The following is a 63,388-nucleotide window of genomic DNA, read 5'->3' as shown; positions in this document are numbered from 1 at the left end:
ATGGCTGGCCCAGGTGTTCCTGCTGTCAGGATATTTCCATGCCAGGATATTATTTCCATGGCAGGATATTTCCATGCTTATCTACAGCAAATATTTGGGGTTTGTAATGGCCCCTGAACAGTTCAGATGAGTTCAAAGCTCTGCAGACTGAGCTGGCAACCATGCAGAGTCTGAAAGCTTCAGCAGCCTTCTGCCAAGCTCCTTCCACCCCACAGAGAAGGAGCCAGGCTGGGGCCAAGTTGGGGCCAGGCTGGGGCCGGGCTGGCTCCTGAAGAACTTTTCAGCAGGTGGCAAACTGTGAGGCATCCCCACGGCCACAGCTGGGCTGCCAGGGGAGTTCTAGACTGTGAGCAAGGGGTGGATCGAGGAGGAAGGTTTGGGAAGAGGTGAGGAGCCAGGTGGGCACTGGGCTCTCAGAGCTGGGGCAGCTGTTTGCCTTCAGCAGCTGAGGGCTCCCCAAGCCCTGCCCTGGCAATGCTGCTGTGAGTGGGGGGCTCGGGGAGATGGAGCAAAGCAGAGCTGGAGGAAACCCGGAAGGGATCTTGGTTCCTGTGTCTCATGTGAAGTTTTTTGCTGCCTTTCACCCTCCCTGGGCTGTCTCCTGGCCTGTTGGGATTAGGGCAGGTTTTGAGCTCCTCCTCGTGGCCCTGGCTCGGCTCTGCTCCGCACCTGCTGCTTCTCTCTCTGCCACTTCCATCCCACAGATTCCTCCTCACACAATTCCCTGTCTGGGGCTGCTGGCATTTGTCATTGTCTGGGGGGTTGATCGCTGGGGATTTGTTTTTGCAGTAAGGTGTGGCAGGAACCATTCTGCTGCCAGGAGCTGCAGCTTGGTGGCAGCTGCTGGAGAGGGAGAAGGGTTGGAAAGCAGCAGACAAATGAAAGCCTAACTTAAACCCCAAACTGTGATAGAACCAACAACATCCTGCTCAGCTCAGCTCAGCTCAGCTCAGCTCAGCTTAGCTCAGCTCAGGCTGATTTTGCAGCCTGGCAGCTCAGCAGGCAAATGGAATAGGGCAGTGAAAGACAAACCCAGGCTGTGCCCATCAGGTGAGGTAAGCCAAAGCCTTTGCTTCACCTCTGCTGCTCAGGGAGGGTCACAGCAGTGAGCTGATGGCTTGTGAGGCAGCTCAGCCTCTGCCCTGCTCCCTGAGGGTTTCACAGAGCATCCCCCATCAGGAGCAGCACAGCTGGCACAGCCCAAAGCTGCTCTGGGACCCAGAAGTGTTTCCTGGGAAGCTCAGCCTGCCCAAGCTGGGAAAGATGCCACCCAGTTCCATCAGCAAGTGGTGAGGATCCATGGAAAAGGGCAAAACACTTCCTGCAGAGCCAAATTGGACTCTGCTCTGTCACCAGCACCACAGCACTGGGAAGCTCCTCAGAGTGCAGTGGTGGCTGCTGAGGAGGTGCCCTGCTGTCAGCAGATGGCACCAACTGCTCTGAGCAGTCCCAGGCTGGTGGAGCAGAGGAGGGGCACAGTCCCCAGCTGCTCTGCTCTGGTTTAGTTGAGCTGGGAGATGAGAAGAGGCCTGAGCTGAATTTCCAGGCTGCAGGTTAAGCACAGGCAGAAGGTTCTGACACTTCATGGTGAATGTCCTGCAGCCATCACTTGGTGGTTCAGCTCCAGAAGCTCCTGGCTTGCTGGCTCTGGCTGGGTGATGCCTGTCACAGTCCATGCTGGGGCAGGATCCTTTGTGCTGCTGCTCTGGGAGGTGTGGAGTTGCTTGCTGAAGATTGGGAGAACCTCCATGTGGTTCTTCCCCAGGACCACACCAGCAGCCCCTGTGACTTTTTCCTGCAGGAAGCGCAGGGACACAGATGCAGAGATGGAATCAGAGGACTGGGGCTGGTTCTCAGAGTGCTCTTCAGTCAGGTTGTGTCCTCTGAACCCACAGCCAAGAGCTCAGAGACTTTCTGCATCATTTTCTCAGGCTATAAATCAATATTCCTGTGAGAAGGTAATGATGACCCTTTCTATGCACACTCATCATCATCTTCATCATTTCCTTTGCTCTGCTAAGACCCCACCTCCAATCCTGCCTCCTGCTCCTGTCCCCAGCAGGAGAAGGACACAGAGCTGCTGGAGTGAGGCCACAAAGATGATACCAGGGCTGGAGCAGCTCTGCTGTGAGCACAGCCTGAGGGAGCTGGGGGTGTGCAGCCTGGGGAGGAGAAGGCTCCAGGGGGACCTTAGAGCTGCCTGCCAGTGCCTGAAGGGATCCTGCAGGAAGGCTGCAGAGAGACTTTTGCTGAGGGGGTCTGGAGACAGGCCCAGGGGGAATGCTTTGGAGCTGAGGCAGAGCAGGGTTAGAGTGGAGCTGAGGAAGAAGTTGTTGAGTGTGAGGGTGGTGAGAGTGTGGCACAGGCTGCCCAGGGAGGCTGTGGCTGCCTCCTGCCTGGGGGTGTTCAAGGCCAGGCTGGATGAGGCCTTGAGCAGCTGAGTCCAGCTGAGAGGTGTCCCTGGGCATGGAGGGGAGGTTGGAGGAGATGAGCTCTGAGCTCCCTCCCACCTGAGCCATTCTGTGGCTCTATGATTGTGTTAATTCATCATCATTGTTGCTGATGCAGCTCTTGCTCTGGTGACACTGTGCCAGGGGGGTGCTGATGTGTGGCACTGCCACACTGACTCCAAAACACAACAAGACCCTGGGGGGGTTTGCAGAAGCAGAACAGAAACTTTATTGGGGGGAGGTTCCTTAGGAAACTACACAGCTACTGACAGGAAACTAACTTGGCACCTCTGGGGCACAGCCAGGGGTGGAAGGGGAGAGCAGGTGCAGGAGAGCAGCCTTGAGCTGCTGCACACTCTTGGATCTGGCAGAAGCAGAAGAGAGCTGTTCTGAGCATTGGCCCTCGGGCAGGCTGCAGGGGTGTCCTGTGTGGTCTCACCAAAGGGCACTCAGCACTCCCTGCTCAGAACCTCCTGTCACGAGACCCAGGCTTGGCATCATCCTCCAAGCCTGAGCGAAGCCTTGAAGTGCTCAGAGATCCTGTGGGGGGAGAGAAGAACCTCAGATCCCACTGCAAAAGCACTGCTAGAAGCTGCCCCTGCAGGGGGGCTGCCTCCCCATCCCCTCCCTCCAGCTCCTCATCCAGCAAAGCCTGAGGGCACAGCACAGGCTGGCTCTGGATGCATTTTGTGTGGTGTGAACTTGGGAATCTTTGGGATTTGGGCATTTTAGAAGCCCAGGAGGTGGGGAATGGAATCGTTTTGGCAAGCAGATTTCAGAAGTGCACATAAAATAAGTCCAAGTGTGGTGGGTTTGTCTCTGAGGGATGAAGGAAGTGGTGGTTGAGGGCGGAATGTCCTCTGTGCTGGGGAGGAGAAATCCTCAGCCACAAAGCCAGGTTCCTGTTCTGTCAGCTCCTTTCAGCCCCTCTTTAAATCCAAATTTTCCTTACCATCCTTAGGGATCACTCCAGAGAGCCTGCAGGGAAGAGGAATCATTTGGTTACTGACCAGCACTCAGTACTGGCCCTGGTTCCACCTGACCCCCCATGGGTTGTTCCTGCTGCTGTTAAGGTGCTTTGAAGGCCGCTCCTGCAGCTCCAGAGCACAGCTGAGCAGCAGTCACACCACTCCTTGGCCCTGAAATGTCTCTATAGACTTCTCAAGATGTCATCATTTAGAAACAATCTCAGGAGCTGATTCCTCCTCAGAAATCCAAAGCAATTCCATGTGCAAATCAGGGCACAGAAACCTGGATTGCACTGAAGGAAGCTGTGGTCAGTGCCAGGTTCCTTTCTGGCTGGGAGCACTGGGAGGGTCGGGGGGTGCTGAATATTTTCACCTCTGTGCACAAGTACAGAACACCAGGAGCAAAAAAAAAGAAAACAACCCAAAGCCACCCAGCAAGGCTCCAGCAGGCAATGCCAGGCTGAAGGCTCCTGCTGCAGTGCAGCCAGAGGGTTGTGTGAGGCACACAGGAGGCCTCTGGAACCATCACAGCCCAAGTGGCTGCAGTGACATTTCCAAGCCAGCAGCACAACCCAGCTGCAGGCTGAGCTGAGGCACAGCAGGACCTGGCACCTTGCTGGGCACTGCCAGTGCTCGGCTGCATGCTGCGGGTGCAGTGCTGGGATTTAGTCACCCGGAGCCGCTCTGCTCGGGAAGCTGTCAGCTCATTCCCCTTCTCTCAGCACAGCGCCAGTAGGGAGCAACCTACTGTGCGTCCTGGCCCTCCAGCAGCTGGCGGTAGGTGGAGATCTCCTGCTCCAGCCGGCACTTGACGTCCATCAGCATTCGGTACTCCTGGTTCTGCCGCTCCATGTCGCAGCGCAGCTCTGCCAGCTGCTCCTCCACGCCGCTGATCAGTCCCTGCAGCTGTGCCAGCTGCGCGCAGTACCGACCCTCCGTGTCTCGCAGGCTGGCCTCCAGGCCGGCTTTCTGGAGCCAGGGGAAGGCAGAAAAGGGTTAATGTGTCCTGCGGAGGGAAGGCAGAAAGGGAGGCAGGGCAGGGGGCAGGCGAGGGGGGCTGGGGACCGCCGCGCACCATGCTGAGCTGGGACTGCAGCTCGATCTCCAGGCTCTGCACCGAGCGCCGCAGCTCTGTGATCTCTGACTTGCCGCTCTGGATCTCCTGCGTGTGGGTGGCGACCTCCCGGTTCAGCTCATCGGTCTGCAGGGAAGAAGCCTCTGTCACATCCCGGACAGCTGCGCAGAACGGGGAGCAGGGAGGGCCCGGGGCAGCTGGGGAGCAGCCGTACCTGGGTGAAGAACCACTGCTCGGCGTCCTTGCGGTTCTTCTCGGCCAGAGCCTCGTACTGCTCCCGCATCTCCGCCAGCACCCTGGTCAGGTCGATGCCCGGCGCCGCGTCCATCTCCACGTTGACTGTCCCGCTGAGCTGGCTGGAGAACTCCTTCATCTCCTGCGTGGGCAGAGGACACGGAGAAGGTGAGGCTCTGACTCCCCCTGTGCTGCTCCTGCTGGGTGCCACAGTCACCACAGAGGCTTTCTGCTCTCTGCACACTCACACAGGACATTTCCTGGCTGCTTTCAAAGCAAGCAACGGATAAAAAGGGATCATTCTTGGAAAGCAACAGGCAGAAGATGTTTCCACCTCCTGCTCTGGAAGGTGCTGAAGGAACCTTTGGAACCCTTCTCTGCTCTGCAGTAACTTACACCTAGGTGACTTTCGCTCAGCCTAGCTGCCCCAGGGACCTCTCTGATGCTTCTGGATGTCAGACTGAACCCAGCAGGTCTGAACCTTTTGTGGCCACCCGAATGCTTCCCAGGACACCCTCTGGATTATTTCACATCACACTTCTCACGAAGCTATGATGCTGCCATTCAGCTTTTGCTGTTTGTATTTCCTTCTCCCCACCCAAGAGGCACAAATTCCAAAGGGAATTAATTTCCTCTCTGTGCTGTTATGGACTCTCACCTCCTCATGGTTCTTCTTGAGGTAGGCCAGCTCCTCCTTCAGGGTCTCAATCTGCATCTCCAGGTCAGCTCTGGACAGGGTCAGCTCATCCAGGACCCTCCTCAGGCCGTTGATATCAGACTCCACGCTCTGGCGCAGGTACAACTCATTCTCATACCTGCAGGGTGAGGAGGAACAGCTCTGGAGCAGCTCTGAATTTGTGCTCAGCAGGTCTGGCAGAGGATGAGATTTGCTATGGATTGGGGCAGGAGCAGTGCTCTGGAAAGGAATTGATGGGCACTGAAAAGAAGAGTAAAAGGAGTACTGTGCAGAAGCTGATAGTGGCTGTCAGCAGCCACAGGCAGGGTGGCATCCAGCACAGGCTGTTGGCAGAGTCCTCTTCAAGGTGGCCTGAAGGGCAGCAGAGATTGCCCAGCTCTGCCTGGGGCACCACAAACCTACAGCTACATCCCTGCAGGGTAACTCAGCTGCTCAGGTACCTTGCTCAGGTCCCCAGCAGGGTCTGATGTCTGCCCCAAGCCCCTCAGTGTTTTGCTGATTCAATTTCAGGCTGCCCAAGAGGGAAGTGCAGCAGCCAGCAGTCACCTCCTCACACCACCCTGCTCCTTCCCAGTCTGTTCCTGGCTTCCTTGGGCCAGTAAAGCCAGGCAAGAGCATCACCAACAACCTCTGACAGGAGCTGGGAGATCTGAGCTGTGCCTGTTCCAAACTCAGCTCTCACCACGCTGATTCTCTCTGCCAGGGGTTGTTCCCTCAGAGGTTGTCAAGGGAAAATCCTTTTCCATCACTGTAAAGTGTCTCCTTCAGTGGCTGAAGCAAATTTCTGGATGTAAAGTGATGCTAAACTTTAGAGAACTGTCTGTAGAAAGAAACAGAGCCCAGGAGAGAGCAGCCAAACATGCTGCAGGTGAACTCACTTCAGCCTGAAGTCATCTGCAGCCAGCCTGGCATTGTCGATCTCCAGGACCACCCTGGAGTTGTCGATGGTAGCTGCAAGGATCTGGGGATGAAGAAACACAGAGGAAGGGTCCTGTGAATGATGCTCAACCAGCAGGGTCCTGGGTGCATGCTCAGTGGTTGCTGAGGCTGGGATCCTTCCAAGAGGGTAGAAAAAGAGACCCTGGGGTGATGCCACTGCCCTGGGGCTTGCAAGGGCTGCTGCTGCTCTCTGCTCTGGGTGTGACTCTCAGAGCTCTCACAGGGAGACCCCCAGGCAGTGAGCACTCCCCGTGCTCCACAGGCAACCCAGAGCTGAGGCACCTTCCAGTGAGGTGCCAGAGAACAGCTTGTGAAACCTGATCCTAACTGCACAGGGGAGTTCAGTCCTCAGCCTCTGAGGCCTACCTAGCACCTTCTTCCCTGGTGGATCACTGAGCAGCCAGGATCACTCCAGCCCCCTCCTGCCATGCCTTGCTGACTTCCACTGCACTTATTTAGATTTCCTATTTTCAGGATAAAATGTTTGGGGTTTCAATCCAGACCTGGCTATTCTTTTCTGCTGGCATGCTCACAGCAGAGGGTGTTTGGGGCTGGGGAATCCCACATCTACTTAGTCATGCTTTGAGCTTGCTTTGAGGAGGTGGAGGCTGTGGCTGCACCCCTTTGGTGCAGCCCAAGCCCTCCTGCAGACCCTCTGCCATACCTTGTCCCGGAGGTCCTCGATTATCTTGTAGTAGTGGCTGTAGTCCCTGGCTGGGCTGCTGGGAGCCTGCTTCTGGTACCAGTCTCGGATTTTCACCTCCAGGTCGGAATTTGCCTCCTCCAGAGCTCGCACCTTGTCCAGGTAGGAGGCCAGGCGGTCGTTCAGGTTCTGCATGGTGACCTTCTCGTTTCCAGACAGCAGCCCATCGCCCCCACCAAAGCCCCCACCAAAGCCCCCACCGAGGTCAAAGCCTCCCCCAAAGCCAGCCCCTCCACCGAAGCCAGCCCCTCCACCGAAGCCACAGGCAGCACCTCCACCAAAGCCTCCTCCATAGCCACCACCAAACCCAGAGGACAAGCCCCCACCATAGCCTCCTCCTGAAGAGGAGACATACCTAGCTGAGGAGATGGAGACCCCCCTCCCACCAGAGCCCCCATGGATGCTTGGGGCTCGGCAGGCTCCCCCTGCCCGGATGGAGGAGAGGCGAGAGCTGCTGCCCCCCCCAGCCCCAAAGCTGCCCCCGTAGGTAGAAGAAGAGCTGTGCAGGAAGGGCGTGGCCATGGCTGCAGCAGGAGGCACGGAGGGCAGCTGGTGGTGCAGAAGAGGAAGGTGTTTGCCTTCACTGCCCCGCAGCTGCTTTTATATCCTCAAGAGAGGGTGTTGGGAGACAAACCCAAGCTGCAGCCCTCCCTCCGAAATTCCTCCTCCCTAGAGGTGAGGCCAATTCTGATGACACTGCTGGCAGGCAGAGCTGGCAGCACATCGCAGGGGCTTGAGGTTTCTTTTTTTTAATCACACAAAAGGGATGATTCAGGGGAGTGTTTTTTTTTTTTTCTCGAGGCTATAGTTCTCTGAAACTGGGGAGTTTATTTCTCTGACATTTAAGAATGGAAAAACAAAGTGAGTTTGGCCACACCCAGGCACCCATTTACCAACCCCCACGGCTAGTGGCTGGGAATCAGCTCCTTCTGAAAGTCAAGGTTCACCAAAATTCGCCTTTCACTGGAAAACCTGCAGCCAGCAGCTCCTCCCCCACCAGCTCTTCTTTCATTCCCCACCTGGAATGGAATCTGAGATGTTCTTGCTGCTGTCCTGTGCTTGGAGCTGCTGTTGAGACCTGGGAGTCTGAATTTCTGGTACAGAAAGTGTAAAATGAGGAATCATTCACAGCAGTCACTGTGCAGGGAGAGTGAGCACAGCTCCCCTCCTGCTGCTGGTGGCACAGTCCAGAGGGGCAGCACTAGGCTGAGATAGTTCTGCTGAAAGGATAAATGTGGGAGGAGGAATCCCTGAGGCTTTTGGAGGCAGGCTGGGTTGAGAGGAAACTGTTCAGATGTTCAGGGCCAAGCTGGAGGCCACTGCTGAGCAGAGGATTTGAGAAGCACTGAGCAGAGTCACCTGAATCCCTCACCTGAGTGGGGTCTGGGGCCCTGCCGGGTTCCAGATCCAGATGGTTTAGCAGTGGGAGCCCAAAGACAGGGACACTGCCCTGGGCAGTGCTCTGTGGGCAGGGGCAGCAGGTAGGGAGGTTTGGAGGAAGCTTGAAGTGCTCCTTCCCCCTGCTGAGTGTGCCACTGGGGTGAGGGCTGTGGACAGGGTGGCAATGCCAGGGGCTCTGCAGAGCCCAATCCTCCGTGGCCAGCAAGGGAACATTATCCAGGTGAAAGGCTCAGGCTGCAGGTGCAGAGGGTGGGGACAAAAAACTGCTGCTGAAGGGGAGCATGGGGTCTAAGAAACTGGGGGCTGAAAGGAGGAAGAAGAGCAGGGTGAGGTGAAGGTGGAAGGAACTTTCTCTGAGCTCCAGGAACCACCAAAGGGATTTTAAAATAAAGCTTTGAAATAACAAAGCCAAAAAAACCTCTTTGCTGGTAGTGTTGGGGTCAGCAGGGGGGGTTGGGGGTACACAGCAGCAGCAAACGAGTTTAGAATCCCAGCTGGGTGAGGTCAGATGAGCTGAGGCTGGAATCAGCCAGGGGCTTTAGAGACCTTGCTGCAGCTTCGGGGGAGGTGCAGCCTTGGCTGCGTGCTGGGGAGCCAAGAACCATCCCCAGCCCTGCTGCCAGAGGCAGTGCAGCAGCCTGGTGCTGAGCCTGTCCTCCCCCCAGCTCTCAGCAGCCACAGGGTGTTTCCCAGCTCTGGAAACATGTTTCAAACTGAACCTGGAGCCGTGCCACAAGGGCCCAGCCTGGCTGCAGGGCAGATGAATGGCTCTGCAGAGCTTGCCAAAGCCATCAGCAGGAGTCAGGAGCTCAGGGACAAGTTCAGGCAAACCCTCCCAAAGGTTAAAAAGTTCCCTTCAGCCCCCTCTGATAGAAATCAGCTGAGAGGGGTGGGTGCTGCTGGGGGGCTCTTTAAGGGAGCCCAGAGCAAGCAAGAGCAAAAAAAAAAAAAAAAAAAACAAAAACAACAACAAAAACAACAAAACACTTCCAGCAAACACCAGGAGGTGTGAGGGGAAACTTTGGGGCTTCTCAGTGCCTCCTGCTTCAGTTTGAGCTTCACTTGCTGGTGAAATGCACTTTGCTCTGCCCAGGGCCCTGTGCCTTGTCCTGAGCTGCTGGCAGATAACACTTGGAACCCCCAGGAGCAGATCCAAAGCTGCTGCTGTCCTGCAGGGGAAAGGAGAATGCAAGGGAGGCTTCAGCAGAGCACTGTGGAGTTTGGGGGTGCTCAGGGATCCTCATCTGCCGCTCACTTCAGCTGCTGGGCTCCACAGGTACCTTCCTGGAGAGAAAAACCCGCACTGGGGGGAGCTGAGCTGGCACCATCAGCCCTCTGCTGCCAGAGAAGGGGCAAAGCTGTGCCTGTGTGCCTCTGTGCCTGTATTCCTGTCTGTCTGTCTGTCTGTGTCTGTGTGCTCAGAATTCGCTCACTCAGGGCACTGATTTGTACACATTTTGTTGTTTGGTTTTTTCCTGTCTCCAGGCTGAAGACTTCTCTGTCAAACCCTGCTGCAGGAGAGCCTTTTGTAACAGCTTCTGTAAGGCAAAGAGACATCAGAAAAATTCATCCCCAGTTTGGTATTGAGTGGAAGTTTGGAAATCTGAAGTGTTTTGGTGAATCTCATTTCAGGTCTGAATGGGAACACCTCTGGGACAGTCCTTGGCTCAATCCTGGGGCCAGCTGAGGTTCTCCAGCCAGGTCCTTCCTTTCAGTCACTGTCTCTGCTCTTTGGCTGTGTTCTGGCTGCCACTAAAAAGTGATCTCTTCCATGTCTCTAAATTCATGAGGTCTGGGCTGCTTCCAGATCCATGACCTCTTAGGACTGTGCAGGACCATCTCCAGTCACTGCTGTGTCTGTCCTGGTGGAGGTCTGCAGTGCTCTGCTCACTCCTCACAGAGCTCCCATCTGCATCATTTCTCCCTAGAGGATCTTGAAGGCAATCAGCTGCCCAAGTGGGAAAAAAGCAGTCCCAAGCCTGTGCCTTCGTTCTGCTCTCTCTTCCCTTTGGGATTTCTCAGCACTGTCCCCACAGAGCTTGTCCCTCACACCCTGCTCAGCACTGTGCGTGGGCTCTGTGCCTCACTGAGCCTCCCTGGAGGACAGCCCCTGACATGCCTGAGCTCTGCAAGCTGCTCTCTTGCTGCTCTTCTGGGATTAGCAGGACTGACACACTGCAGCCTCTCCTTGCAGGAGGACAGAGTTCCATTCAAGAAGCAGCTTGTTGATCCCTTCAGTCTTTGCTGCCAATCCGTCACTCAGGACATTCCTTTAGGGAGCAGGACTCCCCTGACCCACACCTGTGCTGCAGCCTCTGAGTGACTGCATGGGAGCCACACCTGAAACCCTTCCCTGCCCTACAACCAGGGCACAAAATCCCTGCAGTTATAAACTAAACCCAGGTGAGAAACCTAACATCTGCCCCCCTGCGTGCCAGCTGCTCTTGCCCCCACCTCAGTCCCCCTGCACTTCCCTCCTTGCCCTCTTTTCTCCCCCTCTCTGCTGTTCCTCCCCTCCTGTGTCTGGTGTTATTTCCTGGCACAGCTTTTCCCTGTCCCCATGGTGCTGTCATGCAAGGGCTGGGCTGGGATTGTCCCTGTCAGCCCCTGACTGATGCTGGCAGGTCACCTGAGTCACTGCTGAGCCCCAGCCAAGCCCCAGCTCCTGACTGAGGAGCATTGTCCCACCCTGACAGAGGAGCTCTGTGGCTGTGGGCTGTGCCTTGCTCAGTGTTCAGCCTGGAGAAGAGAAGGCTCCAGGGAGGCCTCAGAGCAGCCTTCCAGTACCTGAAGGGGCTACAAGAAGGCTGCAGAGAGACTGTGCCCAAAGGCCTGCAGGGACAGGACATGGGACAGTGGTTTGAGATGGCAGCAGAGCAGATTTACTCTGGGTGTGAGGAACAAGTTCTGCACTAGGAGGCTGCTGGAACACTGCAACAGGTTGCCCAGGGAGGGAGTTGAGGCCCCATCCCCAGAGATATTCAAGCTCAGGCTCCACAAGGCTCTGAGCAACCTGCTCTAGTGGAGATGAGCCTGCTGCCTGCAGGGGGTGGACTGAATGCCCTTTGGAGGTCCCTTCCAACCCAGCCCCTTCCAGGATTCTATGAACTCTCCATTAGTTTGTTCTGAGCAGTCAGTTATGAGGAAGGCTGAAAACATCATCCCTTCCCAAGGGCAAGGAGAGAAGTGCTGAAGGATTTGCTGATGTCCCCTGGAACACAGGCTGCAAGGTGACCTGCTCTGGGGCACTGCAGCCCTGGGGTCACCTGGCTCTGGGCACAGGCCTTGAGGGCAGGCAGCTGGCAGCAGGCTAACTGCTGGGAACAAGGAGCAGTGTGAGAGTGACTGAGAGAGGCTCAGACTGCAAGTAGAAGATTGTCTTTATTGGAGCAGTTACAGCAGCACATGAAGGACCAGAAACCATGGAGAAGCCAACCCAGCTCCCAAGTTAATCACCTAAGGGATGAATCAATCTAAACTTGGTGTGCCAAAGAATTCCTCTGCTCCAGGAGTCCTCTCCAGCTGTTCAGTGATGCTTTCCAGCTCAAGCCTGCTCTTGCCTTGCTCTGCTCTTCAGTTCCTGTGTCTTGGCTGCTTTTGCTCAGCTGGAAGGTGACCCTGGAGGGCTTGCAGAGCTACTTCCCCTCAGCCAGCTTGTCCCTTTTGTCTGCAGTAACACAGAGACAGGAGAGCAATGACTCAGGTGTGGCACAGAGGACCCCACGCTGCAGTGGGCACTGAGCTCAGGTCTCAGCCCCCCTCCCCTTCTCCCAGAAGTTTTCTGCCTCACAGCAGGGATTTGTGTCCCCCTGCACTGTGACCTTTAGAAGCTGAAGGCTGAGTTTCACCTGCATGTTCCTGCAGCTCCCCTGAGCTGCCCAAGATTAAATTTCCTGGATCCTTTCACCTAAGGGTGATTAACCATTTGGGGCCTTACTGCAGCATGCTCTGAGGTGCTTTCAGCTGGTGACAGATTTATTCAGCTCTAGCCAGAGCCACATTTTGCTGCTTAAGGATCCTGGCTGTGACAGCAACCAGTGCAGCCGCTCAGGGGTGGACATAGGGCTCACTAGCCTTCACTCCACTGCCTTCTAGGAAATCAAACCCCTTGGGGTCCTGAAGGCTTCCTGCAAAGCAAGAACTCTTACCTGCAGTTCCAGAAGAGCCAAACATCCTGCAGAGCAAAGAGAAGGCAGTCATGGAGAGGAAGGAGCTGATGCCATCCAAACCTCTCCACCCCTCCCTCAGTTTTTGGTCCCAGACCGTGAGCCACCTCCATCCTCGAGGCTCCATGGGAAGAGAGTGGTGCTGCCCCGTGGGGACCACCCCATGGCTGCCAAACAGCCCCCTCCTGCCTTCCCTTCTCCTCACAGCATCTCCTCTCTCTGATCCCCAGGAGGCAGGAGCTGTCTCACTGCTCACAGGAGGGTTAGGAGAGGTTGGTGCTGGTCTTACATCCTGTGAGGCATCCTGTGAGGCATCAGCTCCTGCACCACCCGTGCTGGGAGCCCATCAGCTGTCACTTGACCTCTCAGCTGTGTCTCTCTCACTGGGGGGAGACCTCCTCACTCTCTACCACTGCCTGAAAGGAGGTTGGAGTGGGGTGGGGATTGGTCTCTTCTCCCTAGGAACAAGTGATAGGGTCAGAGGAAATGGCCTTCAATTGCCCCAGGGGAGGTTTGGGTTGGACATCAGAAGAAACTTCCTCCCTGGAAGGGTTCTCAAAGCCTGGCACAGGCTGCCCAGGGAGGTGGTGGAATCCCCATCCCTGGAGGGGTTTGAAAGAGGCAGAGATGTGGTGCTGAGGTCCATGGCTTAACCTTGGCAGAGCCAGAGAATGGTTGGACTGGAGGAGCTGAAAGGGCTTGGCCAACCCAGACAATTCCATGGCTCTGTGGCTTGACCTCTGGCACTGCCTGACACTGTTTACCTTTTGTGTAGCAACCCTCTGAGGTACTCACTGGGAATGGGAATTGCAACATTTCCAGGGACATGGACTCGTTAAGAGCTTGAGAGCCCAGAGTGCCCAAGGCTGTGGTTACTGGGGCAGAGGGGCACCCTGGCACAGCCAGGTCCTGTGGGGCTAAGCAGGGAGGCTTGGTGCAGCCACACAGCTCCTTACTGTGCATCCTGCCCCTCCAGCAGCTGTCTGTAGGTGGAGATCTCCTGCTCCAGCCTGGTCTTGGTGTCCATCAGGCTCTGGTACTCCTGGTTCTGCCGCTCCATGTCCGCACGCAGCTGTGTCAGCTGCTCCTCCAGGCTGCCCACCAGCCCCTGCAGCTGTGCCAGCTGTGCCTCGAACCGAGCCTCCGTGTCTGCCAGCGTGCCCTCCAGAGCTGCCTTCTGCAGGCACAGGGGCACTGGGTCAGGGGGAGGCATTGGGCGGGGGGAAAGGGCTGCTCCTGGGCAGGGCTCACAGTGCCCTCCAGAACTGCCTTCTGAGGGCACGGGGGCGAGGGGGAGACACGGGGGGCACTGCTCGAGGGACAGGCAGGGGCAGGCACGGGGGGCACCGCTCGGGGGGCAGGGAGAGGCAGGCACGGGGGGCACCGCTCGGGGGGCAGGGAGAGGCAGGCACGGGGGGCGCTGCTCGGGGGGCAGGGAGAGGCAGGCACGGGGGGCACCGCTCGGGGGGCAGGGAGAGGCAGGCACGGGGGGCACCGCTCGGGGGGCAGGCAGGGCTCTCGGTACCATGTTGAGCTGGGACTGCAGCTCGATCTCCAGCCCCTGCAGAGTGCGCCTCAGGTCGCTGATCTCGGTCCTGCTGCTCTGCAGCTGCTCGGTGTTGACGGCGACCTCCCGGTTCAGCTCCTCCGTCTGAAGCAGAGAGAGCAGCAGATGGGGAATGGAGGCTCCCAGCATTGCTCAGGAGGCTTTCGCAGCGGTTTTTGGGTCTCGGTGCCTGCACAGGAGGGAGGTTTTCCTACCTTGCTGTGGAACCAGGCCTCAGCATCCTTCCTGTTCTTCTCAGCCAGGTTCTCATATTGGTCTCTCATATCAGCCAGGATCTTGGAGAGGTCAATGCCTGGAGCAGAGTCCAGTTCCACATTGACTTGGCCAGTGACTTGTCCTTGCAGGGCAGCCATTTCCTGTGTGGACAGGGCAGAGAAGACAAAAGAGAGGACATGAAATGCAAACCTGCTGAACCTTCCACTCCTCCTTCGAGGGCTGAGCTCTGGCTGAGTTCCCTTAGACCCTCACAGGGGAATCCTTAGCTTCCTTCCTGCGCTGTTGGAGTCCTGAGGAGCTCCACACTTCTGGTTTTCTCACACCACTTTCAAACTTGGGGATGTTTTACCTCCTCATGGTTCTTCTTGAGGTAGGCCAACTCCTCCTTCAGGTTCTCAATCTGCAGCTCCAGGTCAGCTCTGGCCAGGGTCAGCTCATCCAGGACCCTCCTCAGGCCGTTGATGTCAGCCTCCACGCTCATGCGCAGAGCCTGCTCCGTCTCAAACCTGGGCAAGGCCAAACCAAGCTCTCAGGCTGCCTGCTGGAGGCAGCTCAGCCTCTGCTGGGTCACATCTGTCTGCTGGGGTTGCTTATGTGCTGAATGGTGCCCAGCACTGAACCTTTCTCACCATACCCTACATGACACCCCCCCGACCTGTGGTGCCCTCGGCAAATGCAGCAAAGGCTGGGCTGCAGTGGCAGGACCAAGCTGGTTCTCACACAGATTTTAGGGCATCCCTTGCTTTCCTCACTGCCCTTCAGGCAGGATTCCTGCCTGCCCAAGGTTCTTTTTCCTCCCAGGAGTGACTCACTTGGTTTTGAAGTCATCAACAGCCAGCCGAGCGTTGTCAATCTGCAGCACGATCTTGGAGTTGTCGATGGTGGCATCCAGGATCTACAAGGAAAGAGAGCTGAGTGCTGGGGCTGGACCAGCTCTGCTCTCTTCTTTCCTGCTCTGAAGACAGAGAGTTAAGATTCTCTTTGGGTTGTAGCTACAGCAAGTGAGAGCAGGTTGCTTTGTTCTGGGCAGGGAAGTGCCCACGGCCTGCAGTAAGCTTCACAGCAGAACTTTGGCCACCACTGTCACTTGTGGAGAGGTCCCTTGGCTCCTCTGGCTTTCAGCTGAAGTGCCACAGTGAGACAAAGCTTGGTGCTGCCTTGGAGGGGAAGGCTTCAGTGAGCCAGGGTTTGGGTGGTGGTTTAGACTCACAGAATCCCAGAGTGGCTCAGGTTGGAAAGGAGCTCAGAGCTCAGCTACTCCAACCTCCCCTCCATGCCCAGGGACACCTCTCAGCTAGACTCAGCTGCTCAAGGCCTCATCCAGCCTGGCCTTGAACACCCCTAGGAGGAGGAATCCACAGCCTCCCTGGGCAGCGTGTGCCAGAGTCTCACCATCCTCACACTGAAGAACTGCAGTGGGAAGTGACTGCAAGGTCTGCAGGACTTTAAACTAAAGGAGTCCTTTATGTGGTGGGGCTCACACTGCTGTGAAGGATTTGGGCACATCCTCATTCCCCAGAGCATTCAGGATGGTGTTTGTTGGCTCTTCTCATGCACCATGAAAGCCTCTAAAGGAGGTGGTGGTTTGTGAGAGGTAGTCCCTGCTCAAGTTTCCCTGGAAGGCTGCAAGTCCTCTTTGCCTGCCACTCTGAAAACTCGAGAGGACACCCACAACAGCAGCTGGAACAACATTTTCCTCTCACTTAAGTAAAGAGAGGAAAGGCAGGAGGGAAAAGAAAAGTCAGAGGAGAAAGCCTGGCTGCCAGTGCTGCCCCTGCTGGGCTCAGTGACTGAGGCCAGGTGGGAATGTGGCTGTGCTGAGGCAGGAAGCAGTGCCCTCAGTCATGAACCTGGGGCTGAGGTTTCCTTTCTGTGCTCTCCCAGCTGTGCCCCTGTCTGCTGTCTGTGTATCAGCTGCAGGGATCTGTTATCAGCTGCTGGGATTAGTGCTGCATTAGATATGGGATTGATTCCTTCCTTTGCCCACAAGCCAAAGGGACCAGCCCTCTTATTCCAGTTCCAAGCTTCAATAAGCAAAATGTGGAAGGAAAGGAAGTGTTTGGTGATGGAATCTTTCTAGTCCCAGGACTGTCTTTCCCAGCCTGTGTTTGTCCCTGCCTCTGAGGCTGGTCCTGCTCCTGATCACACAGACCCACAGGTTGCTTCTGGGCTCTCTTTGGCCTTCTGTGGTCACCCAGAGGTGAGCTGCCCATAGCTGTGTGTGTACAGAGAGATGCTCTGCTAACAGCAAGCACCAGAGGATTAGGCACCAAGGCACCTCAGGCTGACTGCTCCGTGTGTTCTGGAGAGCATTTCAAGAGCAGATCCTTCCATACTCATCAATGCCTTCCTCTCCCTGTCCTGTCCCCAGCTGCAGTCCCTGCTGAGGTTTCCCTCCCTGGGTGTTTGTGCTTCCCCCTGGAGTGCAAGCCCCGGGGTGGTTTGCAGGAGCTGCCAGCACCTACCTTCTCTCGAAGCTCTTCAATAGTCTTGTTGTAGGCACTGTAGTCCCGGGAGGGGCCTGGCCCTTGCTTTTGGTACCAGCCCCGGATCTTGGTCTCCAGGTCAGCGTTTGCCTCCTCCAGGGCTCTCACGTTCTCCAGGTAGGCAGCCAGGCGCTCGTTCAGGCTTTGCATCGTTGCCTTCTCGTTGCCCGAGAGCAGCCCTTCGCCACCGCCCAGCCCCCCGAAGCCTCCCCCGAAGCTGCTGCTGAAGCTGCTTCCATAGCCACCCCCCAGGCCGCTTCCCAAGCCAGAGGAGACAAACCTGGCAGAAGAGACTGAGACCCCCCTGCCCCCGGAGCCGCCGTGGATGCTTGGAGCCCTAAAGGAAGCTCCACCGAAACGCAGCGAGGAGCCGCCAGGTGCCACGGGGGAGGTTGTCTGCCTGAAGCTGTAGGTGGCCATGGTGGGAAGTGGCAAGGACCTGAGCCGAGCTGCAGCCTCCAGAGTCTGTGCTCGGGCCCCCCTGCCCTGCTCTTTTATGCCGCTGGCAATGGGAGTTGTCCCCGGGAGCTGTTATCTGAGCCCCGTGGAATTTATCAGCCGGGAGCCTCCTGCCAGCGCGGCAGGTCCCTCCCCTTGGTCAGCGGCTCTGAAGGGCTGCGGTTCCTCCCCGCATCCCTGCATCCACAGCAGCCCATTCCCTCCCCCTGGAAGCGGAGGCTGGGATCCAGAGGTGGCCTCACCCCGCAGAGGGGAGCGTCCGGAGCCCAGCTGGGCTTCAGCTGGCTGGGGACAAAAGGCTGCGAGTGCCCAGCCCTGCTGCAGCCACCGGGGTCATGCAGTGGCTTTGTCCATGTCACCCAGGAAGGGGCTGGGAACAGAGCTTGGAAGGAGCCCAGGATGTGCAGCCCTTGGCGGAACAGCTTCCCACCTGTTTCCTTCCTTCCCTTGAGAAGTCTTCTTCCTGAAGGGAATTTCACTGTTTCCTTTTTTGCTCTCAGTTCCTTCTGGGCTGGCAGCAGAGGAGAGGTCTGGCAGAGGACATGCCTGGGCTGGAGCAGTCTCCTGTTCTGCACAACCAAGAGTCCTGTCCAAGGAAGAGCAGGCACAGACCTGGAGAGTGAGCACCAACAGGAACAAGTCCCTGGTGAGACTTTGAGTCCTGGAAGAGAGGAGTGAGCAGAGGGGACACAACTCCTCAGCCTTCTGCTCTGTTTGGTTCCTGCAAAGGTTATTTCTGGAATGTTCCAGCCCTGCATGGCCCAGGAGGGACTGTCCAAAGCAGAGCTGCTTCGTTGCTGCCAGCTCCTCAGGAGCATCCCTGGCAGGAGCATCCCTCACACCTCCTCCTCCTTTCTCTCCCTTCCCACCCTTCTCTCCCTCCAAAACCCTGTGACTGCTCTAAAGCTGGAAGGAGGGAGCTGGCCCAGCAGTGTTGGCAGATTCCAGGGAGCAGCCAGGGCTGGGCAGAAATTCCTCCAGCTCCAAGGAGGGCAGAACCTTTGGAGCAGAGGTGCCTGTGTGGTGGTGCAGGGAGAAATCCGTTTTGTCCCAAAGTAAGGAGCTAAAGAGCTAAGCCTAAGAGGCATGTGGGGGGCTCTGAGCTCTCTACAGTCATGAAAAGTGCCTCAGGAGCTGCTGAGGCCTGGGCAGTGCTGGGCTGGTTTGTGCAGAGGAAATGGCAAACAGCAGGGCAAGGGCAGGGAGGGGAGGAGAGCAAACAGAGAGGCTGGAAGGTGGCCAAGGCACCTGCACCACCAGCCCCATTGGTCTGCATCTGGTGGTGAGGCTGTGCCAGAGGAATTCTGCAGTGACTCAGGGCCAGGACACCTCACCTGAGGTGGACAAAGCATGGCCCAGCCTTGCCCTGGTCCAGTGCTGCAGCCTGGGCATAGCTCAGCTCAGCTCTTTGCTCCCTGTGGAGCCTGCAGCACTCAGAGGGCTCTGCAGTGCCCAGTGAAAAACTGCCCAGCACCAATGCCCAGCACCACTGCCCAGCACCACTGCCCAGCCTGCACAAGAGCTCCAGAGAACACTTCTGGCTGCCACAGAGACACTAAAGCTTCCTGCTGTGGACCTGAATGTCCTGCTGTGGACCTGGGGAAGAAAAACCTGCCCAGCAGGTCCCTGTGAGCAGGTGGAAGAAGAGTGTCAGGATGGCAGCCTGCCTGCAGAGCAGGGGAGAGCTGCAGGGCAGTGGGGAGTGGGTGGTGAAGCCCAGAGCTAGAGCATGAGGAGCACAAATCCACTGGACAGAGGTGCAGGAGGCTTACAGGAGAGCAGCCTCCTGGGTTGTCTCCTGCTGCAAGGAGAGGGCAACCTCCTTCCCCTGGGTGCTCCAGCAGCACTCAGAGCAGGTCTGGGGGGTTGCAGGATGAGATGCACATCAATGGTGCTACACAGGAGTGTGTGGCCCAGCTCATGAAACCTGGGGGCAGCCACCCTCATACATCAGCTTGCAGCAGGGGTGGCTTCAACACAGGGGGTGAAACCTCCCCAAGAAGGAAATCCTGCTCCTCAGGGCAGCTGAGAGTGGCAGGAGAGGAAAAGCTTTGGAGGTTCTCTCAGGTGGAGCAAGAGTTTGATCTTGGTTACACCACCAAGTGTGTCACAGGCTTCTGGTATCCAACCCCATCCCTGCCACTTCCCATCCCCATCCCTGCCTCTTCCCATCCCTATCCCTGCCTCTTTCCAACCCTGTCCCTGCTGCTTTCCAACCCCACTCCTGCTGCTTTCCAACCCCATCCCTGCTGCTTCCCATCCCCATCCCTGCTGCTTTCCAACCCCACTCCTGCTGCTTTCCAACCCCATTCCAGCTGCTTCCCATCCCCATTCCTGCTGCTTTCCAGCCCCCTTCCTGCTGCTCCCAGGGGTTTATTGATTATCATGCAACCTACTTCCATGCCCCTGGTGCCCTCTTGGCATTCCTTACATCCTGCTAAGCCTCCTCCCAGGCAGTTCCAATGGATTGGACTCTGTGGAGGGTTTAGGCTCCATTGGTGGTGCCTGCAGCTCCCTGGGTGTTCTCTGGTTGTTGTTCTAATTGTTCCTTCTCCTACTCTCAATGTTCCAGGGGGGATCATTCTTCCTGCCTACCTCTGCTTCCACCAGGGATGTGCTTCTGGACTCTTCTGCAGGCACATTTTCAGCCTTCATCTCTTCTGCTCAGGAGAACTTCAGCCACCCCACTCTGCATGGCCCCTGCCCTCTATAAACCACAGCCTGGGGTGGTTCTCTCTCCTGGGGAAGGTCACAGGCATTGGGATCTCTTTAATTCAAACACAAAATTGCCTCTGGTTGGTTTTTATTTTGTTTTTTTTTCTCTCTGAACTTCCTTGTGGGAAGAAGCAGAGCTAACAAGAATGGATCTGTAGCTGGGCCTGAAAGGGCTGCCTTGAGTGGCAGCTTTTGGCTTCCCTCTTTTCTGTCCCACTATAAATCATTTCTTTTGAATCCTCCCAGATTTCTCATTGCCACACAGTGGCTGGAGGTGCCAGCAGAGGCAGAGACAAGAATGTTTCCATGCTGCCAGGGGCAGGTCCCAGCACATGCTGCCAGCAGTGTTAGGAGAGGGGAGAAAAGAGCAGAGATAAGAACTCTCCAAACTTCCTCAAAGTTCTCACTTCTGCAAAGCTGGGGGAATGAGATCTGGTGAGGAGGAGTGCAGGAGGGGTTCGTGATTTCTGTACTGGGAGGGATGAGAGAGAAAGCCAGGTGAGGGGTCAGGAATGGGGAGAGGAATGGGTTGGGTTGGAAGGGACCTCAGAGATCAGCCAGCTCCAACCCCCTGCCAGGGGCATGGGCACCTCCCACCAGCCCAGGTTGCTCAAGGCCTCATCCAACCTGGCCCTGAACACCTCCAGGGAGGAGGCAGCCACAGCCTCCCTGGGCAGCTTGTGCCAGGGTCTCCCCCACCCTCACTGTCAGGAATTTCTTCACCATCTCCAGTCTCAATCTGCCCTCTTCCCAGAGGCAGGAAGGGAGTGATCAGACAATGATTTGATGGATCCCTCTTCAGCTCCCTGATCTGGGGACTTCTGATTGAATTTCTCAGTGTTTGTCACTTCCATGATGTGGGATATGTAGGTGTGAAGGAACCATGAGCAGCTCAAACACTCCATAAGTGGGAGCAGGGCAAACACTTGGCACAGGCAGCTGGCTCTGCCTTGGGCAATGCCTCAGCATTGTCTCTGTTTCCCTAGAAACTGAAGTAGCTCTAAAGTCCTGAGCTCGCTAGCAGCCCAGGGCTGGCAGCCCAGGACCCTGCTGGCCATGCAGTACCTGAGGTGGGAAAAGAAAAGAGAATTTCCTTAGGTAAAAATGGTGAGAAGAGAAGCTCAGCAGGGACCCAGCCCTGGGGCTGGCAGCCAAGGCTCTGGGTGTATTTTTACACTTCCTCTGCCCTGGTTCCTGCCTGGCAAAGCTCAGCAAGCTGTGCTGGGGCTGGGAAGGATTCTGGAGTCAAGTGTCCAGCTGGCAAGAGGCCACCTCCTCAAGTCAGGTTTCTGCAGGCAGCAGCCCTGGCAAGGCCACCACCAACCCCAAACAGCCCCAGCCAGTGCCAGGCTGCCAGGGCCCAGCCCTGGCTGTGATTCATGTTGTAGGAGGAGGCACAGAGCTCCTCAGGGGGCATTTCCCCACAGGCCACCTGGAAAATTCCTGCTCCAAAATCCCAGGCTTGGGAGAAACAGAGTGGATTGCTTTCAGAGGAGCTCCTGTGCTCATCATCATTTTGCACAGTCTGAGGTTGAGTTGTGGGAAAGAACTCGACCAGGATTAATTAACTGATTGATTAACGAGGCTGGAGGTGCCTCTGGTCCACAGCCACACTCAGTGCCAGGCCCAGCAGTGGATGCCAGTGGAAAGGTGTTGCCTGCAGCCAGCCTTAGCCATGCCAGCCCAGTGTGGGCTGGTAATGAGTGGGTTAAGGAGCAGGAACTGCAGCCTGCACAGGCAGCTCTGCAGGCAGTGCCAGGGCAGGGAAGAGCTCCTCAGGTGCTGGGTGGCTGAGTCTGGCCTCAGTGTCTGCTGTGCTGTGAGATACTTCAGGGCTCAGAGCTTCACAGCAGCTCAGCCTGGCCATGGGAATGGATTCTGCCCCTTTGCTCTGCTCTTCTCCTAAGCTCCTGGCCAGGTTCCCTTGTGCAGGTGGAGATGATTCCTTTCCAGAGCTGAGGAACTCAAACACACCCAGAGGCTGCTGCTCAGCAGCAGGCACCGTCTGCACCTCCACAGTCCCCCCTGCAGGGCTCTGCTCTCAGCAGAGCACCAGGGCTCAGCCTCCTCCTCAGGAGGCTCCTTCTCCTCCTGGGGTAGTTCCAGGCTCCACTCCTGCTGCTGAGGGAGTTGAAAGCAGAAACAAAACAACTTCAGCACGAGAGAAACACCTGCAGGAACCATCCAGGAGGTTGTGACTTGCTCTGAGTTTGCTGATTCCATATGGAATGACCTCAAAACCTTCCAGCAGAATAATGTGGAGCAGGCAATTCCTCCTTCTCTTACCTGCCCTCTGCAGTGAGTCCATTCCTGACTCTTTCCCTGTCTGTTGGTTGGGTTTGTTCCCCCTCTGCTGCCACAGTGTCACCCCCCTGCAGAACCTCAGCTCCTCAGCGTTTCAGCTTCTTCCTGCCCTGCCTGCTCCCCAGCCCTGGGGCTTGGATTTCATCCTCACAATCCCCTTTGTGTGTCTGCTGCCCTCAGCACTGCAGCTCATCTCAGCTCCTTTTGGTAGCCTTTGATGCAGAGCCAGGGAGGCCAGAGGCTGTGTGCTTGGCTCAGCTCAGCTCAGCTCAGCTCAGCCCTGGGTGCACCCCCAGTGTACCCATGAGATGCTCAGCAGAGGCTGAGGGCAGCAGACCCCACTCAGGGGATTCCTCCCTCCTGAGAGACAGCAGAGGGGAAGACGACTCAGCAGTGATCCCCACAGCCAGCCCAGGACCCCCTGGGCTCCTTTCTGGGGCCAGAAGCCTTCGTCCCACCTAAGCTGTGGGGTCTCATGCCCAGGCCTGTGGCGGGTGGCTGGGGCTGAGGCTGGCAGCTTTGGGGTTTCTGTGGGCACTGGTTGGTGTGGGAGGGATGAGGGAGGCTGAGGCAGGGCAGGAGGCAGGGGAGAGCCCTGGGGTGACTCAGCAGAGAGGAGTCCCTAGTCCTCTAGGGAATGCTCTGACTCCTGCCTGTGTTCTGTGCTGGGAGCTCTGCTCTGGGCTGTGGTGTGGGGACCTTGGAGGCCTTTCCAAATAACCCTGGGTGGCCACAGGGACCTGACCTGAACCTGCTTGCCAACCAAGGTGCAAGTGCAAAGCTATTGACAGAGCACAAATTGTTAGTGTTTGATGGGGTGTCAGAGACCCACCCGTGTCACAGCTGAGTCACCTGAGATGTGGCAGACCCTGCTCAGCTTGCTCAGCCCACTGCAAGCCACTGAAACCCAGGTCCCATGTTTGAAGTCACTGAGGTGTTTCACCTGCTTTAGTTCCTCTTTCCAGCCCAGATCCTGGCAGTGTGGAACTGGAGCAGTTCTCCCTTGCCTGCACCTCAACATCCTTCCCACCAGATCCTGGCAGTATGGAACTGGAGCAGTTCTCCCTTGCCTGCACCTCAACATCCTCCCCACCAGACCCTGGCAGTGTGGAAGAGGAACTGCAGCAGTTCTGGGAAGAGTGAACCTTGCCTGCACCCTGCCACCTTCCTGCCCCTGTCGACCCAGAGCTTGGCAGGGTGGTGGTGCTGGAAATGCTGCCTGTGGAATGGGAACTCATCTCTGCTGTGAACCAGCAGCCCCGAGGCTGGGCTCCCAGTGTCAGGAGGAAGAACCCCAGCAGCTGAGCTGGGTGCTGCAGGGAGGATCCTTAGCACACCCAGCACTCATCTCCTGAGCCTGCCCTGAGCAGAGCAGGGCAGGCAGAGCCCTCCTGGAGCCTGGGAGAGGAGGCTGCTGGGGTGGGATTGCTGTCACCTTCAGTGACCCCAAGGGAAGTGCTTTTGGTTTGCCAAAGTTCTCCTGGAAGTATGGGGTTGGTGAACCCCAATTAGCTCAGCTGCTGAGCTGGCAGAGCAGCAGCTCCCTGCACCCTTCCTCTCTGCTTCCCTCCAGGTGTCACTCTCCACTCGGATGTAAGTCTCCTCCTGCCGCTCCTACCCAGCCACCACCTGTCTGAGTGAGGATGATCTCATTTGGGGCTGTATCACACAATCCACCCGACCTTGGTTTTCCTGGGAAGAGAGCTCCTGGCCCCAGCCCAGCTCACCACGGCATGAAGGCACCAGGAGATGCTGGGGAAGGTTTGCTTTGCATCGCAGGGAAGTGAACTTTATTCAGGCCTTGTGTTAGCAGCAGAAAGTGCCCAGCAGCTGCACTGCAGGCAGGGGGTGAGGATGCAGTGAGACTGCAGAGCAGCACAGGAAGGAGAAAGCAGCTGGAGGTGCTGGGAATCTCATCCCGAGCTCCTGAGGTTCTGCAGAGCAGGCTGTGAGGCACACAGAGGGGGCTCTGTGTGAGCACACCGAGGACCAGGCTGCTTGGGTGGCAGGAGGCAGGTCAGGGGAGTCCAGCAGGCTGGTGGCAACTTAGCACACTTTGGATTGTCCTGTGGGGGCAGAGAGGAGCTGTCAGTAGGGGGGGTGGGGGGCAGGAGGCTCTGCAGCAGTGGCAGTTCAGGGGGTGTCCATCTGTGCTGGCACAGTGTGGGAGGGGAGCTCAGCCTGCTGCTGGCACTGAGCCTGAGGAGAGCTGTGGTGGCTCCAGCCCTGCTGCTGCTGCAGGTGTGGAAGCTGTCACAGGAGGGGCAGCATCAGCAGAAGAGATGGAACATGGGGCAGGGTAAATGAGGATTCTCTGGGCAGGGTTTCTTACCTGACTTGTCACTGGACTGCCCATGACAGTAGGAAGAGGAGGAATAGGAGTGGGATGTTCCCCCTCCTTGGGATGACCTGTGCAGGGACAGGAGTTTTAGTGGAGGGAATGAGCAAACCTTCAGAGAGACACAGGAGAGGTGCACAGAGCAGCTCAGCTCTCACTGCTCCCCCCAAGCATCTTTTCAGCTCATTCCTTCAGCTGCTTTCTCCTAGCAAGTCCTAGAAGCAGAACCAAGAGGAACCTGCAGAGCTGATTCCTGTGCTGGCCCAGCCCAGCTCTGCTCACTCAGCTGCAGACACAAAGCAGGGAGCCACAGCTCAGTTTTCCACAGCAGTTCCTCCCATGGGATTCTGTCTGCCCAGCCAGCCCAGGAGGGGCTGATTCCCTGCAGCCTGCTCTGCGCTGTGCACTCCCAGGTTGGGATCTCCACATCCCAGTGCAGATGCTGTGAAGCAATCTCCTGTGCTTACAGACTGGCAAAAAACCCAAACCCTGCCCTGTGCTCAGCGAGTGGCAGTGGAGAGGAGCAGTGGCAGAGCTGCCCCAACACCTACACGATGTCCTGCTGGCCCTCCTGCAGCAGGGCCCTGTACTGGGCAATCTCCTGCTCCAGGCGGCTCTTGATGCCCAGCAGCATTTTGTACTCCTGGCTCTGGCTCTCCATCTCGCAGCGGATGCTGGCCAGCTCCTCCTCCAGCGAGTTGATCTGGCCCTGCATCTGCTGCAGCAGGCAGCCGTAGCGAGACTCGGCTTCTGCCAGGGAGCTCTCCAGGGAACTTTTCTGTGAGAGGAGAAGCAGGAGGTGAGGGGCAGAGCTCCTCCCGGCCCTGCCCGCCCCCAGGAGGGAAGGGCCCTGGCTCCCGGCCCCCACGCACCATGCTGAGCTGCGCCTGCAGCTCGATCTCCAGGTTCTGCAGCTCTCGTCTCAGCTCCGTCAGCTGCTGGCTGCTGCTCTGGATGTCCTGGCTGCTGGAGGTGACCTGGCGATTGACCTCCTCGATCTGCAGAGTCAGAGCACAGCCACAGCGTCAGAGAGGAAGTCCCCTCGGGGGGCAGCCTCCATCCCTGTGCTGTGCAGGAGGGGTGCAGGTGAGCAGCCTCCTCGGCTCAGCCAAAGGCTCTGCGTGCCCAGTGCCAGGCTCTGTGTGCCCAGTGCCAGGGTGAGGAGTACCTCTCAGGGTACCCTCAGGGGCAGTTTGCAGCCTGAGAGCTAAGAAGGCTTTGGAGCCTCTCCCTGACAGCCCATCCTCATTGAGGACAGCCTTGGATTGCTCAGGATTCATGGATCCTGACCTCCCACCCCCTTTGACACATCAGACCCAGCCTGTTCCCCACCAGTAGCTTTTCCCTTGCCATCCCCATGCCATACCTTGACCTCATACCACTGCTCCACCTCCCTGCGGTTCTTCTCGATGATCTGCTCATACTCCTGCCTCAGATCATTCAGGATCTTGGTCAGGTCCTGTCCAGGGGCAGCGTTGACCTCCACGCTCACATCACCACCAGTCTGGGACTGCAACTGCCTCATTTCCTGCAGAGAGAGCAGAAGGCAGCAGAGATCGGTGCTGGGGCTGGGCAGTATCAAGGGACAAGGGCACCACATAAGGCTGGATGGACTTGATGTGCCCCTTTGGGGCTAGACCTCACTTCCTCATGGTTCCTCTTGAGGACCATCAGCTCATCCTTCAGGGTCTCCAGCTCGGATTCCAGCACAGAGCGAGTGCGAGTGAGGTCAGCCAGGACGTTCCTCAGGCCATTGATGTCAGCCTCCACGGTCTGGGAGATGACCAACTCGTTCTCATACCTGCAGAGAGCACAGAGAGCCACTGCATGGTCAGTGCCTGGCCTTGGCCACACCACCTGGGGCTGGAGTCCTCATCTGTGCTCAGGGCTCCCACAGAGCTGAGGCCAAGGCAGGAGCAGGGCCCCCAGGGGACTCACTTCATGCGGAAGTCATCGGCTGTCATCCGGCTGTTGTCGATCTCCAGGATCATTTTGTTGTTGTCCACGGTGGCAGCAATGATCTGCAAAAGGGGAGGTTGAGAGGAGGCTCTTGGGGTGCCAGACATCCAGGGCAAGCAGACCCAAAGCTTTAGCAGGGCCTTGTTACGAGGCTTGGGGTTGTTTCCTGCAGCAATGCAGGGGACACAGAACGTTCTGGAGCTGGTGTGTCTGTGGGGGGGGCAAGACTTTGACTTCTCCCAGAGTTCTGATGGAAGGAACATTGGTGGGGGAAGGAGGACAAGGACATTTCTGGTGGGAGGTCACCAGAGCTGGGCTTCTGCAGGCTGGGTCTGTAAGGAGGTCTTTGTCCCCAGCTCATTGTAAAAGAGGCTGATGGCCAGGGAAGGGCTTGGTCCTTCCTCTGCTGTGGGCAGGAGGGTGCAGGGACAAGGGGGGGGCTGGAAAGGAGAAGAGCAATGCAGGGCTGGGGCTGGGGCTGTCCTACCTGGTTCTGGAGCTGCTCGATGGCCTGGTAGTAGGAGCTGTAGTCCTTGGCAGCAGTGGGGGCTTGTTTCCTGTACCACTCCCGGATGTGGTGCTCCAGCTGCGCGTTCTCCTCCTCCAGCCGCCGCACCTTCTCCAGGTAGGCAGCCAGGCGGTCGTTGAGGTTCTGCATGGTGACCTTCTCGTTGCCACTCAGCAGCATGTCCCCTCCAGCTCCAAAGCCTGCTGCCATGCCCCCACAGAAGCCTCCTGCCATGCTGCCAGCGCTCATGCCCCCTACGTAGCCCATGCTGCCTGCTGCCCCCCCGTAGCTGCCCCCCCCATAGCAGGAGGCTGCGTAGCGCCGGCAGGACACCGAAGAGCTCCTGCCACTGCCACTGCCACCGCCACTGCCACCAGCACAGGCACCTCCACCGCTCCTGTAGGAGGTGCTGGATGTTCTCTTGATGCTGCAGCTCATGGTGGAAGCAACCAGAGCCCAAGCCGCAGGTGCAAGTGTCCTGCTCAGCGGTAGGCACACAGCAAGCTGCAGGCTCTGGCCCCGCCGGTGGCTTTTATGCTGTGCAGGGTGGGTGTCAGTGGGAGGGAGCACAGCTTCCCATGGAGCCTGCCAGCCCTGCTGCTGCTGCCAGCCATGCTGTGCCAAGGGGAATTTCTGCTGGGGCCTGGGACTGCCCTCCCCGTGGGGATTGTGTCTGCTGCTGATTCACCCCAAGCCTGCACCATCATCTCAGGTGGGTGGCTGTTAGATTGCCTTTGAGATAGTCTCCTGCTGGCTACTTAGGGAGTGAGACTCAGTTTAATTGCTGGGCTTTGTTCTCTGGATCACTCTATGGCCTGAAGAGAGGTGGTGAAAGCAGTCCCTTGCTTGATGCCTCTTACCACACAGAACCCTGGAATGGCTCAGAGCTCATCTGCTGCAACCTCCTGCCGTGCCCAGGACACCTCTCAGCTGGACTCAGCTGCTCAAGGCCTTATCCGGCCTGGCCTTAAGCAACCCCAGGGGGCAGCCTGGGCAGATCAGCTTCAAAGCACAGAGAGGCCAGAGAGGCAGAGACCAGGCTGCTGCTGATGTCATGGAGTGACAGTGCTCGGAAGGGTTGGAGGTGTTGGGTCAGAGGCTGTGATGCAAGGGTGCTGAGAGGGAGATGGAAAATCAACACCTCTGGCATCAGCAGCAACCAGCAGTCAGCAGCTCAGCAGGGAGGGCAAAGGGGCACTGCAGCAACCCAGGGAGGGAGATGTGAGTAAGGGCTCACACCCTGTGAGAAGGGAATGGTTCAGCTTTAATGGTCATGACTCAAGCCCAGCAACAGAGGCAAAGCAACTGGTCCTGGCCTGCAGGTAATTAGATAGCTACCAATTAAAGAACAATCATAATTACCAAGATCAGAGCTTCACATCAGCTCAGCCTGGCTATGGGAATGGAATTCTGCCCCTTTGCTCCACTCTGCTGAGACCCCCCCTGCTTCAGTCCTGCCTCCAGCTCTGGTGTGCCCAGAAGGAGGACACAGAGCTCCTAGGGTGAGGCCAGAGGAGGCCACAGAGATGAGCCAAGGGCTGGAGCAGCTCTGCTGTGAGCACAGCCTGAGGGAGCTGGGGGTGAGCAGCCTGGGGAGGAGAAGGCTCCAGGGGGACCTCAGAGCTGCCTGGCAGTGCCTGAAGGGATCCTGCAGGAAGGCTGCAGAGAGACTTTTGCTGAGGGGGTCTGGAGACAGGCCCAGGGGGAATGGTTTGGAGCTGAGGCAGAGCAGGGTTAGAGTTGAGCTGAGGAAGAAGTTGTTGAGTGTGAGGGTGGTGAGAGTCTGTGGCTGCCTCCTGAGGCCTTGAGCAGCTGAGTCTAGCTGAGAGGTGTCCTTGGGCATGGAGGGGAGGTTGGAGCAGATGAACTCTGAGCTCCCTTCCACCCTGAGCCATTCTGTGATTCCCAAGCCACAAGACCCAGGTCTCTCTGGATGCCATTAACAGTCAGAGTCTTTGAGATGACAGAGGTTGGACTTTTTTCTGTTGTGGAGGCTCCTCAGCCATTCAAGGAGACCATCAGAGCTTTGAATTCACATCTTTCCCTGGAAGACCTTTTGCCTATACCACAGCCCATGAAGCTCTGTGAGTCCAGAGGTTTGTTTGAAGCAGCAGCACTGTGAAGCCTTTACAAGTGCTGTTTGCTGAGTGGTGGAGTTGGCTGCAGAGCCACAAACAGATGCTGCAGGCTGGCAGAGGAACCAACAGCAGGCAGGGCTTTGCTCTGCAGCTGTGGTGCCACTGCTGGATTCACCTCCAGGGAGTGGACAACCTCAGAAACAATTAGTGGTAATTAATTGTTTTACAGCGGCTGAGTCAGCTGTGGTCTGGGTGAGAAGGGAGCTGCTCCCATGGGTGTCAGCAGCAGCTCCATCAGAGCATTCGCCAGCCCTCACCCATGGCCCTGCAGCACCCACCTGGGCTGGAGGAGTCTTCAGTGTGTCCAGAGGTGAAGGATCCCCACAGCCTCACCTCCTGCTCTCACCTCTCCCTGATGTGCCCCCGTGGGCTGTTCCCTTGTTCCTTGCTCCTGTAGACCTGCAGGGAGTCCTGCTCAGGGCCAGCAGCTTCAGTGCTGAGCTGGTGTCCACTTGTCCTGCTGCTGCTGGAGCAGCTCAGAGCCATTGCCAGGAGGAGTGAAGCTCTCCCTGAGCAGCAGCTCTGTGCTGCTCTCTGTGCTGCTGGCACCTGGGATGGTCACTAACTGAGGTCCAGCTCCCAGCCTGCCCAAGGCTGTCTGTGGAGAGTTGGGCTTGTGCAGTCTGGAGAAGAGAAGGCTCCAAGGAGACCTTCTTGTGGCCTTCCAGTACCTGAAGGGGGCTACAAGAGAGCTGGGAAGGGACTTTTTAGAGTGTTAGGGAGTGATAGGAGGAGGGGGAATGGATCCAGGCTGGAGAAAGGCAGATCTAGATAAGATGTTAGGAAGTTCTTCACCATAAGGGTGGTGAGACACTGGAATGGGTTGCCCAGAATGGTAGTGGAAACCTCATCTTGGAGGTTTTTAAGGCCAGGCTGGAAGCAGGAAGGCTTCTGCTCATGCAAATCCCTGCTGCTGGCCTGCAGAATCAGTTTGGAAATGTAGTTTTCCAGAGGAGTAGGAAATTTCCCCTCTGTGGTACCTGCTGCAGACCTGCAGTGACTTAGAGAAGCCTCCTGTGAGGTGACTATGGTGAGAAAAGCTTCAATTTCCTTCCCCTGACACAAACCCTCAGGCTTAAATGGCATAGCAAATACTGCCAGGTGGAGAGGGGAAGGACCAGGACCTGCAGCTGACTGAAACCTGCCTGGGTTTGTGCATCTGATGCCCACAGGAACTGAGAAGAGGCTTCACTGGCACCTTCAGGAAGCAGAGCACCTCCAGAGTAGCTGTTCTGGGGTAGTGTGGCCCTCTCAGCTCCAATTTCATCACATATTTGATCTTCTTAACCAGAAAACTAAAGCCTAGGAGCTTCCTTCAGTGGCTGAGCAGAGCCTCTCCTTCCTCCCAATGAGCACACAACCAAAACTGGCTCCCTGGCATCATCCTGGTGGTGAAATGGGAATTTGCATCATGAAGGTGGGGATGGTTTTGGGGCAGGACTCTGGAGGGAGCTCGTTGCATTCTTGGCTGAGCTTCCCAGCAGCAGTCAGCAGCACCCTGGGGACAGAGGGGACAAATGCTGCATGTCAGGGACCTCCCTCAGGCTCTGGAGCAGCCTGCATGGAGTCATCCCTGTGAGGAGCTGAGCCAAGGGAAATGCCCCAGCCTCAGGGGAGCCAGGGCAGTGGCACTGAGCAGTGCAGGGACAGTGAACAGAGGCTGCAGAGAGTTTCTTCTCCTTTCACTCACATCACAGAATCCCAGAATGGCTCAGGGTGGAAGGGAGCTCAGAGCTCAGCTGCTCCAACCTCCTGCCATGCCCAGGGACACCTCTCAGCTGGACTCAGCTGCTCAAGGCCTCATCCAGCCTGGCCTTGGACACCCCCAGGCAGGAGGCAGCCACAGCCTCCCTGGGCAGCCTGTGCCAGGCTCTCACCACCCTCACACTCAACAACTTTTTCCTCAGCTCCACTCTAACCCTGCCCTGCCTCAGCTCCAAGCCATTCTCTTTTCAGTCACTGATACTACCTCAGCATGGTCTCCACCTCCCCAGTGCAGAGCAGGCTGTGATGAGACCATCAGAGGATGGACAACCTGGAGCCCACCACAGGATGGAGAGCCTGGAGCCCAGGACAGGCTGTGCCCGGCTGGGTGCCCAGCTGGCAGAGGAAAGCTCTCAGACACTGCTTTGGTTTGCATTGCAGAGGGAAGGTTTATTGAGGCTGTGCTAGCAGCAGCAGTGGAGCCCTTAGGCAACACTGCTCCAAGTCAAGCTGAGTTAAAGAAGCTTTGCAGAGTGACAGAGGGGGAGCAGGCAGCAGCCCAAGCTCTGCCCAGCTCCTTGCCCTGGCACCAGCTGTGCTGCAGGTGGGTTGGGTGCAGTCTGTCCTTGGCTGTGGTCAGGGGCTCTGGGCCAGCAGCGTGGCGCTGGCTCTAGCACACTCGTGACTGTCCTGTGGAGAGAGAGCAAAGCATGGCCCTGGGGGACATCTGAGCCCCCCTGCAGCCCCGAGCTGCTCCCCCTGGGCAGCAAGAGCAGCTGGGGGGCTCCAAGCCCAGTAGTGCTGAAGGCACTTGCTCAGAGCTGTGGTTTTTTATCCCAATGAGTGTTTCCTGCCCTGCAAAGTTCATCTGCTGGGGTTCAGACTCAGGCAGAGGGAAGGGCAGAACTGATGTGTGTTAACCCATGGCAGTCAGGGAGGTTCTCTCACTCCTGGGCTGCTGGAGTCTTGCCCAGCCCACACCACAAACCCATCCCATTGGCTGGGGCAGATGTGACCCCCTCATAACCATATCCTTCAGCTGTGCTCTTACCTGCCATGTCTGCACCCTGGGAGTGAGAGTAGTAAGAGGAAGAAAATGCCTGGGAGGATTTCCCGACTCCTTGGGAAGCACTGCAAAAGGAGAGGAATTAATCCACAAGGGAGCTGCAGGCAGGGGACAGTCAGTGACAGACAGGGCTGGGTGGGCAGGGGCTGTGCTGGCAGCAAACACAGGAGGCTGCTTTGCAGCCCCCCCAGGGCAACACCTACACGATGTCCTGCTGGCCTTCCTCCAGCAGGGCCCTGTACTGGGCAATCTCCTGCTCCAGGCGGCTCTTGATGCCCAGCAGCATTTTGTACTCCTGGCTCTGGCTCTCCATCTCGCAGCGGATGCTGGCCAGCTCCTCCTCCAGCGAGTTGATCTGGCCCTGCATCTGCTGCAGCAGGCAGCCGTAGCGAGACTCGGCTTCTGCCAGGGAGCTCTCCAGGGAACTTTTCTGTGAGAGGAGAAGCAGGAGGTGAGGGGCAGAGCTCCTCCCGGCCCTGCCCGCCCCCAGGAGGGAAGGGCCCTGGCTCCCGGCCCCCACGCACCGTGCTGAGCTGCGCCTGCAGCTCGATCTCCAGGTTCTGCAGCTCTCGTCTCAGCTCCGTCAGCTGCTGGCTGCTGCTCTGGATGTCCTGGCTGCTGGAGGTGACCTGGCGATTGACCTCCTCGATCTGCAGAGTCAGAGCACAGCCACAGCGTCAGAGAGGAAGTCCCCTCGGGGGGCAGCCTCCATCCCTGTGCTGTGCAGGAGGGGTGCAGGTGAGCAGCCTCCTCGGCTCAGCCAAAGGCTCTGCGTGCCCAGTGCCAGGCTCTGCGTGCCCAGTGCCAGGGCTCTGGGGCTTCCCACTGGAGGAGCCCTTGCTTCATACCTTGACCTCATACCACTGCTCCACCTCCCTGCGGTTCTTCTCGATGATCTGCTCGTACTCATTCCTCAGATCATTCAGGATCTTGGTCAGGTCCTGTCCAGGGGCAGCGTTGACCTCCACACTCACATCACCACCAGTCTGGGACTGCAACTGCCTCATTTCCTGCAGAGAGAGCAGAAGGGAGCAGAGGTCAGAGCTGGTGCTAGGGACAGGTGGCCAAGCCATGACAGTTCTATGCCACAAGGCTGAACTGACTCATGTGTGACTTTGGAAAGCTGAAGGCTCAGAGGACCAGGTTTTGGCCATGCTCTTTGTCACTGGGTCCTACCTCCTCGTGGTTTCTCTTGAGAGCAATCAGCTCATCCTTCAAGGACTCCAGCTCAGACTCCAGGGAAGATCTAACCAGAGTCAGATCATCCAGGAGGTTCCTCAAGCCATTGATGTCAGCCTCCACCGTCTGCCTGATGACCAACTCGTTCTCATACCTGCAGGGCAAGGAGGTGGTGATGGTGCACAGCGCCAGTGCAACCAGGAGACTCTGCACCACTCCCCGGGGGAGTGCTACCTTGTCGCCAGAGACAGCCCTGCAGGGGCACTCACTTCATCCTGAAGTCCTCAGCTGTCATCTTGCTGTTGTCGATGTCCAGGAGCAGTCTGTTGTTGTCCACAGAGGCAGCAATGATCTGCAAAGGAGGAGGTTGCAGAGGAGTCTGTCTGCTCCAGAAAGCCAGGACAGGAAGAAAGAAGACCCAAAGCTTTGCTAGGGACTCACTGAAGGTCTTGGAATTGTTTCCTGCAGTGCTGCAGGGCCATGGCAGAGGCTAAAGCTCCAATGAGACCTGGTCTGTCTCAGACCATCCTCCCAAAGCCCCACTCTGGGCTTCCCTTTCTTGACTTAGAATCTTCTCTATGTGTCCCAAGGAATGGATTCAGCCCTTTGCCTGGGATCTGCTTCTTCACCCTCTGTCTGCTCCCTTTTCTTGGTACCAGTGTAAGGTGCAGAGATGAAGGGAGGGCAGATGGAGCACTGCAGGAGCTGGGGGTTTGTGCTGGGCTTGGGGGGAGCAGGGGAAGGACTGGAAAGCACAGGAGCCTGGTTTGGAGCCACCTGGGGAGGGTGGGATTTCAGATCCATGCACCATGCCTGGGCCTGCTGGAGCTCTGCTTGACCTGGGGCTGTGCTCCCAGGGAATGTCCCTTTCTCTTGTGAGGTGCTGGGAGGTTTGCTCACCCTAGAGACAGGAGGCTCAGCTCAGCAGTGGTGCCACCACTGAGGCTGCCTAGGAGCCTCCTGCCAGCCCTTCAGAGCTGGAGTCCGAGGGAGGGAGGAAGCCCTTGGAAAGGAGAAGAAGAGCATGCAGGGAGGGAGCCCCCTCAGCTGGGGCTATCCTACCTGGTTCTGGAGCTGCTCGATGGCCTGGTAGTAGGAGCTGTAGTCCTTGGCAGCAGTGGGGGCTTGTTTCCTGTACCACTCCCGGATGTGGTGCTCCAGCTGCGCGTTCTCCTCCTCCAGCCGCCGCACCTTCTCCAGGTAGGCAGCCAGGCGGTCGTTGAGGTTCTGCATGGTGACCTTCTCGTTGCCACTCAGCAGCATGTCCCCTCCAGCTCCAAAGCCTGCTGCCATGCCCCCACCAAAGCCTGCTGCCATGCCCCCACAGAAGCCTCCTGCCATGCTGCCAGCGCTCATGCCCCCTACGTAGCCCATGCTGCCTGCTGCCCCCCCGTAGCTGCCCCCCCCATAGCAGGAGGCTGCGTAGCGCCGGCAGGACACCGAAGAGCTCCTGCCACTGCCACTGCCACCGCCACTGCCACCAGCACAGGCACCTCCACCGCTCCTGTAGGAGGTGCTGGATGTTCTCTTGATGCTGCAGCTCATGGTGGAAGCAACCAGAGCCCAAGCCGCAGGTGCAAGTGTCCTGCTCAGCGGTAGGCACACAGCAAGCTGCAGGCTCTGGCCCCGCCGGTGGCTTTTATGCTGTGCAGGGTGGGTGTCAGTGGGAGGGAGCACAGCTTCCCATGGAGCCTGCCAAGGGTGATGTGCTCAGGGAGTTGTGTCTGAGGCAGGCACAGCATTACCCCTGTGCTCAGGTATGCTGCTGTTGATTCACTGCAGGCAGGCCCTGTAATTGGCTGGGGGTGGCTGTGTTGGGCATTGTGGGGATCATGTCACAGCTCCCAGCTCTGTGTATCTGACAACACATCACTGGTAACAGCAGCTCATGAAGGCTCCTCCCTGGCTGGCTGCCTCCTTGTCTTCTGCGTGGTGAAACTCAGCGGTTCAGCTTTTGTCTTCCCAGGTGATCACAGACAATGATTAGGGAGCTCTGCAGCCTCCAGCCCTCTGCTTTCACTCAGCTGGTCCAGGTGCACCTGGGCTGGTCAGAAACCTGCCCTCACCTGCTCCCCCAGCCCTGCTCTGGGAGAGAGCCTGGCACTGACTCTTTCCTCTCTTGTCCCTGCTCATACTGGGGAAGGTAACTGGGATTGAGCCTCTCCTGGGAGTGCTGGAGGGAGGCTGCAGCTGCCTCCCCCAGAGAGGACAAGTGGCTGCCAGCCATAGCAGCAGAGTTTTGCAAGGGCAGACACAGAAAATCTTTTCCTGTCGAAGGTCCTGCAGCTGGGTCAGGGCAAGACCAGCACAGATCCAGCTTGGGTACAGAGTGGGCTGAGAGCAGCCCTGTAGAAAGAGCCTTGGGGAGGTTGGGTGCTGAGCAGCTCCCCAGGAGCCAGCAGTGCCCTCATGCAGCCCAGCAGGCAGCTGTGTGCTGGGCTGCAGCCAGAGCAGTGTGGGCAGAGGGCAGGAGAGGGGATTCTGCCCCTGGGCTCTGCTCTGCTCAACCTCAGCTCCAATCCTGCTCCAGCTCTGGTGTCCCCAGCAGGAGAAGGACACAGAGCTGCTGGAGAGAGTCCAGAGGAGGCCACAAAGATGAGCCAAGGGCTGGAGCAGCTCTGCTGTGAGCACAGCCTGAGGGAGCTGGGGGTGTGCAGCCTGGAGAGGAGAAGGCTCCAGGGGGACCTCAGAGTTGCCTGCCAGTGCCTGAAGGGATCCTGCAGGAAGGCTGCAGAGAGACTTTTGCTGAGGGGGTCTGGAGACAGGCCCAGGGGGAATGGTTTGGAGCTGAGGCAGGGCAGGGTTAGAGTTGAGCTGAGGAAGAAGTTGTTGAGTGTGAGGGTGGTGAGAGTGTGGCACAGGCTGCCCAGGGAGGCTGTGGCTGCCTCCTGCCTGGGGGTGTCCAAGGCCAGGCTGGATGAGGCCTTGAGCAACTGAGTCCAGCTGAGAGGTGTCCCTGCCCACGGCTGCAGGGAGCAGCTGAGCTCTGAGCTCCCTTCTCCCTTCCACCCTGAGCCATTCTGGGATTCTGTGAACCATTGCTTGTATTTGTTTGAAGGAGCCTCGGGAGCCTGAGAAGGGAGGTGGTTGAGGTTCCAGCTCTCCATAACCAAATGGCCATTTCTCCAAACAGCTCCTGGAGTTACACAAAGCCATAAAAGCTGAGCTAGGGGAAAAAAACCTCCAGTGGCAGAGATTAGATCTGAGATGTCCTCATTAGCTGAACTCCTTGCAGGGACTTGGCTCTGCCCACCCCCAGAATCTCATGCAACACTAAGGGAGGCAGAAACCATTGAGTATTTTTTTCCACTGCCTGTGCAAGGTGAGCTGCTCTGAGCTGCTTTTTCCACCTTTGAGACTGAGCCCAGAGGTGGGTTTCTGCCCCTGCTTTAAATACTGCCCCTGGAGCTGCTGGTGCAAGAGACCCAAGAGGAGCTGGTGGCTCCTGCTGTGAGCTGCCACCTCCAAATCAGCTTAGCTATGGTGTGAGGAGCTTCATTCAAGCTGGAGGGGGCTTAGGAAGAGCTTCCTTGCTACAGAAGAAACAGGACCTTAGAGCAGCCTTCCAGGACCTAAAGGGGCTACAAGAAGTCTGCAGAGGGACTGTTCCCAAAGGTCTGCAGGGTCAGGACCAGGAGCAATGGTTTGAGACAAGAGCAGAGCAGATTGAGATTGGAAGTGAGGAACAAGTCCTGCATCTGTCAGCTGTGGAAGGCCCAAGGCTGCTCTTGGTGTCAGCATTTCACAGGAAGCTTTGTGGGGATCCTGTGAATGGTTTCCTTTGGACTCCTCTTTCTTGCCTGTCCCACACCAGCTCCCCAGTTTGTGCATTCCCGCTTTCAGCCTCTGAGTGTCAGCTCAGTTGCTGGGAATCACACCTGGAACACTGCTCTGTTCTCACAGCCACCCCTGTCTCCTGGTGCCAGCACTCATCTGGTGCCAGCTTTATTCCATCCCCACAGTGCTGAGCTGCTGCAGTCTGGTCTGGGCCAATACTCGCCTGGGGTGAAGCCTGAAGCCCAGCTCCACAGCAGTGCCTGGCTCAGGACTGGCAGCAAAGGCAAAGCCCAGGCTGCTCTAAGAGGATCAGGGTCTGCCCTGGGTACTCAGGAGCTGTGCCCTCACTCTGAGCTTCCTTCCCAGCTCTCCTAAAGGATCATCTCCGTCTCTGCCTGAGGCCCAGGCTGCCATAGCTCTGCATTTGCTGTCTGCCTACACCTGGAGAATGGAAGGAAAGCTCCACACAGGGTTCTGGTTGCATCAGACAGAAGTGAAGTTTTATTAGAGACATTTTCCTGACACAGAAGCAGCCAAGAAGCAGAGTTTGAATCTCTGGAGCAAGGGTCCCAGGTGCCAATAATTGAAGCTCCAAAGCATCCCATAGTGTGCATGGCGGGTGGGCAGGAGCCCTTCTGAGCAGGACATGGCTGGGCAGGTGGCAGCAAGAACGTTGAGGAGTGGTTAAGAGCAGCTTCCTCCTCAGGAGCACAGGGCAGGGAAGGCTTTGGGGCAGTTTCCCCTGGAGAGGTCACACAGTGCAGGGGCCTCCAGGTGTGTTCCTAGTCGAAAGATCTCCTTCCACAGCCTGCTTGGAAACAAAGCAAACATTGACTGCCCCAGCAGTGCCTCGGAGGCACAGGACCTGCAGAGAGCAAGGAAGCTGCTCCAGGGGTCCCTGAGCATCCCTAAAACACAAAGGGAAACTTCAGGCTGGTTTAGGCAGAGGTATTTGTGAGGCTCTGCAGAGCGAGAGGATGAAGAAACCAGCAGAGGGCTGAGCCCAGGGCTGGCTGCTGCGTGGGCTGGGCCCGGGGGCAGTGCTTGAGCTGAGCTGAGCTGAGCTCTGCTTGCTCCAGAGGGGAAGCTCAGAGTGTGGAAATGATTAGGGGTGGGGTGGAGAGAGCAAGGATCTGTGCAACAGCTCTCACCTTGGCTTTCACCACCGCTCCTGCAGGACTGGGACTGGGAGGATGACGAATAGGAGTGGGAACTGCTGATGCCTCCTGAGGTCCTTCCTCCGCCTCCTCCTCCTCCAATGTTACTGCAGCCACCACCACTTCCCCCTCCCATTCCTCCACTTACTCCTCCCATTCCTCCTCCTCCTCCCATTCCTCCTCCTCCCATTCCTCCTCCACCCATTCCTCCACTGCTTCCTCCTCCCATTCCACTGCCAGAGGAAATGCCACCACCTCCATAGCCACCACTCATGCCACCCCCTCCATAGCCACCACTCATGCCACCCCCTCCTCCTCCTCTTCCTCCTCCTCCAGAAGTGTAGCCACCACCTCTACCACCTCCCATGCCTCCTCCCAAGCCTCCTGATGGCATCCTGCAAAGAGAGAGAAAGGAGATAACAGAAGTTACTGAGCTGCCCTCCTGCTCTCAGCAGGTTCTGCCCCAAGCCCTGCACTGTTCTTGGCTGCTGCTCAGAGCCCAGCACAGGCAGCAGGCATCTGATGGAGCATCAGGAACCAGCTCTTCTTCCAGCTGGAGCTTGAATGCAGGAGGTTTTGCTTCCCCCCATCTGCTCAGGTATCTCTTGCCGGACCTGGCACTGCTGACCTCAGCTGCAGAGGCAGCCAGGGGAGCCTGGGCTGTGCTCTCAGGTGCCTGGCAAGTAGCAGCAGGCTCCCTGCAGAAGCAGCCCTGAAGGTTCAGAGAGCTGCAAGAGACTTTCAGGAGGTTTGAAAATCTCTGATCACTTCTCTGCCTGCAGCCTTTCTGCCTGCCCAGTTCCTGCCCTTTGCTGGAACCAGGTGGAGCTGGGCTCTGTGTGAGGCTTTCCCTGCCCAGAGCTTGCTTCACATCCTGACCTGCTCTGCCAATGAGTGTAGGGAACCTGAGGCCTGGGGGGCACGGCCAAGGCTGAGCCTGCTCTGCACACCTCAGCTGCTGATGTCTGGCACCCCTGCACCCCTGGGGCCACACCAGGCTGTGTCCTTTGGGTCACCTACACGAGATCCTGCTGCCCTTCCTCCAGCAGTGCCCTGTACTGGGCAATCTCCTGCTCCAGGCGGGTCTTGATGCCCAGCAGCATTTTGTACTCCTCGTTCTGGCTCTCCATCTCGCAGCGGATGCTGGCCAGCTCCTCCTCCAGGGGGCCGATCATGGCCTGGATCTGCTGCAGCTGCAGGTTGTAGCGCCGCTCTGTGTCGTCCAGGTTGGACTGCAGGGAATCTATCTGCAGGAGGAAAGTGAAGCAGCAGCTCAGTGGGACTGTGGCAGCTTGGATTGGTTTTGGAGGTGAGTAGGAGGTCCTCACAAGCCACAACAAAGCATCTTTGAAGATGAGAAACCCAGCAGCACCCCATCCTCTCCAGGTGGGTACTTGCAGGGTGCCAGCAGGCTGTGCCCCTGGTGGCACAAGGGAAGCAGGAGCCCCCTGGACTCACCATGCTGAGCTGTGACTGCAGCTCGATCTCCAGGCTCTGGTATTCTCGTCTCAGCTCAGAGATCTGCTGGTTGCTGGATTGGATCTCCTGGCCACTGGAGTGGACTTGTTGGTTAACCTCTTCCATCTGAAAACATCACACACAGCAGGGAGGTGTTTCAGATGGTAGGAGGAGGTCGTGAGGGCACCACAAAAGCCCTGAGCAAGCAGTGGAGCACAGGGAGGTGTGAGGGGGGCTGGCAGCTGACCCCCTTGGTGTCCTCCCATCGCTGCTGGGACAGAGATTCCCTGAGCTTTGCCACAAACCCTGGCTACTCCAGCACTGCTCCAAGTCACCTAATGGCTCTTACACAAGAGGTGGTCCCTCTGAGCCCTCTGGAGAGGTGCAGTGGCCAGGCCTCAGTGCCTTACCTTGGTCTCGTACCAGCTCTCCACCTCCTTGCGGTTGTTCTCGATCAGCCTCTCGTACTCGCAGCGCATCTCGTTCAGCTTCTCCATCAAGTTAATGCCAGGGGTGGCATTGACCTCCACGCTGACATCCCCTCCAGACTGGGTCTGCAGGCCTTGCATCTCCTGGAAAAAAACCCCAAAAGCTCCAAGAGTCAGGGAAGGAGAAGCTTTGAACAGCTCTGCTGTGAGCACAGGCTGAGGGAGCTGGGGGTGTGCAGCCTGGGGAGGAGAAGGATCCAGGGGGACCTCAGAGCTGCCTGGCAGTGCCTGAAGGGATCCTGCAGGAAGGCTGCAGAGAGACTTTTGCTGAGGGGGTCTGGAGACAGGCCCAGGGGAATGGTTTGGAGCTGAGGCAGAGCAGGGTTAGAGTGGAGCTGAGGAAGAAGTTGTTGAGTGTGAGGGTGGTGAGAGTGTGGCACAGGCTGCCCAGGGAGGCTGTGGCTGCCTCCTCCTGGGCGTGTTCCTGCCCATGGCAGGAGGTTGCAGCAGCTGAGCTCTGAGCTCCCTTCCACCCTGAGCCATTCTGGGATTCAGGAGGGGACAAAAATCCTGACACAGCTCCTGCAAAGGAGCCTCCTCTGCCCTTGGCATGAGAGGGAACAATTCTGACATTCCTAAGACCAACCCAAGCTGGGGCAAGGTGGGGGATCAAAGCCAGGCAGGGTCAGGGCAGGGCAGGGGATCAAAGCCAGGCTGGGGCAAGGTGGGGGATCAAAGCCAGGGCCCCAAATCTGGGCACTGCTCATAGAAGAAGTCCACAGGAGCTGGAGTGCTGAGGTTTCCTGAGTTAGCAGTGTGGAGGAGCTCACCTCTTCGTGGTTCTTCCTCAGGTAGATCAGTTCCTCTTTCAGGGACTCAAACTGGGTCTCCAGGTCGGACCTGGCCAGGGTCAGCTGGTCCAGCAGTGGCCGCAGGCCGTTGATGTCGCTGGCCACGCTCTGGTGCAGGCTGCACTCAGTCTCATACCTGGGGGCAGACAAGGAGGGACACTGCTGCCACACCTCTGTGCCTGCTCTCTCCTGAGCAGTTCCCATCAGCACAGCTTTGGGCTCCCATCCCATTGCTCAGTTCTGATTCTCCTTCTGTCTCCAAGAGGTTGGTTTGGTTTCAGTGGAATTTCTCTCTGGGAGATTTAGGTGGTGAGAAATCTACATGCAAGGGTGGAGAGACTCAGAAGGAAGCCTTTAGATGGCTGAAAGCTTTCAAGAGCTGTCTGGGGAAAGCTAATAATGAAAACAACCAAACAGCCACCTTCAGAATGCCCTCCCCAGCAGCTACCTCCTGGACCCACAGAGCCTGACTGGCAATAGGAGCTCCTGGGGGTGATGGGGACACAAGGTGGAATGAGACTCACTTCAGCCTGAAGTCATCCACAGTCATTCTGGTGTTGTCAATGTCAAGGAGGATCTTGTTCAGGTCCACATTTGCACCAACAATCTGGAAAGCAGAGGGCAAAAGCTCTTTGGTCAGGGCTGGCAGAGGGAGAGGGAAGAAAGCCCTCCTCAGGAACCCCTCTCGGGATGCCCACATGGCAATGCCAAGGTGCTGCAGGAGCTGGAGAGGAGCATTCAAAACACCTTGTTGGAAAGAATAACTGAAAACCCTCCTGAGATTCCAGGCAGAGTGGGGAAGCAAAGTTGCTACCAACCACATCTGTGCAGGAGATGCAGGGCCAGGGGCTGGCAGGGGACCAGAGGCAGCCCCACTGCACTTTGGGCCCTGCTGTGCACCCCCAAACAAAGCCACTGAGGGGGCCACAGCAGCACCAGGTGGGCAAGCACTGCTCAGATCTGCTGCTCAGGAGGGGTAAGCAGGCAAGAGCCCAGCACTGCAGGGAGCTCCAGAGAGCCACGCTGGGGGCACTGCCCCAACAGCAGCGGAGCCCTGTGCCAGGCGCTGCTGTGCCAGGCAGCTGCAGGGGGGCAGTGCTTGGTGAGGACCTGCTGTGGGGGGCAGGGGGCTCTGGGGGGCAGGGGGCTCTGTACCTGGCTCTGCAGCTCCTCGATGGTTCTGTAGTACTGGCTGTAGTCCCTGGCAGCCGTGGGGCCGTGGCTTTGGTACCACTCCCGGATCAGCTGCTCCAGCTGAGCGTTGTCGTCCTCCAGCCGCCGCACCTTGTCCAGGTAGGAGGCCAGGCGGTCGTTGAGGTTCTGCATGGTCAGCTTCTCGTTGGTGGAGAGCAGGCCCCCATCTTCAAACCCCCCAAAGCCACCTCCACCATAGCTGCCACCACCAAAGCTGCCACCACCAAAGCTGCCACCACCGAAGCCACCACCGCCACTCCCAAAGCCGCTAAATCCACCTCCGCTGTAGCCACCACAACCAAAGCTACCTCCACCAAGGCCAGATCCATAGCCACCTCCCATGCCAGACCCAAACCCACCCCCACCTGATCCAAACCCTCCTCCCATGCTTCCACAGCTCATTCCCCCTCCATAGCTGCCACCACTCATCCTCCCCCCGTAGCTGCTGCGGCTGATCCTTCCACAGCTGCCGCTGCTGAAGCCTCCTCCATAGCTGCTCCTGGAGATTCCTCCACCAAAGCTTCTCCCAGAGAAGCCTCCACCTCCTCCAGAGGAGGTGTATTTCCTACTCGACATGGAGGAGTATCCACCAGACCTACGAGATCCACCACCACCACCTCCACCACCACCACCTCCACCACCACCACCACCACCACCACCTCCTCCACTGCTAATCCTGGTGGTGCTGCTGCTCGAGGACTTGGTGCCACAGCTCATGGTGACAGCAGGAGAGAGTCAAACCACAACCCCAAATTTAGGAGGTGCACAGCCCTGATAAGAGTCAGGACTGCAAACCTTCCCCCCCAGCTGGCTCTCTTTATACTTGTGGCCGTGGGTGTCACCATCAGGGTGTTTCCTTCTCCCAGAGCATTTACCAACCTCCTTGTTTGTGCCAAGAATAATTTGCTGAACACTATTTTTGTGCTGCTATCTCAGGCAATCGAGCCCCTTGCTGCTTTTTGGGGCTGGGGTAAGGCTGAAGGTTTCATGTCTCTTGGCATTCTGCTCTGGGAAGAGCCTCTTTAGCCAGGGTCCTGCTGAAGCTGCTGCTGGGATAGTGTGGAACTGATGGACTTAAGTAATTCTCCCAATTCTTCCCTAAAAAACATGAACCCAGAATCTCTCCTCTTATTTCTCACCTTTATTCCTTTCCCCCCAAACCTCACATTTATTTCTCATCTTTATTCCTTCCCCCCCAAACCTCTCACATTTATTTCTCATCTTTATTCCTTCCCCCCCAAAACCTCTCACATTTATTTCTCATCTTTATTCCTTCCCTCCCAAACCTCTCACATTTATTTCTCATCTTTATTCCTTCCCTCATTAATCTCCTGTCTTTGCTGTGGGTTTTGGAGCTGCTCTTTTCAGCCTGTTGTTCCCTTTTGCTCCTTCACACTTTGTGCAGTTAAGGTCTCCTACACTGCTCAGCTCAGTGCTGGAACACTGCAGCAGGTTGCCCTGGGAGGGAGGTGAGACCCCAGCCCTGGAGATATTCAAGGTCAGGCTGGACAAGGCTGTGAGCAACCTGACCCAGTGAAGCTGTGCCTGCTGCCTGCAGGGGGCTGGCCTGGATGCCCTTTGGAGCTCCCTTCCAACCCAACCCATTCTAGGGCACTGTGATTCTCACAATTGCTGAGAGTGCAGGAGTTTGGTTAACAGAAGTGGAGAAGTTGTTTAATGGTCCAGCTCTGGATCTCTGCCCCTGCCTACAGAGGTTTTATTTATCCATGAGCCTGCCTCAGGCAGTGCTGTGGGATTCTGCCCTAAAAATCCAAATCCTTCTGTTGTGAGGAGAGGGCCAGGGCAGCACCCTGGGGAGTGGAGTCCTGGAAATCACAGAGGGAAAAAAAAACAAGCAGGGGAGTTTTGTTCTGCCCAAGAGCTGTGGGTCTGAGGCAGCAGGGAGTTGAAGGCTACTTTAAATGCATTATCAAGTCAAGTGTGGCTCAATTAGAAGCTGCATTCATGCAGACAATGCCCTGCCAAGAGCTGTGTGGGAAGCTGCCCTGTGGTTTAACAGAGAAGTGCTCAGTTTGCCTCTTGTCCCTGGGTCACCAAGCACAGGGGATGGAGTCATCACCTGCTCTGCTCTCCCTGCAGGCAGCCTCCAGCCTCTGCAACAGCCTCCTGAGAGGAAAGCTCCAACATTTCTGATCCAGCTCAGCTGGAAGCAGGCTGCTGAGACCCCAGAGGCATTCACATCACACCTGGGGCTTGCCCTGATGCCCAGAAGCTTTGGCCAAGAGGGCCCTGGAAGGGTTTCCACCTTCAGTTTGGTGCTGAAGCAGAGTCTGAGGACACAGCTCCATGTCCTGAGCTATCTGTAGGAGCCTGGGTTTGGGCAGACAGTGCCCAGGGGTTCCAAAGCCACGGAGCTGTGGTGCTGAGGGATGTGGCTTGGTGGTGACCTGGTGGTGCTGGGGTAAGACTTGGACTTGATGAGCTGAAACCAAAATGATTCTGTGGTTCTATGACTCTGTGGCTGTAGATCCCACAGGCACTGTCACCTCCCAGCCCACGCTGGTGCTGTGATGTTTGATGCCCTCTGTGCTGGCTGCAGAACAGCCTGGCAGCTCCTCAGCTCTCTGCTCACCCCAGGAGCCTGGAGGAGAAATCTGCATCTTGGTTTTTAACACAGTAGAGGTTCTGCTCCTGCAGGCAGCCAGGTCCTGCCAACAGCAGCAGAGGATCAGCATTTGTGGTGCCCATATGGGGTCCAGGCTGCCCCAGTTTGCCTGGAGGTCCATTCCCCAGTGGCAGTTCTGTCCTGGATCACTAAAGTATGTCCCTCCCCTCCCCTCCTCACTCTGTCTGCTGATCCTCCAAGGCCTGCCAGGTACTGATGGAATTTAGCAATCTGCCCTCAAACTGCCCCCAGCAATGGGGGCAGAGCTGAGGAACTGCCCTTTGCTGGCTGCTCCTTGTCTCAGCACCTGCTGCAGGCCTTGCAGAGGGTGCTGCAGGGCAGCCCTCCCCTCCCAAGGGCCACCTGCACCTGGGGGTTGGTTGTGTGCTGCTGCTGCCAGTCTCTTGTGCAGGATTCCTCTACAAACTGCATTTCTGCCCCAGCTCCTGGTCCCTGTGGGCTTCAGTTTGGGATCAGTTCTCATCTCCTGACAGAACCCAGGAGGATTCTTGTCCCTTGGTCTGGGCTGGTGCCAGGGTTGCTTTATTGCTGCTTATGTAACCTCTTTCCAAAGCTCCCTGATTTTATCTCACTGCTGGAAGGTGATGAAAGCCTCCCAGAGAGGCTTGGTGATGTGATAATTTCTTGGTGATGTGATAATCTCTCCTTGATTCCCAGCTGGAGCACGGCACTGTCACCTCAGCAGCACAAACAGTTTCTGGTCTGCTACAGGTGCTGCTCTTGCTGCTGGAAGGTGCAGCTTGGCTGCATGCAGTGTGGATTTCCTTGCCAGTGGAGTCTGCCTCTGGGCCTGGGTAAGGTCATCTGGAGACCCTTTGGCACAGGTGCCAGGAAAGGAACCAGCAGACGCCCATCTCCAGCCTGCAGCTGCTGCATGCTCACAGCTGAGCCTTGTCCCTCATGAGCTCCTGGTTCTTCCACACCACTTCCCTCTGCAGCTCCAGCAGGGCTGTGGCACCACAGAACCTGAGCAGGGCAGTGAGCTGTGGGCACCTCACCCTCTTGGGGAGCTGCATGCCCTGAGCTCCCTCCTGGCACAGCTTCAGTTATTGGTTATTAACTGTGGCATAATTCATTAATAAACTGTTCAGTATCAATTTATATTGATGTAATAATTTATTGCTAATTAGCTCTTCATAGGCAGGGCAGATCCACCCTCTGCCCAGCAGGAACTTTTCCTTTCCCAGCTCATTGAAAGAGCCTTCAGAAGCTTCTCTTCCCTGCTGCCCTCCCCCAGTGAGTCCTGTGGGTGACACCAGGGCTCTCATCGACAGAATTAGCTACAAGGACCCAGCAAATTCAGGATTTTCTCCTCCCTTTCCTGTCTTTCCAGGCTACTCAGGGATGGTTCTGAGCTGGCAGAGCACCCAGGGTGCTGGATGCCACCACTGTTACCAAACCAGAGCACAAGGAGGAGGTTTCTCACCACAGGTCCCAGCAGCAGGCAGCCTGCAGAGGATCTGAGTGTGCTGGCAGTGCCAGGAGCTCACAGTGAAGCTCAGCACATGCCACATTTCCAGCCCAGCTGACATTCCTTCCCGCTCTCTGTTGTTGTTCTGCTCCCAACCAGCTCTCTGTGGTACCTGTCAGAGAAGTGGCAGCCCAGCAGCAGGACAAAGGCAAACTGAGAGCTGCCAGAGGGCTCAGCAGTGCTGGGAGGCTTCTAGAGCAGGCTGCAGCTGCAGCCCTCAGAGCTGAGCTGGAAGAGAAGTCTCTGCACCACAAAATGAGGATATTTGCCCTCAGTTCAGGGTCACTCTGATGCTGTGCCCCAGGCAGGTGCTGGAGTTTGTTCTCTTGATCTGTCCCAGGATCTGCTCCCACTGCAGGCATTCTGGTGAGAGGTGAGGAGCTGCCCTCACCCAGCAGCTTGCTCTTCACTCCTGCTCCACCTGACAGTGTCCAAGTGCAACCACAACCATTCCCAGAGAGCTTTCCCCTCGGCCCAGCAGCAGGAAGGTCCTGCTGGGCTCTGCAGAAGAGGGACACAGGCTGCAGGGGCACCCTGCATGGGCTCTGAGTACCAGTGGGGAGGAGCTGGTCCTGCTGCCCTTAGCCTCAGCTGGGCCTAAGCAGCCCAGAGAACTTGTTGGACAAAAAGTGAAATTTAGAGGATGTCACAGGGCAAGGTGGTTGAACACCCCTGAGCCAGGGGTGAGGAGTCAGAGCCTGGAGCCTCAGCCAGCCCAAGGGTGGCTAAACCTGAGCCTGCCCTCGGGGTCCTGGCCCCTGCTGTGCTCTTTATCCAGAAAACTGCCAGCAAAAGAACCCAGCACTGACAAGTGAGTGCCCAAGCAGCTCCCCTGACCCCTCATGAAGGTGAAGAAACCCCTCTGGGAGGTTCCTGGGGGGCAGGTGGCTCTAGAAGGGTTTGTCCCTTCCCTTCCTTTCCTCCCCCAGCACTGCAGGGGAGCAGGTGCTGCGCTGTACCCACAAACAGAGCCTGAGGAGCATTTGGCAGTTACCAATAAATGCTGAATAAAAGAGACCTCAGCACAAGCAGACAGGCAGAGGCAGTTGTGCAATGCCCTCTGTGTGCCCACTGCACAAACTCCTGGCTCTGGGAGCACCCCAGTGTGGGTGCTGCTTGCCTCGTGCCTGGGGCTGTTCTGCAGCTCCTCTTCCAACACACCCTGCAAGTTCCTGCTCAGAGCCCTGAGAGGAGCAGCAGATAAGCAGCCCCATTGCAACAGGCTGTGCTCATAAAATTAAGGCTCATTCATTATGCTGATTATTGCCTGACACAAGGCATGCAAATAAAAGCCCAGGGCTCTCCTCACTGCTCCTCACCCCACTGGGGTCCTGCTCACAGCATCTCCTCAGCAGCAGGCACTGCAGGCGTTGTGCTTCTCACTCTTGCTTTGTCCCAGGGCTGGGGTTGTGGCTCTGTCCCTCCACAGCAGCTGCTTTGTGTTGTTGTCACTCTCCCAAGCCTGCCCAGGTGCAGGTTTGGTACCTACACGATGGCAGGAGGCAAGAAACACTTCAGCTGTGCCCAGGGCTTGGCAAGGAACCATCTGAACTCAGCCCTTGGCTGCCTGTGGGGAGCACTGGAGCCATGGCTAGGGGGGGATCTGTTGAAGTCTGCTGCTGCTGCTTGGTGCTTGTCACATTCTGTAACCAGTGGCAAAGGAACTTTTATTGTGGAGCTCATGTGTGACTCCCTCAGGCAGGGAGGGCTCGAAAGGTGCTGGGAGAGGAAGAAGGCAGCAGTAAAAGTGGTGACAGTGATGTGAGATTCCTCATCCTGATTGCTCAGAGACCTTTCCCTGGGTGTGGGTGATCCCAGCAGCCCCGTCCCAGCAGCCCCGTCCCAGCAGCCCCGTCCCAGCAGCTCCGTCCCAGCCTGGAAGCAGCAGCACTGCACAGCAGGGTGCCTCTCCTCCAGGGCTGGCTGGGGGATGGATTCTGCTCCTCCAGAGCTGGGGATGGATTCTGCTTCCCAGCCCAAGCTCCTCAGGGTTCCTTCTGCTTTGCCCTCCCAGGGGCTGGTGGCAGTGGGGTTCCTGCTGCCTGCCTGGCTGTGGGGCAGTAAGGCACTCAAAGTGATGCTTTTGGAAAGGGCCAGGACCAAGGGGCAAGAGGGATCAATGGTGCCCAGGTGCCAGCAGTTGTATCAGACCTCCTTAAACAGCCTGCAGGGTGTTGCTGCAGGGCCAGGGCTGTAGACCACTCTGTGCAACCCCCAGAGCTGCTGTGGGGATGCCCTTGCCGGGCTCTTGGAGGAGGTGTGAGCAGCTGAGCTGCTCTTCTGGGGATGCTTTCTTTGGACTCTTAGTTTGGCAGCCAGGGCAGAGGGGTCTGAGGACTTGGCCAGCCTGCAGGAGATGTGAAACCAACAGAGCAGAGGGGAGGGCAGGTTCAGGGACAGCTGGAGCTGGACTATGATTTGGTGCTGCAAGGGCTCTGAACATCAAGCAGGAGGTGTCCTTGCAAACCTGTCAGCTCCCCCAGCAGTGCCTCTTGGCAGGGCAGGGCAGGGATGTCAGCACATGCTGAGCCTCCTGGGCAGCTCCTCAGGCTCCCCCTGAGCCACTGACCAGGGGAAAAAGGAAAAAAATCTTCCTATTTCTTTTTTCTTTCAAACACTGAAGACATTGGCTGGGAGCCTGGCACAAGGCAGGGCAGTGAATCACTGGCACAGCTCTGCCCAGCACTCCCCAGCCCCATTCCCACGGTCTCCTCTCAGCTGCTGTTTCCCAACCCTCTGCAGTGGGTGCTGCTCCCTCCCAGCCAGCAACCAGTGGGGATAAAGCTGGGAGGGGAAGCTGGGATCTGCCTCCCTGTGCTTGTGTGTGAGGAGAGCAGTGGGTAAGGAATGAGAGTGCCCAGGTGGGATGGGAGGAGCCCTCTGAGGCACTTCCAGCTGGACCCTCCAGTAGTTCAGCTCAGCTCCTGGAAGTTCTGCTCACACAGACCCCAAGCTTGGCTCAGCCCCAGCAGCACTGAGAGGCACAGCAAGGCAGAGGGCATTCTCTGGCTGCTCAGTACCCAGCCAGGGCACAGGGGAGGGGAACCTGTCTGGAGCCAACACAAAAAGCTCCACCTCATCCCTCAGCTGCTCCTCACTGGTGGCTGTGCCCCTGCAGACCTCTTGGTGCCATGCCCAGTGGGGGCTGCTGTGTGTGCCACAGGTTGGGCTCCAGCTGTGCAAGCAGCTCAGCCTCAGTGCCCACTGCAGGCAGTTTCTGCAGACACAGCTCCCTGGCTGCAGCAGACAAGCAAAGCTTTATTAGCATTTATTTTTTGAGGTGGTTTCCCTGCCCCCCCCCCTTTTTTTTTTCTTTTCCAGAACATCATCAATCAGGGCAGAGAGAGCTCAGGAGCAGTGGTTAGGAGCAGAAGCTGAGCTGGAAGAGGCAGGCAGGGCCATGCAGAGAGCTCTGATGAGCCCCTGGTGAGTAACTTGCACAGGAGTTTGCTCTTCGTAGAGTTGTGATCAGTGTGCTTGGTGCAAAGGCCACTGGTGAGGGCCTGCAGGGAAGCTGCAGCTCTGGCAATCACTCCTCAAACTTCCTGAAACTCCCTGTTGGAAGGTGAGGGGGAGCAAGAATTCCTCTGAGGGGTATTAAAGCCTTCAGCACCTTTAAGCTTTCTGTTACTTCATAGAACCCTGGAATGGCTCAGGTTGGAAGAGACCTCAGAGGTCTCCAACCTCCCCCCCATGGGCAGGGACACCTCTCAACTTTGGCATCCAGGGATGGGAGAGAGCCCTTCCAGAGTCTCTCCCTTCCTCTTCATCACTTCCAGTCTGAGGTGCTGGCAGGGACTGGAGCCTTACCCATTCTCATGGTTTTGATGGCCTCAGACACCTCGCCCATGGTTGCTCCTCTCTCCAGGGTTTTGTTCCCTTCCAGGCACAGCTTTGTCCTTTCAGCCCCTCCTGGAACCACAGCCATGGACATGGAGAAGACTTTCTGCTCACTGTCCATCTTTTCCTGACTCAGGAGTCTGCAGCTAACACCTCTGGATTTGAAATGTCTGAAGTGTTCCAACTGCTTTGCCCTGCTTGAGCCATTCCCCCCTCAGATCCAGACTCATTTCCAGCAGCTGGCTCCACTCCAGAGCTTTGGACCTCTCTAGATCCCTGCATGCTTTGGAGTGGACATTGTCCCTCCTTTCCCCCTTCCATTTCCTCTTCCTCCACCTTCCCAACAGCCTCTTCCTCTAGCAGCTGGTGAGAGGTCACTGCCCTGCTACTGGGTGAGGAGAGTGTCAGGGTCACCTCAAACCATGATTGGGAGAAAAGCAGCAGAGCATCTCCAGCTTGCCAAGCAAGGAAGGCAGCTGTGGGGTCCCTCCTGCTCCTCAGGGAGGAAGGGCAAAGGGAGGATGCAGCCCTTGACCCCCACTCTTACCTTGGCTCTCATGGGAGCTGCCAGACTGGGAAGATGAAGAGTGGGAGAGGCAGGATTTGCCTCCTCCTCCTCCACTGCCACCTCCTCCACCTGAAGCTTTCCCACAGGTTCCACCTCCTGTTCCTCCTCCACCTCCAGATGAGGAAGTTCTTCCATAGGATCCTCCCATTTTCCCTCCACTGCTTCCTCCACCTGAGGACCAACCACTTCCTCCTCCACTGCTTCCTCTTCCAGAGGACCAGCTGCTTCCTCCATGACCTCCTCCTCCTCCTGAAGATCCACCACCAGCTCCTCCCTGCGAGGTGCTGCAGGGAGGGAAGGGAATGTTTGTGTGAGGTCCAGAGCAACACAGCCAGGAGCTGGCATCCTCTTGGCTGCATCAAGGCCACCCTCTGACTCCCTCTGAGCTGCTTGGAGGACCAAGAAGGTGCCATGGAGTGAAACATGACCCAAAGAAGTGGCTTTAAACTGCCCTAGGAAAGGACAGAGACAGGGCATGGCTTTAGGAGCCTTTCAAAGCCTGTAACTTGAGGAGGTAGAAAAGTCACCTCCTGCCCTTGGGAACTGCTCCCTGCTCATGCTGCTGAGAAATGGCCAACCATAGCTTGAGAAACTTTTCATGGATGTCCAGAATGGCTCAGGGTAGAAGGGAGCTCAGAGTTCATCTGCTCCAACCTCCCCTACATGCCCAAGGACACCTCTCAGCTAGACTCAGCTGCTCAAGGCCTCAGGAGGCAGCCACAGACTCTCAGCACCCTCACACTCAACAACTTCTTCCTCAGCTCCACTCTAACCCTGCTCTGCCTCAGCTCCAAACCATTCCCCCTGGGCCTGTCTCCAGATCCCCTCAGCAAAAGTCTCTCTGCAGCCTTCCTGCAGGATCCCTTCAGGCACTGGCAGGCAGCTCTGAGGTCCCCCTGGAGCCTTCTCCTCCCCAGGCTGCTCACCCCCAGCTCCCTCAGCCTGTGCTCACAGCAGAGCTGCTCCAGCCCTGGCATCATCTTTGTGGCCTCCTCTGGCCTCACTCCACAGCTCTGTGTCCTTCCCAGTGTCACCTACACGATGTCCTGCTGGCCCTCCTGCAGCAGGGCCCTGTACTGGGCAATCTCCTGCTCCAGGCGGCTCTTGATGCCCAGCAGCATTTTGTACTCCTCGTTCTGGCTCTCCATCTCGCAGCGGATGCTGGCCAGCTCCTCCTCCAGGGGGCAGATCGTGGCCTGGATCTGCTGCAGCTGCAGGTTGTAGCGATGCTCTGTGTCGTCCAGGTTGGACTGCAGGGCCTCTCTCTGCAGGTGGAAAGCAAAGCACCACCTCGGTGGGACTGGGCAGGATTGGGTCCTTCTTCTGTCCCGAATGAGAAAGGCTGCAGCAGTGTCAGGTGCCCCAAGCACCACCATGCACAGAGAGCAGCCTCAGCTGTCCTCCTGTGCCCCCAGCCCCCCAGAGCAGCCTCCTGTGCCTGCCAGGGGAGCAGCAGCAGCTGTCACCTACCCTGCTGATGTGTGACTGCAGCTCGATTTCCAGGCTCTGGTACTGACGTCTCAGCTCAGAGATCTGCTGGTTGCTGGATTCCACCTCCTGCCCACTGAGGTGAACCTGCTCACTCACTTCCTTCATCTGGAACACCAACACCCAGGGTTGCACCTTGGGAGTTACCTTCCAGTGGTCTCTCAGGGAAGATCTGACCACACCAGGGGTGCAGCAGGGCCCTTGCCATATGGGGGTTGTCTAAACCTGCTCCTGTGGCTCTGCCAGCACAGCTCAAGCCCAGCTGTGATGTGCTCTCATCAGAGGGATTCTACCCCTCTGTGCTCACAGGAAACCACAGAATGGGATGGGCTGGGTTGGAAAGGCCCTTGGAGATCATCTGGTTCCAATGCCATGTGGCAGCCCAGCATCATCCACCTGCAGGATGCCCTCCCCAGCAGCACGTGGGGGTGCAGGCTGCCCCCTCTCACCTTGACCTCATACCACTTCTCCACCTCCTCCCGGTTCCTCTGGATGATGGTTTCATATTCCTGCCTCATGTCGTTCAGCTTCTGCAGCAGGTCCTCTCCTGGAGCAGCATTCACCTCCACATTCACATCCCCTCCACTCTGCCCTTGCAGTGACTTCAGCTCCTGCAGGCCCAAGGCACACAAACAAAAATGGGGACCTGGCTTTGCCAGAGGGCTTTGGGGTCACCTGGCCTGCTGTGACCACAGAGCCCAGCCTGGGTCCTTCCAGCCACAGCTGTGTCTCTGCTGCTGCTTCTCTGGCTGCAGTTATCTGCCCTTGACTTCCCCTCTCTGCTTGCTGAGGGGACCTGTGCTCAGAGGTGTCCTGGAACCCCTGGGTGCAGCACTCAGCCTGTCCTGGGGGTCCCTGGCCTGGCTGCCAGAGCAGAAGTGCTCAGTGCAGGGGGACCTGCCCCCAGGAGCTGGCTCTTACCTCTTCGTGGTTCTTCTTGAGGTCAATCATCTCCACCTTCAGGGACTCAAACTGCATCTCCAGGTCAGACTTGCTCAGAGTCAGGCTGTCCAGCAAGGGTCTCAGGCTGTTGATGTCACCCTCCACATTCTGCCTCAGGCCATACTCTGTCTCAAACCTGTGCCAGGGGCAGAGCAGAGAGGTCAGCCCTGGCCTGGGGACTTCGAAGCAGGAGCAAGGAAGTCAGTGCCTGGAAAAGAGGGAGCTGAGCTTACTTGATCCTGAAGTCTTCTGCAGTCATCCTGGTGTTGTCCAGGTCCAGCAGCACCCTGTTGGTTTCCACAGCTGCAGTCATGATCTGGAATTAAATTCAAGAGGCTGAGGAGAACCTCCTTGGGAACCTCTCAGGTTTGCTCTGGGGGTGTGCACCAGGGGGGCTGCCCTGTCCCCACACCTCTAATTGGAGTCAGCTGGGGGCTGGGCAGAAGCCCAAGATCAGTCTCGGAGAGGCACTGAGTGAGTTCAGAACCATTCCTGCCTCAACCATTTCATTCAGTCCCAAGAAGTCTGTCCCTGCTTGGACTTCTAGGACAGACCAAGCCCTACCTGGTGCTGAAGCTCCCCAATTTTCTCATAGTAGTGGCTGTAGTCCTTTGGACTGGCAGGAGCCTGCTTCTGATACCAGTCCCTGATCAGCTGCTCCAGCTGAGCGTTCTCTCTCTCCAGGCTCCTGACTGTGTCCATGTAGGAGGCCAGGCGCTCGTTGAGGCTCTGCATGGTCAGCTTCTCATCGCTGGAGAGGATCCCCACAGCAAAGCCACCTGCCCCAAAGCTGCCTCCATAGCCACCAGCTGAGCCAAAGCTGCCCCCCATGCTGCCACAGCTCATTGCCCCTCTGTACCCAGCGCTGCCCAGCCCCCCTCCATAGCAGCCGCTGCTCACTGCCCCTCCGTAGCTGCTGTGCCGCATCCTGCCGTAGCTGCCTCCTCCTCCTCCATAGCAGCTCCTGGAGCTTCCTCCACCACAACTGCTGACTGAAAACCTGCCACCACCACTTGTCCTAGAGGAGATCCTTCTTGAGGAGACAGAGGTGAAGGTGCTGCTCCCTCCACCACCCCCACTGCTGGCACTGCCCCTGGAGCTCTGCCTGGTGCTGCAGCTCATGGTGGCAGCAGATGGCTCAAGCCCAAAGCTGGTCCTGCAGTCACTGAGGAATCATAGCCCCAGCTCCCACCCAGCCTGGCCTGCATTTATAGCTCCTGCAGTGGGTGTCTCCCTCGGGCAGCTCCTTCTTTCCATGCTGTTTGCAAGCCCTGGGTCCCCTGCCAAGGGTAATTTGCCCAGGGGAGAGGGCTGGCAGTGGCAGGAAGCTTAACCTCTCCTCAGAGCCCGGTGCCCGTTTGTTTACCCACACAAAACATGCTGATTGCTGCTGGGTGGCTCTGGCCTAGGTAGATCTCTGCTGTGATCTACTCCACTGGCTTGCAGGCATCTGAATGAGCCTCGTCCCACTCAGCCCAGCCTGCTCAGCTCTGTGGCAGCACAAGAACAAAGCTGTGATGGGAGAGCAGCAAACAGTGCTGTCCCTTGAGGCTGCCATCCCTCAGCTCCCTCCCTGGTTAGATCCTCATCAAACAGTCCCAAGCTGATTGTTCTCTGCACGAGGCCAGGCTGACATCTCTGTCATCCCTCATAAAAACCCAGGGCAGGTTGGCAAACCCCCATGTGGCAGGGACTGGCTCCATCACACGTCCCCAATTATGGTTTATAAGGAACCAATTAATGCTGATGAATTGTCTGAGCACAAGTGGAAAACAGCTCCAGGTGAGGAGGTGAGGGAAGGAGGCTGACAGGGAATGACCTCTTGGGCTTGGGCCAGATGCACTTAGAGGGTGGTCAGGAGGGTCCTGGCCCTGGGCTGCTCTCCCCTGGCACATCTGTGACCACAGGAGGTGCTGGGTGATGTTCTCACTCCTGAGGGCACCTTGCAGCCAGGAGGTTTCCTTCTGCAGTGCAGACATGAAGAGGGTACCTGGGAGGAGGAAGGATAAATTCCTGCTTTGGGGACCAGGCACCAGGAGGGCATTTCCCTGCAGCTTTGCTTTCTGCTCATGGACACAGCATGGCCAGCAGGCAGAAGTGTTTGCTGGCTTGCACCTTCTTCTCTCAAGGTGATGTTTGGCACAGGAGGGGATGCTGCAGTTCAGCAGCCATCCTCTGAGCTTACAGCAGCCTCAAGCACTCCAAATTCTGTGGAGTGTGGCTGCCTCCTGCCTGGGGGTGTTCAAGGGCAGGCTGGATGAGGCCCTGAGCAGCTGAGTCTAGCTGAGAGGTGTCCCTGCCCTCGTGGGGAGGTTGGAGCAGACGAGCTCTGAGCTCCTTTCCAACCTGAGCCACTCTGGGATCCCCCAGTGCCAGACCTGCAGCCTGCAGCTCTCCCTCTTTGTGAGCTGAAGCAGCTGTGTGCCCCCCAACTTCCTGGGGTGTCCCTCCCTGCCCAGGCTGCCTGTTGTGGGTGGTTGCCAGTGCAGAGGTTTGTTTGTTATGGTTTACAGCAAGTGTTTGTGGAACATCTTTCTGTAAACACTGCTCCCAGCACAGCCCTGCCCACGTTGCAGGACACACCCAGAGCTCCATCCTCTGCAGGGCTCCCTCCTGCAGTCTGCAAGGGACCAAAGCTCCTCTGGCTGGGACAGATCTGAGAGGTTCACTGCACAACTTAAAGGAGTCTAAGATGTGTCAGATTTGCTTGTTGCAGAGGGAAACTCTTCTCAGCTGCACAAAGTTCTCTTCTCTGCTAATAGCTACAGAAACCCTTGGGTGAGGTTTAGCTTTCCTGATGGCTTCCAGCCACTGGCCCCACGTGGAGAGGACACAGCCACATTTCCCTGCTCTGTACAACTCTGGAGCAGGGAAAGGGCCTGGCCTGGGCTCTTCTGGAAAGATGTTGATTAGATCTTTGATCTGAGTCATTCCTTCTTGGTGGCCTGAGCTTCAGGTCTACTGCTCATTAACAGAGCTTGTTTGAGGATCAGTGAGGAAGGCATCACCCAGACCAAAGCTGCCTGGCAGCCCTCAGAGGTGGGATGCTCACAACCAGCTGAGCATCTGAGTTCACTTTCCTCTGCTCACACCCTTCAGTGGGCTCAGCAGTGCTGGGAACAGGCATGGCCTTGCCCTCTGATCACACTCAGGACAGTTATCAGCCATGAGCAGATGCAGAGAGCTGAGAAGATTCCAGTTCCCAGCACAGGCAGGAGCTGAGGGGCAGTCATAGCTGTGTCTGGGGAGCTGCAAGCAGTGTGAGAGGGCAGAGCCTGTGTCTGCCACCAGTGAGTCTCTTACAGACCCTCCAAGGAGCATCCTCAGCCCTGGCTGCTCTCCAGGCAGTCCCAGGCCTGCTCATTACAGATCCAGGAGCTCTTTGGGATTCTTTTCTGCTGGAGACACCTCTGAAAGGCTGCTCCAGAGAAGCTGGAGGCATCTGTGCCTCCCACACTGGTGTGGCAAAAGAAGTGTGGTTTGAAGAGGAAGGGGAGATGGAAAACACTAGGCTGGTGTGGAGAGAGGTATTGAACTATTCTGCTGGGCAGAGCAGAGTCACAGAGTGCCCTCCATGGCAGGTGCCCCACACCCTGCCATGGCAGTCAGGAACACCTGCCCTTGTGCACTGACTGCAGGTCACAGCCACCATAGCAGGGGTGGAGGAGGAGGAGGAGGAGGAAGATGCCTTGGGGAGGATGGCACCAGAGTTGTTTGCACCGAGGCCTCTTCCCTTTTCCTCTGATGAAACCATGAGGAGCTCCTACCCAGAAGGACTATTTAAGCCTGAAGGTCTCACCCAGTGTGGGCAGGAATTCCCCCAGAGCAGCACAGCCCTGGGCTGGCTGCAAGCAGAGGCTGGGGGAGGACAGAGCCCTTCCCTGGGGCTGTGTGGCAGCAGTGAGGGCTGAGGCTGAAATGGCCTCTGGAGGGCTGGGTGATGGCACAGTGAGGGGGTGTGGGCTGGGCACACACAAGCTGCCATCATCTCCTCTGACACCACCTGTGTTTGTAGAGTCACTGAATGGTAGGGGTTGGAAGGGACCTCCAGAGGTCATACATCCAAACCCCCCCAGCCAGGGCAGGTCACACAGGAACACATCCAGGGGCATCTTGAAAGTCTCCAGAGGAAGAGGCTCCACAACCTCTCTGGGCAGCCTGCTCCAGGGCTCTGCCACCCTCACACAAAAGAAATTTCTCCTGGTGGTGAGGTGGAACCTCCTGGGCTCCAGCCTGTACCCATTGTGCCTCCTGACACCCACCCCTCAGATACTGTTTGAGCCTTTTTTGGCCTCCTTTGTGCAGATGTGTTTGGGAGGAGCTGCTGAGGCTGCTGGGCAGGTTGTGGGGATGCAGCTGGGCCCCCTCCCACCCTTTGCAGTGCTCCCCTGGTGATCAGCTCTCTTCCATCCTTCCTCCTCCTCACCAGGTCTGGTCAGGAAGGTTCCCCTGCCTTACTTTGCTACCGAGAGAGAAACTGTGGAAGGCCTCTCTGGGGCCTGTGACTCACCCTCATAATTACACCTTCCAAAGCATCTCCTGTTACATAATCACAAAGCAATTTCGTTGACACCAACTCCTCCCACAGGAGAAGATTTCTCCATAGGGAAGAAGCAGCCCAGCCCCTGGAGCAGGACTGTGTCAGAGGGGAACTCTTCTGGTCCTGCTCTTCCTCCCAGGGAGGTTCAGCTGCCCAGCACCTGGTGTGCAGCTCCCCCCTGGCCCTGCCAGTTCAGTGGCAAGAGGATTTTCCTTGTCCTGACAAAAAGCTGAGTGACTGCAGGCTGACAGACCTGAGGAGGTTTGATTTGGATCAGCTGAGGCTCCTCAGGGCTCCCTCTTGTTTGTTATCTGTTTTGAAGCCAGGGAGTGAGTCCCCAGCTTCCTGCTGTGTTCTGCAAGGCAGGGTGTAAGCCCTGGCATCTGCCCACACCCTGAGATGTGTGGTCACAGGGAATGTCTCTGGAATTCCTCCTCCCAGGGTCCTAACAGAGTGAAACTGGACCACAGCACTGGGAGGTGAGCTGCTGCCCTCTGTGCAGGGACAGGCAGCAGTGTCCAGCCCAGCAAACATCCCTCCTGCAGGAAGAGAATCTTCTGGCATCCATTCTCCTGCCTCTGCTGCTCACTTGGTGTGGCAGAGACTGGCACTGATGAAACATGAAAGGGCACCTTCAAAAGCTCCACCACCCAGTGGGACGAGGAGGATTGTGTCAGGGGCAGTGAGTCACAGCTGCAGGAGGCTTCACAAGGCAAAGCCTTGGGTTGGGAGCTTTGTCATTTGGGGTCTCAACAGCCCCTTGCTGACCTGAGTCATGGGGGTCACAGCTGAGGCTCCTTTGTTGGCAAGACCTTGGTGAGCCAAGGGTGGTTGTAAAGGTGACAGCCCCTGGGGAGAGCCTGGGTCTCCCCCAGCCTGCCTCACCACGACACAAACCATCCCAGTGCTGGTGGTGAAACATCCACAGGTACCAGCAAATCGGTGCTGTGAGTTTCAGCCTCAACTCTGTGCCATGCAGGGACACGAGGGCTTGGAGGAGGCACAGAGACCCTGTGCCACCTACCCACCCTCACACCCAGCCCCGGGGCAGTGACCAGCAGTGAGCGAGCTGGGCTCAGGGCCATGGCTCCGGGCTGGGGGGGATTCCCCCAGCACACATCACAGACCCTGCCTCACCTGCTCCACCCAGCCCCTGGCAGAGCAGCCCAGCGCCCACAGCTGGCTCTGCCCAGCACTCGCAGTTCTGTCTGGCACTGGCAGCCGGCTCTGCCCAGCCCTGGCAGCTGGTTGTGCCCAGCGCTCGCAGCTGGTTCTGCCCAGGCTCTGCCCTCGGTACTCTCCGCGGTGCGCTGGGACCCGAGCGCCCTCTAGAGAGCGGCGGCGGAGGCGCAGGGCTGGGACTGTCCCTCTCCTGCGCCTCCAAACATCCCACACGCAGGGAAACACAAAACCTGTCCAGCTCACACAGCACCGTGGGCAGCGGCTGGCAGTGGAGGGCAGCTCAGTGCCACCAGAGTGCAGCGATGCCAGCTTGCCGTGGCTGTCGATGGCCCCAGGCTGGGACGAGCAAGTAGGGACAAAGGCAGGGAAGTGAGGAGGTGCTGCTGGCGTTAACCCCTCCGTGCCCTGCTGCAAGGCAGCTGGAGCCTGGTGCCAGCCCTGCCTGCTGAGCTCCTTTTCCAGGCTGGGTGAAGCCAGGAGGGGCCGCCCTGGGAGCACACAGCAGCAGCTCCCGGGAGGCTCTCCCAGCTCTGCTTTCCACATCCCACTGCTCCTGCAGCCCTGGCCAGCAGGGATCAGCCTGGTTCCTTCTCTACTTCAAAGCCAAAGTTCCGACCTCCCTTTGCCCCATCCTCATCCTCCTGTTTATTGCTGTGGGCAGGGGCAGGAGGGCTGTGCTGCAGCTGTGGGTTTGGGGCTTTTCTGCTTCAAGTGATTTTTACTTTCTCAGCAAAGGACCCTCTTTTGTTCTTCTGCAATGAACTTAAGCCAAATGTTCTGTGGGAAAGCCTCAGCCCTGTGCCTGGCCTGGCTGGTGGGTGGCTGGTGGCCAGGGGTGGCTCCTGGAGCAGGTCAGGCAGCAGCAGGGAACCTGCTCCAGGCTTTGACTGGGAGGAGGTGGACAGGAGCTGTGAGCTCAGCAGGGCCATTCTCTGGCTCCCACTGCCCAGAGCTTTGTTCCCAGTGCCTGCCCAGTTTGGGTGAGCCCTGGGCAGGGATCAGCCCCTGGTGCTGTAAAGGAACTCAGTTTCCAGACACAGGTTTCTTGATTGCATCAGGCAGAAGCAAAGTTTTATTAGAGACATTTTCCAGCAGCAGCTACCCCAGAGAGCCTAACTCAAGTGACTTTTAGAGATTACAGCACTAGGGGACAGAAGGAGAGGGGCAGAGGGGAGGGGGGCCCTCAGCAGGCCCCTCCAGCAAAGCAGGGCTGAGTTACTTCTTTTTCTGCAGAGGGTGCAGGGAACGTGGAGCTTTCTTGTTTTGCCTGTGGGCTTCTCTCTGTGTCATCTTCTGGTCCTTTCCTTCTCAATCACAAATCCTCCTGCAGGTCACTGTAGGGAAAAAGAGAAGGAAAAATGCAGCAGCATTATTGGATTGGAACTGAGCTTAAATCCTTCAGCCAGCAGCTTGGGCTGTGCAGTGCCCTGGCTCCAGCAGCACACATCCTAGGGGACCCCAGGAGCTGTGTTTGAGTGGGAATTGAGGTTTGTAAAGACACAGGTTTGATCCTGTTCCCTCCTCCCAGGCTCCTTTGCTAGGCTTGGCCTGGCTGACTTCTTCTCTACTCCTGCTGCCAGATCTTCTCTTGATGCCTCCTTCCCCCAGCTTGCTCCTCATGGTTCTCCTGCTCCCTCTTCTTTCTCCTTTGCTTTCTGCTGCTCCAGATTCAGGGCTCTCTTTGGGCCTATCTCCTAGTGACCCCCAGCCCACAGCACCCCCAGTCTAGCAGAGCAGAGCTGTCACATAGCTCCCTGGGAAGACACCAGGAACATCTCCCAGGACCCTGGGGTGTTTCCTGGCCTGACCACAGAGCCTGCAGCTCTTACCTTGTATGTCTCCAGTCTTGCAGGGGGGCACCTGGGGCTGGCAGTGGGAGGCTGTAGTTGTGGTGTATGTGTGGCTGGTCCTAATGACTCCTCCTCCTACACCACTTCCTACTCCAATGCCTCCTCCATGTCTAGTGGGATGAATTTGGTGAGAGAAATAGAGAATTTGAGAACTTTTCATGGCACTGCCGGCAGACAACATGGCACAGAGGTTCAGACTAGGCCTCTTACAGGGGTTAGGACATTTCACAATTGTTCTTTTGTGGCTTTCAGAGTTGCCTTGCATTTGGGTTCCCCTTTGGCACGGAAATGCAGTGCAGACGGTTGCAAGTAATTCTTATTTTGAGAGGTCTCAGCCCTCTTATTACAGACAAGAGGTTGTTACAAATGCTGACTTAATACTAGTAGTTAGAGAGCTTAATACTGGTAGTTAGAGTGCTGTAAGTAGCAATTATCAGGTTTGGTTTCTCTGCTTAGCAGGTCCTGAGGAGTGACATTGAGTTCACCCTGGAATATTCCTCACAGCAAAGCTGCTCATGAGGCAACTTCTTCTCCAAGGCAGCATTAAGATGGAGTAGAGACTGTGCTGGGCTCCCAGTCTGTGACCCTTGGGACTTTCATTTGTTCTCTAGAGGACTCAGAGATGTCCTTACATGAGGTCCTGCTGGCCTCCCTCCAGCAGGCAGCGGTAGGTTTGGATCTCCTGCTCCAGGCGGCACTTGACGTCCAGCAGGGTCTTGTACTCCTGGTTCTGGCACTCGATTTCTGCTCTGATTTCAGCCAGCTGCTGCTCCACACAGGTGATCTGGGTCTGTAGCTCACCCAGGAGGTTGTTGTACTGGCACTCAGTCTCAGCCAGTGAGGATTCCAAATTATTTCTCTGTAAACAAAACAGTCCAAGAGATGACATCCACTGAGCTGGCACCACCACCACGCTGACTGCTGGCTCTGCCTGTTCGTGCTCAGCAATCCAGCAGTGCCCACGGCAGAGCTGCCAGCAGCTCAGCACCCACCTGGCTGAGCTGTGCCTGCAGATCGATCTCCAGGGCTTGCAGCTGGCGTCTCAGTTCCGTGACCTGGTTGTTGCACGTCTCCACCTCCTGGCCGCTCGTAATGACCTCCCGATTCACCTCCTCAATCTGCAAAGCACCAGCCCGGGGCAGGGAGGTTCAGGGGGTGTCTGACCTCCCCATTCCCTCCTCGGTCTGCAAAAGCACCAGCCCAGGGCAGGAAGGCTTAGGAGGTATCTGTGTGCCTTGGACCTGCTCTGGCAGGAGCAGGACTTGGTGAGCAGCTGGCAGAAAGTGAGGGGAGCAGGATGAGTTCCCCAGGTGCTGGGTGTCAGCTGCTTGCTCTCTGCAGCTGGCATCACCCTGGTGGCTCCTGAGCCTCTTTAATCCCCATGAGGAACAGCTCAGTCCCAACCACAACCCCAGGAGGCCTGGTGGCAGACGCCGCCATTCCCAGTGGGAACTGGTCAGACTGGGCTGTGTCTGCTGTGGAGCAGAGGGGATAATGAGTGCTGGGAGGAGCAGCTGGTGCTGGCCTCAGTGTGTGCTGTGCCCAGCAGGCTGGCTGCTGGCTCTCACCTTGCACTCGTACCAATCCTCCACCTCCTTGCGGTTGCGTGCAATCAGCGTCTCGTACTGGCACCTCAGATCCTCCAGGATCTGCCTCAGGTCTGGGCCTGGGCAGGCGTTGACCTCCACACTCACATCTCCAGTCGATTGTTTTCTCAGGCAGCTCATCTCCTGCAGACACAACCCAGGTCAGGCTGGGGAAGGACAGGAAGGCAGTGCTGCTGGCAAGAGCTGCCTCCAGCCATGGCTGTAATGAGCACTGGGGGTGGTGCAAGGCTCTTCCCAACACTCCTGTTGGGCAACTTCTTACCCACTGGAGTCAGCAGCAACTTTAACTCCTCTCTGGCACCCTCAGTGCCAGCTCAACCCTGGCATCATCTCTGTCAGAGCTCCCAGAGCACAGACAGGTCTGAGCCCAGAAAGGGCTGGAAGGAAGGGGTTGTGCTTTGCTCTGAAATGCAGAGCACCTCGCTGCTGCCGGGGGCAGGGCAGGACCCTACCTCCTCGTGGTTCTTCTTCAGGCAGCAGAGCTCCTCCCGCAGCGACTCCAGCTGTGCCTCCAGGTCGGACCTGCAGAGCGTCAGCTGGTCCAGGACCTGCCGCAGTCCATTGATGTCAGCCTCCACGCTCTGGCGCAAGGCCAGCTCCGTCTCGTACCTGCGGAGGGTGACAAGGCAGAGGTTCAGAGCAGGGACCTCCCACCCGCAGAGCTCCTGCGGGGATCTCCTGCTCTCGCCTGGACTTGGTTGCCTGAGCTGAGTGCCCCTCGCGTTAGGTTCCTGTACTGCTATTCATCCTTTAGCTAAGAGCTTCTCTTCCTCCTTTCCTGCTGCCTTGGGTGTTTCACATCCCTTCCTCAGCTGCATTTCTGTTTTGCTGATGCCAGTCTGCACTGCTCTGTGGTGGGAAGGCAACAGCTCCACCACCAAACACAGCTGCCAAATGTTTTCTCCAGCAACGGCAGTGAGGGGAGGGTTTGGTGTGCACCAGCCCTGTCCCAGCGTGGTGCTGCAGGAGCCTCCTCTGCAGCCTCTGATCACTGCGTGGAGACTCCAGCAGCAGGCTGTGGAGGAGCTGGGGGGAGGCTGCAGGGTCGGGGGGAGGCTGCAGGATCGGGGGTAGGTTGCAGGGTCGGAAGGTGACTCACTTCACACGGAAGTCATC

The 63,388-nt window shown here is 57.3% G+C and overlaps 7 protein-coding genes across 7 annotated transcripts in view; all 7 read right to left on the bottom strand.

The window, feature by feature from the left end:
* Window positions 1-2,913: 2,913 nt before the first annotated feature.
* On the bottom strand, window positions 2,914-7,588 carry LOC128978870 (keratin, type I cytoskeletal 15-like). The gene is made up of 8 exons (XM_054396901.1): window positions 7,028-7,588; window positions 6,303-6,385; window positions 5,386-5,542; window positions 4,708-4,869; window positions 4,494-4,619; window positions 4,167-4,387; window positions 3,403-3,428; window positions 2,914-2,990 (listed from the first exon to the last, which is right to left on the bottom strand). Exons 1-8 carry the CDS (start codon window positions 7,586-7,588, stop codon window positions 2,914-2,916), a joined length of 1,413 nt encoding a protein of 470 aa, XP_054252876.1.
* A 4,501-nt stretch (window positions 7,589-12,089) lies between these two features.
* Window positions 12,090-17,322, bottom strand: LOC128978873 (keratin, type I cytoskeletal 19-like). Its single transcript, XM_054396907.1, has 8 exons — window positions 16,882-17,322; window positions 15,229-15,311; window positions 14,766-14,922; window positions 14,395-14,556; window positions 14,159-14,284; window positions 13,590-13,810; window positions 12,616-12,641; window positions 12,090-12,134 (listed from the first exon to the last, which is right to left on the bottom strand). Exons 1-8 carry the CDS (start codon window positions 17,320-17,322, stop codon window positions 12,103-12,105), a joined length of 1,248 nt encoding a protein of 415 aa, XP_054252882.1. The 3' UTR covers window positions 12,090-12,102.
* Window positions 17,323-25,265: 7,943 nt separating this feature from the next.
* Window positions 25,266-27,623, bottom strand: LOC128978876 (keratin, type I cytoskeletal 16-like). Its single transcript, XM_054396910.1, has 6 exons — window positions 27,165-27,623; window positions 26,657-26,739; window positions 26,363-26,519; window positions 26,085-26,246; window positions 25,591-25,716; window positions 25,266-25,496 (listed from the first exon to the last, which is right to left on the bottom strand). The coding sequence occupies exons 1-6, from the start codon at window positions 27,621-27,623 to the stop codon at window positions 25,266-25,268; spliced, it is 1,218 nt and encodes a 405-aa protein (XP_054252885.1).
* A 4,074-nt stretch (window positions 27,624-31,697) lies between these two features.
* LOC128978855 (keratin, type I cytoskeletal 16-like) lies at window positions 31,698-34,817 on the bottom strand. The gene is made up of 8 exons (XM_054396884.1): window positions 34,335-34,817; window positions 33,542-33,624; window positions 33,270-33,426; window positions 32,942-33,103; window positions 32,618-32,743; window positions 32,297-32,523; window positions 32,079-32,158; window positions 31,698-31,717 (listed from the first exon to the last, which is right to left on the bottom strand). Exons 1-8 carry the CDS (start codon window positions 34,815-34,817, stop codon window positions 31,698-31,700), a joined length of 1,338 nt encoding a protein of 445 aa, XP_054252859.1.
* Window positions 34,818-37,831: 3,014 nt separating this feature from the next.
* On the bottom strand, window positions 37,832-42,854 carry LOC128978854 (keratin, type I cytoskeletal 10-like). The gene is made up of 8 exons (XM_054396883.1): window positions 42,099-42,854; window positions 41,468-41,550; window positions 40,923-41,079; window positions 40,075-40,236; window positions 39,665-39,790; window positions 39,227-39,453; window positions 38,201-38,601; window positions 37,832-37,857 (listed from the first exon to the last, which is right to left on the bottom strand). Exons 1-8 carry the CDS (start codon window positions 42,852-42,854, stop codon window positions 37,832-37,834), a joined length of 1,938 nt encoding a protein of 645 aa, XP_054252858.1.
* Window positions 42,855-49,784: 6,930 nt separating this feature from the next.
* On the bottom strand, window positions 49,785-54,215 carry LOC128978864 (keratin, type I cytoskeletal 9-like). The gene is made up of 9 exons (XM_054396894.1): window positions 53,658-54,215; window positions 53,327-53,409; window positions 53,073-53,229; window positions 52,601-52,762; window positions 52,130-52,259; window positions 51,702-51,924; window positions 50,643-50,947; window positions 50,066-50,167; window positions 49,785-49,810 (listed from the first exon to the last, which is right to left on the bottom strand). Exons 1-9 carry the CDS (start codon window positions 54,213-54,215, stop codon window positions 49,785-49,787), a joined length of 1,746 nt encoding a protein of 581 aa, XP_054252869.1.
* A 5,908-nt stretch (window positions 54,216-60,123) lies between these two features.
* LOC128978865 (keratin, type I cytoskeletal 13-like) overlaps window positions 60,124-63,388 on the bottom strand; it is a 4,642-nt gene continuing 1,377 nt past the window's right edge. The window contains exons 2-8 of the mRNA XM_054396895.1: window positions 63,372-63,388; window positions 62,725-62,881; window positions 62,234-62,395; window positions 61,658-61,783; window positions 61,298-61,524; window positions 60,645-60,775; window positions 60,124-60,149 (exon numbers count right to left, since the gene is read on the bottom strand). The exon at window positions 63,372-63,388 is cut by the window's right edge and continues 66 nt beyond it. Of these exons, the coding sequence (XP_054252870.1) occupies window positions 60,124-60,149; window positions 60,645-60,775; window positions 61,298-61,524; window positions 61,658-61,783; window positions 62,234-62,395; window positions 62,725-62,881; window positions 63,372-63,388 (846 nt within the window). The remainder of the gene's footprint in view (window positions 60,150-60,644; window positions 60,776-61,297; window positions 61,525-61,657; window positions 61,784-62,233; window positions 62,396-62,724; window positions 62,882-63,371) is intronic.

Source organism: Indicator indicator, chromosome 39, assembly GCF_027791375.1.
Source record: "Indicator indicator isolate 239-I01 chromosome 39, UM_Iind_1.1, whole genome shotgun sequence".
NCBI classification, from domain to species: Eukaryota; Metazoa; Chordata; class Aves; order Piciformes; family Indicatoridae; genus Indicator; species Indicator indicator.
This window is presented reverse-complemented; position numbering and strand designations above follow the sequence as displayed.

Bases quoted from the DNA above. Each gene is read 5' to 3' on its own strand.
- LOC128978876 (XM_054396910.1), bottom strand. From the start codon at position 27,623: ATGAGCTGCAGCATCAAGAGAACATCCAGCACCTCCTACAGGAGCGGT. The intron at 26,740-27,164 runs GTAGGACAGCCC...CCCCTTTTGCAG, and splicing joins TCGAGCAGCTCCAGAACCAG to ATCATTGCTGCCACCGTGGA. The intron at 25,497-25,590 runs GTGCGTGGGGGC...CTCCTCTCACAG, and splicing joins TGCAGGCGCAGCTCAGCATG to AAAAGTTCCCTGGAGAGCTC.
- LOC128978864 (XM_054396894.1), bottom strand. From the start codon at position 54,215: ATGAGCTGCAGCACCAGGCAGAGCTCCAGGGGCAGTGCCAGCAGTGGG. The intron at 53,230-53,326 runs GTAAGCTCAGCT...CCCCTGGCACAG, and splicing joins GCAGAAGACTTCAGGATCAA to GTTTGAGACAGAGTATGGCC. The intron at 50,948-51,701 runs GTAGGTGACACT...CCCTCCCTGCAG, and splicing joins GAGGGCCAGCAGGACATCGT to CACCTCGCAGGGAGGAGCTG.
- LOC128978854 (XM_054396883.1), bottom strand. From the start codon at position 42,854: ATGAGCTGTGGCACCAAGTCCTCGAGCAGCAGCACCACCAGGATTAGC. The intron at 39,454-39,664 runs GTGAGTCCAGGG...TTCCTCCTGCAG, and splicing joins TGCAGTCACAGCTCAGCATG to ATAGATTCCCTGCAGTCCAA. The intron at 37,858-38,200 runs GTGAGAGCTGTT...GTTTCCAAGCAG, and splicing joins GAGCGGTGGTGAAAGCCAAG to GCTGTGGAAGGAGATCTTTC.
- LOC128978855 (XM_054396884.1), bottom strand. From the start codon at position 34,817: ATGAGCTGCAGCATCAAGAGAACATCCAGCACCTCCTACAGGAGCGGT. The intron at 33,427-33,541 runs GTGAGTGCCCCT...CTTGCCCTGCAG, and splicing joins GCTGAGGACTTCAGGATGAA to GTATGAGAACGAGTTGGTCA. The intron at 31,718-32,078 runs GTAAGAGCACAG...CTCTCTCCACAG, and splicing joins CCAGGGTGCAGACATGGCAG to GACAGTCACGAGTGTGCTAG.
- LOC128978873 (XM_054396907.1), bottom strand. From the start codon at position 17,322: ATGGCCACCTACAGCTTCAGGCAGACAACCTCCCCCGTGGCACCTGGC. The intron at 12,642-13,589 runs GTAAGGAGCTGT...TTTGCTCTGCAG, and splicing joins CTGGAGGGGCAGGATGCACA to GATGTTTGGCTCTTCTGGAA. The intron at 12,135-12,615 runs GTAAGAGTTCTT...GTGTTACTGCAG, and splicing joins TGGCTCTTCTGGAACTGCAG to ACAAAAGGGACAAGCTGGCT.
- LOC128978870 (XM_054396901.1), bottom strand. From the start codon at position 7,588: ATGGCCACGCCCTTCCTGCACAGCTCTTCTTCTACCTACGGGGGCAGC. The intron at 5,543-6,302 runs GTGAGTTCACCT...CTCACCCTGCAG, and splicing joins GCAGATGACTTCAGGCTGAA to GTATGAGAATGAGTTGTACC. The intron at 4,620-4,707 runs GTACGGCTGCTC...TCTTCCCTGCAG, and splicing joins AGCAGTGGTTCTTCACCCAG to ACCGATGAGCTGAACCGGGA.